The 72,089-nt window shown below is 47.1% G+C and overlaps 1 long non-coding RNA gene across 3 annotated transcripts; it reads right to left on the minus strand.

The window, feature by feature from the left end:
* Positions 1-17,902: 17,902 nt before the first annotated feature.
* LOC144136400 (uncharacterized) lies at positions 17,903-30,981 on the minus strand. Of its 3 annotated transcripts, XR_013315604.1 has the most exons (8): positions 30,827-30,981; positions 30,349-30,419; positions 26,683-26,790; positions 26,373-26,553; positions 23,936-24,050; positions 23,538-23,693; positions 19,758-19,865; positions 17,903-18,081 (listed from the first exon to the last, which is right to left on the minus strand). It is a non-coding gene; the product is annotated as an uncharacterized LOC144136400 (long non-coding RNA). The 3 variants fall into 3 exon arrangements; XR_013315606.1 differs by lacking the exon at positions 26,683-26,790 and having other exon boundaries at positions 17,904-18,081; positions 30,827-30,980; XR_013315603.1 differs by lacking the exon at positions 30,827-30,981 and having other exon boundaries at positions 17,905-18,081; positions 30,349-30,598.
* Between the last annotated feature and the right edge of the window lie 41,108 nt (positions 30,982-72,089).

The following is a 72,089-nucleotide window of genomic DNA, read 5'->3' on the forward strand; positions in this document are numbered from 1 at the left end:
CACGCACACACACGCACAACCACACACACACGCACACGCACACACAAGCAAACACACACGCACGCACACGCGCACAGACATACACACACACGCACACACACGCGCACACACTCTCACACACTCAAATTCAAAGTGCCCCGCTCCATAGGTTGGGCGCTCCTCTTCAACACGACGCTGCTCTATGGCAAGTCTCATTCTCTCTTTCTGTCTTTCTTTCCCTTCTTTCTTTCTTTTTTTTCTTTATTTCTTTAGCTTTAGAGCTGTCCATCCAACTTGCCTTCGCTCGTGACATACTTTGATGGGTTGCTTGCTGGACGTGCTTCATTGTGTGGACTCCATATTCTAGTTCCAGCTTGTCAAACGCTCTCTTGATGCCACGTATGCCCTCATTAAAATCTAGTACAACCAAGGCTGCCGCAGTCTCCACGGTTCTTAGTGATGCAGGTTCGTACTTCGGGTGATGAACCATCATTGCAGCTCTAAGGGTTCGCATTGGTTTTCGGCGGCAGCCTTGGGCCTGGCGAACGCACAAGCAGACGCTCACTTGCTGGCGATCGCCCGTGCTGTGTATGCCTCTCACTTTCGTGGCGCGTTTTCGCTTCTCGAAGCTTCTCCGAGTCGAAGCCTTTGCTGCCTGCGTCTTCCGGTCACACCACCAGCCACCCGCTGATCGCAATAAAGAAGGAAGAAAAGGTAACAGAATGCAAGCGTCGAAAACAACCAAAGCGGGAGCAACTCCAAATGGCGCGAAAATAGTGTTGGGTGGTCACGTGGCATATTTCCGCCAATCAGAGCTACTATTTCGGTATGCCATCCACTCCGCAGTTGGGGCAGCCGGAAATATGCCCTTCGGTTTTAGTTTTTCCTTAGTGGCCTTTAGTATTCTCAGTAAAAGTCTTACGTCACCAAAAAGCGCGAGAAGAAGCTTTTTAACGTGGGCATTCACTTCGCGTTCAGTGTTTTGCCCGCACTGCGGCTGCGTCTTGAGAAGCGCATTCATAGACGCCTTCGACGGCAAATGCGTGCCACCACCTCTACAAAAGAATTAATTTTCTTCTTTTCTGCTGCTGAGATAGCAACCAAACATGGTGAGAATATTCTTCTTTAAACCTGCAATCCAAAACATCGGAAACTGAAAACACACTTTTTCCTGGAAATCGGTATTTTAGCCCCGCATCTCCGCTTAAATCGGCCCTGGGAAGTTCGACGACCATCCTCTTTCGCCTTGCCACCTGTCTCAATTGCTGGATTCGTTAACTGTCAGGTAAAGAACATTTACTCATGCCCATATATTCTTGGAGAGGAAATTTCAATATTGTAAAATTGTGAGGTACTGTTACGGAAATACTGAACGTAATGCCGCATTCTTCCGATGTGTAGCAAAATCTAGCTTTCAAAATTTTTCCATCGTTTGCATCGAGCAGTTAAGAATGCCATAGAAAACCGATGGGGAACGCTTTTGACAACAGCAAAAATATTAATAGCAAAAAAACGCAAGTTTGTCGACGGGACATCGGCGTATTTATTGATTTTTATAGTTAAATCTTCCAATATATGAAAAAATCTTCTTCATAAGCTCTTTCCGTTCTTAAAATGCTTTTTTTTTTTTGAAGCGATCTTTATTGCCTCAGGGCATAAAAACTATGAAGTGTAAGATGAGTAAGTTGCTTAAATAAATGAAAAAAGTTGGGCTGATTTGATGAAATCAAGAATTTAACGATGATATGGACCCTGTGTCCAGGCAATATAGGAATCCGGATTGTCCGGTGAGAGTCCCACTGCCACCAGGTGCCAAATTCTCGTCGGCTTCAGCGCCGGGCAGTCCCACCACAGGTGATGGATATCCGCCTCACAGTCTCTGTTCTTGTAGGCTGGACACCCGGGGCGGGGATACAAATCTTTGAAATGCGACCACTTGCGTTTCACAGCTGGAGTTTGGGCAACCCCGAACCGTATCCTCCGAAGCACAACCTCCTCTGCACGGGTAAGACCACGGGGGAGGGTTACCGCACACGGAGGGATTAAAGCACGTTTGCGGCGCCGGAGGTGTTCCTTTCTTGTTAAAAGTATGGTGGTGTAATCCAGAGCGAGGACTCGAGGCAAAGACGAGGTAAAATGCTTTTGTCCAGAATAGTTGGGTATGTTGTGCAGGCAAGCAGAGAGCGCTGCCATACGTTGAGTGAGCGCTCGTCAGTTTGTATATCAATAACGCACTGCCAGCTATTACTCCCACTTCCACATTATAGCCGTGTGAGTAAGTTATAAATATCCCGTTCATCGTTTTTTATATGGCGCAGGCGTGATTGGCAGGTTCACTATACCTATCGTAAAATTGCATATTCTTGAAGAAGAAAAAAGAAGTGAAGAAACAATGAATGACTTTGGCGAAGTGAAGAGTACATGTACTTAAGCTTGGACTTCCCAGCATTGCCACAACAAAGAAGTTCCTATTGCGACCCTCATCACGGTGCGCATAAAGCAACGTGAACAGCACTGAAGCAGCAATGACGTTTCTCTTTACCTGCGAACTACGTGACAGGAAACCAGTACTTCCAGTTCACAAACCAGCAGACCCTTAATTGACGTGTTGAATGAATCTCCGCTTCATTTCCGTTCCCTACGGTTCAAAGAGGACACTTAAAATTTGTTCTAAGACGAGCTGTGAAAACTTTAATGCGGCAGTTATCTTTTAAAACTCTGCGTAAATCTCCAAATGTAGCCAAAACGGGCTATAGCCCAGGATGGAAGTACACACACACACACACACAAGCACACACACACACACACACACACACACACACACACAGACACACACATATATATATATATATATATATATATAATATACCTACTTCCTGGAGCCGTTCCAGTCGTGGTATACACGTCCACACTCCCACCCCCTGGGGTTCTTCAGAATGCGCTGACAGTGCTCATCTCACTGGCGTTTTGCAGGGACACGTAATTACGCTAGCATTTCGAGCCTTCAGCGTGGCGCCTCCAGGTGGTCACGTGGGGCGGAGCAGCTGCCGGCTACGCGGCGCGCCGGTGAAACCGAGTGGTGGTGGGGGGGAGTGGAGAGGAGGGGAGTGAATCCACGTCCAGGGACGAAGATGAAGAAGGAACGCCCAGCGAAATGCAGCGGCGAAAAACTGCTTTTGCAGTTTGAGCGAGTTCCACTCGCCCAGCTGTAGCTATCTCGTCACTCCAGGTTTCACCAGAGCTAAAACACACCCATTTTATTGTATTTCGATGCAGGCTAAATGCAAAAAGATCTGTGTGCCGTGCGATGTCAGTGCACATTAAAGAGCCCCAGGTGGACTAAAATCCGAAGCCTTTCACTACGGCACCTCTCTTGGCCGGTGTGCAGCTATATGGCGTTAAATTATGCAAACCAAATTTTACCTTCTTTAACTTTATACTCGCGGCTCACTGGTCGCAAAAAAAGAGAACAAAGTCGTGCTCGAGCGTTTTAAGCTATTGGCAAAGAATTCTAATGAGAGTACTGCTAACGCCCGTTGGGGAATGATTTCCTTTCACGCTTAATGCCACGCTTAATGCGTTCGTTCTCCTACCAAGGAAGAACGCGTCATCGATGAAAACAGGGATCTGCAACAAGCTCTTCCTGTCCCGGAACTTGCTATAACTGCTATGTATACTCCTAGAACTCCCTCGCAGTTTTTAGTGTGTATTGCGTAGCCAGGCACAACTAAGTCTCCACTGAAATGATAAAACAGGATACACTCCCCTTGCGATAGAACGATACCAGGGTCGGGACAACGTTACGATACGAGTCTAAAACGTACGAGACTTAAAACGAACGGCCACGGGAAACGACCTGGGAGCAGCGCATGAAATGTATTTTGACATAACACACGTTTTGCATCTAAATACATTTAGATGTAAAATGTATTCAGATTTAAGGGAAAAAATCTCGCCGCTGCATCCCGTTCTCAGTCATGCTTCCTCAGACCCAGCAGAGTTCTCTCCGCACTCGTGAAGCCCGTCTTCCATGTATGAACTGATGGAACCTGTGCAAGTTGATGAGGGCGTATGGGCCGGAACATCGATGGCAAAACTCCCCGCTTGAGACAAGCTCTCGTAGCAGACTGCCTGCCTTCCATCGCAGACGTACGTGTGGTACTTCTGCAGAGTGGTCTTCCAAGAAGCGTTCCAAAGGTGGCACAGACTAGTGGCTGTCAGGAAGGTAGAAGCCACTTCCCGAGCTACACTCTGCAATTTAAATGGATTGCAGCGCTTACACAGTCTCAGAGATGCGGCCGCCGGCGGCGCGAGAAGGTAAGAAGCAAAACTCTCGCTTTTCTAGTTTGTCTCGTTCACCGTGGTCCCGTTCGAGGAGCGACCGAGGGCTTCATGCGGAAGTGGCCACCTGACGGTGGCCGCAGCCTTCCCGAAATCCATAAATCTGGGTAGAACAGCACGCTGTGTTGGCCGTTCAGGATTTTCTTCAGCTGAGTTGTGAAGCGATCGGGTTCCGAGAGACCCTTAGGCAGGAAGAAGGCGAAGCTGTAGTTTTTCTCCTGAAGCCGTGCGGTCACATCTGCAGCCAGGCCTACGACAAAGTCGTAGAAGCCGCGTGCAGAGCGTTCACGCCATGGTGCCAACAGACAAACGCCGTCGAACTTGATTGCTTGCACTGCGCGGATCACAGCTCAAGTGAACTTGGCTCTGTCCCTGCGCGTGGCAAGGCGCCGCCAGGCCGCGTCGTCCGCCAGCACCCCAAGGAGTTGCCTCGCCGCGCGGCGGCCTTCCGACGTGGGGCGCGCTTGTGTGGCGTCCACAGCAACTCGGTTGGCATTTTGCAGTTTCAGATAATTACCAAGTGAGTAGCAGCAGTGAACGACGCCGTCACAGTGACGGCAGAGTGGCCATTCTCGGAGGCTGGTGTTCTCGATGCAGTCCACTTCTTCCAGCTGTGGTGGGTCGCCCGATACGGGACAGATGTGGTTCAAAATTTCCGTGTCACGCTAGACGCTGCACTCGGAGGCAGCGTTCCGGTACAGACTCCCGGCTGTGGTGACAGGATCGTCGACAGCATCGCCCATGAAGCGGCCTTCAGCTCGGGCTGTGTTTAGAGAGACAGCGGGAGACAACTGCGTGGGTCTTCGGAAGAATGGTTGGAACATCGGGCCCGGCTAGTTATCGTACCACCCCTCGAATGTCGAGTTCGCAGTGGTACGGCGTGCAGTTTCGTCAGTGAAGCCCTCTAGCCAGAAGAGGGCAGTGGCCGACACCACCACCAGAAGGGACACAGTGGCGCACAGGACGCGGCGCAAACAGCTGAAGACCAGCCGCTTCCTCCTGGTTGGGTCTCTCACTTCGGCAGATCCGGCCATGACGTCCAAATCCGGCACTTCCAGGGCGCCCCAGGAAACCCGGCGTCCCTTGCTAGGTCGTTTGCGCTCGCCCTGCATCCATGTTCGCACGCACTGGCTAGAAAACCAAATGGAGCATCAACGTCTTCTCTCTTGAAGAGAAGTGCGTCATAGCGAGCGAACTGAAGGCGCCAAGAAGCTTTATGAAAATTGAAAAGCGCATAACACAGGTTACTCGTATCTTTGGGCAGTTTGTGAGTGTCAATAAAAACGGAAGAATAAGCGTAGCAAACCACCTTCATCCAACTTTCGTACGGTTAAATTTAAAGTGTGACCGATAAAAATAAATCCACAATCGCTACATATTACATGCACGGGTCATTTTATGAACATAACTGAATACCACACTTCATGTCATATAAGAACCAAATTTATGTGCTGTTTTCTTGAAACATCACACATCGGATCTCTGTTTTGAAGTACTAATAATGGGACAGTATAAAGCGGTATAAAAAAGTGCAACACTGCCTTACATATGTATACAACCTCTGGCGGTCACATTACGTTCTAAGGTGCCTGCTTACAGTCCTCCCTAGGCGCTGTAATTTCATGATGTATACGCGCCATCTTTCGATTGGCGTAGACACAAAGCAAGTTACTCTGGCCTATTATTAGTACTGCAGAACATAGATCCGATGTACGATGTTTCAATAACAGAGTGAGTAAACGTTCCATAAACAATTACTCCCTCTTCTTGAAACATCGTACATCGGATCTGCGGTTTGCAGTACTAATAATAGGCCAGAGTAATACTAGGCCAGAGTAATTTGCGTCTACGCCCATCGAAAGATGGCATGCATCTGATTGTCATATATCAGGAAATTACATCGCCCAGAGAGGACTGTGAACAGGCGCCTCACAAAGATATGTGACCTTCAGCAGTTTAACACAAATGTAAGCTATATTGCAGTTTTGTATACCGCTTCGTGTTTCTTCCGATATTGTCACTGCTCTCGCAACTGGCTGATTGTGTGTTCAGACCACATGATGCGGCGCATATGTCTGTCGGATTCAGTGCATGGTGTGCAATGAATTTTGCGGCTGCGCAAATAATCGTGGACAGAGTCGAGAAGAAAGATTGAGCCGAGGCGCGAACTTGAACTGAGAACCATCTGCCCCACTAATCACTTGTGCGCTTCGGTGGGGAGCGTGATGGCTACGTCTCTTGCCCCGCCCATTTCTTCCCGCCCTTGTGGAAGTTTTTTTTTTTTTGCGCCGTCAGCCACCAACTAGCCCACATGTCCTTGCCAACCACATGCAGCACATCGTTTCTACCAGGAAAAGTAAACTCAGAGGGCTATTACAATATTCGGTAATGCCAAAATCAGTGCAGTTGTCGAGGAGTGTTCTATGACATGCTCGCATAAGGACCGTGCACATTACTCGCTGCAGCATGTACTCCCGGATCCTCGCGGCGGCGGCGCACAGCACCCCACCCGTCCTGCCGCAAGGACGCTTTTCGACGACGACAAACACGCTTTGCCCGGGATCCTGTTAGCGGCTCCGAGTTGAGCATCGGTGGCAGTGATGATGCAACCGTGAGAGAACGAGGACGAAGGCGAGACATCACCGCCTCTTCTCCGCCAAACAGGCCATTAACAGCCGCGCTGTGAAAATTAAAGCGCAGCCCCGTACATACGTGTTCGTCTCGCTCGATGATGATGGACCGCGATGAAGCCGCGGAGGACGTCGCTGTGCCCTCTGCTTGCTCCAGCTGCACAACGGACCACGTATGGGTGTCAGAGGGGCGGGTGATGGGGGTGCCTTTGAAGTCGTACAGCTGTCCTGTAGGAGGCGTCATGACTCCCGCGTAGAAGTAGCGGTGGTACCGAGGGTCCCAGTAAAGAGCCAGTTCCTCCTCCGAAGGCACAGAGGGCGTCGTTGGCTTAGTCGGGGTAGCTGCCATCAGGATGCCCAACCTCAGGAGTGAAGAAAGACCAAGCTACAGCAAGGAAGGCGTACAAAATGGGCTTGGCGGCCTTTTAGGTACGGCGCGTGTACGTGCCTCGTGTCGCGCTCGTCTTCATCTTCCTTTCGGCAATGCCTGGTGCAGCTGTCGCTTTGCAATAACGAAGGTGGGACGTTTTCGCCAATCCAAATAGAATATCCTCCCTGGAGCGTACCGCGTTTGCCATGTTCGCATTCCACCGTCTTACATGCTATTAGTGGGGTACTCGTACGTAGTTTCTTGTATTTCACTGCCCAAATAATGCAGGGTGAACATTTTCTGCAATTCAGCACCCACGTGTAATCTTTCTTATGCGACATTCCAACGCTTATTGTTTTCGTCCTGTCAAAATACCAAGAAGGCTATTTCAAAACTGATTTTTGCAATTTCGTTTGCCGTTGTCCTTGTGGATGTGGTGGGCATGCGTTGCAAGCGTAGTTCCATAGCAATCCAGAATGTGCTGTAGCGTTAATGTGAATATTTCATTTTTTGCTCAAAGCGCACTAAAGACGGGACGAAAAACGAACGTATGATACGAACAAGCGCTGACTATCAACTGGGTTTATTAAAGTACGAAACACATATATAGGATTTGAAGAAATTATCACAACCTGGAGGTTATCCTAAACACACTTGGGAGGTGTCATATTTTCGTGTTTCGCCCCGTCTTTAGTGCGCTTTGAACAAAAATGAATGCGTACCAACTCGACCAATTTTCTGCCTCGCTAATGTGAATCTCCCAGTTTCAGAAATAAGAAAGCGAAGAATTAACACTGGACGGTAACGGGCTGTGAAACGGGGTCTCAACCGAGATGCGATGTGCCTAGGATGCTAAAGGGCGCCGCTTCACAAATATCATCCAGGAAGAATTTTTTTAGATGCGCTTTGTAGAAGCTGATTCATCTGTAGTTAAAATTTGAATTTACGCGTATTCGCGCCTTTCCCTCTTCTCTCGAAACTTTTTGCACGCTGAAATGTCGGCGCTCCTCCGCCAGCCCCTCGCACTCGCTCCCTCCGCCGGCTGCCGATGCGCGCGAACCGATGCTACCAGTCCGCTTCTGACGTAACGAGCACTACATGACGTAACGAGCGCGGATTCGGGCGAATGCGCAGCACTGCTGGTCGCCGCTGGGCGTGGAAGCGGGAGTTTTAAAAATTGTGCTGTAATTTATCGACTCGCTTTTGAGGTCTTGTTCGTGGCATGAACGCTCGTTGGCCTGTACTCCACATAATGCGAGCATTATAGCCAACCTCAAACATTCTTTTCAGGGACCCTTTAAGTGAGTCACCAAGGGGCAAAGCCACATTAACAGCTCTGTGGGTTTATCGGCGGGGCGGTAAACAACCTGAAGGCCAAACAAGAAATGGGAAGAAAGATCGCAAAATAAAAATCCTAGCAGAATAAAATCGCGCACAATGATCTTCGTTCAGGTATCCTGCATGACTCTCCCGACGCGGGAAAAAACGCAGTCGCTCGTCGGCATTTTTTAGAGACCACACTCCAGTCGAAAATTCTCATTTCTCCGGCTGTTATCAGGCACCATCCGAGGAATGCTGGACAGTAAACTTTGTTGTTTAAAGGCTCATTAACAGCGGAGTTACAGCCATCAAAATCAAGCATTTTCGCCACGCTTCTCCCTGCCATCTCCATCTCCGAGTCTGTTTTTCTCAGTCGTCCAGATGACAAGCCTTCGGAGGCGAAAGTGGCCGTTCTGCGTCACATCCCCGTTTTGCCTGGGTCTTGCGTGAGGTTTGTGGCGTTTCCGGCAAACACCTGTCTCCTCTAAATAGTGCATTGTGGTGCATCGCGTAATATCTGTGAAACTCGAATATGAAAACTGTAAGGGAAGGATACGAAAATTTACGACCAGTTTTCTGCAAAGACGGTGCTCCTTCGAAAAAAAAAAGGAATGAGGTGAACAATAAACTAACAGCAGAGTACTCACACCACGCAAAGACATGAATGGATCAGGACTAAAGTGCAAGTATCTTATTTTTTTGCCCGAAAACAAACGGCGTAACGAGAACAAAGAACTGGAGTTAAGATCCACCTTTATAGTATGACACGATATATTTAAAGGTTTATTGTCCATATGTGCGGTATTGGTCATTTTCTACTTTACATTCATAGATCGAGGTATAATCTTCATACCACTCCTGGCGCACTGGAGCAGAGTTAAAAGGGACACTGAAATGATTTCGATGGACGCATTGTAGTGCATCAGATATGTATAGGTGGTATTTGTGGTTATTCGAGTCAAATTCGAAAGATCTGTGTGGACCTCATAATTTAAATATAATCTTTCAAAATTGCTGCTTGCAGCCGCTCGCAACCGATTAGGGCGACACATCTCACCGCGCGTACCATAGCCCGATGACGTTAGTGGGAAGATAGGGCGAGCTTGAAAGCTTACCCTTCTGGATAGTACACCGTACTTCTGCCGATCAACGTGATTTGCAATGTGCAACCAACTTTGACGAACAGGAGATTCCCAAAAAATTAGCGTGTTCCAACAGGCGTTCATTGAGGCACCTGCCTGTTTGGCCCATGCAGAAATGGCCACACGAGAACGGAATCCTGTACCCCACTCCAACTCTGCACTGCACAAACTGACTGCCGTGACCAACTCTACAACTTCCGCTTCACTGACGCTGGAACCTTGCTCAATTTATTTGGCGCAGAAAACAGAACCTTAATTGCCACCAAACTTCTCCGCTATCTTCCTCCATCTGTGGGATAGCCGATGGACATATGGGACCACCGCCCCTTTGTTCTTACTGGCAGTGCCATCTTCCGCTCCTATTTTTTTCTTTTTTGGTTTTCATTTCAGGAGTAGCCTGTTTCACGTAGACACTAGTACATTTTCCGGAAAAACCTGCCGCTCTGCAACGAGAGCATTTTGCGTCAAATCTTGAACCAACTTCATGCAAGCATGACTTCCTAATAGCCGCTCCCAGGCACCCCATGGCGATCCCTTTCTTGACCAGCTTGGAATGATTGGAGTCAGAATCAAGAAGTGACTTTTGCGTCCTTGGTGCGCAGCGCCAACATACATGGTTCCTTTGAAACTTGAAGCTCAAATCCGACAACTGCAAGCGGTCTTCAGAAGGCATCTTATAAGTGAACCTTAGTTCACGAGCCGTGCTTGAAAATGCTTTCATAATATCATTCACCATTTCAGAGCTGCCTTCCGTCGGTAGTGCCACAAGATAGTTATCCACATATCTATGGATGCTTGAAGTACAATCCTTGAGACCTTTTTCCTGTGCCCTCTCTACGGCGCTTAAATATATACCGTTCAGAACAGGTGCTACACTTGAGCCTATGCATATGCCGGACCGCTGGACGTATGTGCCACCTCCCTACGCCACCAACGTACTCTGCAGATACACGCTTAATAGCTCCAGGAATGATTCTACTGAAATTCCGCATTCCATCACAAAACGACTCTCGTCGTTGTCTCCTGTCGCACATTCCTTGACATGTTTCATGAGTGTCGGATGTGCTAGCGAGTAATATAGGTCTTCCATGTCGATTCTGAACGTGTATACAACGGCCAGTTCTGTATTCGGTAACGTCTTGACAACCTGGACAGAATTTTCTACCAGGAGCGGTTCCTTTATGTTCAAAGAAGACAGGCGCCTTTTCAGGAATCCTGACACCATGTACAGCCATGTTCCGTGGTCATTCCCTATTGCTCTGAATGGACACCTACTTTGTGGATTGTGGTGGAGAAAAAGATATCGAGCTGTAGGCCTCTTGTACTCTGTACAGTTTTTTGAAGACCCTCTAAGTTTAGCTTTTCGAGCAGGTCGACTGCCTGTCTTTTGCTCTTTTTCGGGCTAACTTGCACTCGCTTGAAGTGTTTGCTTACTGCTACCTCTGTTTTTCACCAAATAATCTATCAGGTAAAACTATAAACTAGCTTTCTTTGTCAGCCAGTCTTGCTCGAAGGTTGTTGGCTAGCAGCTGTTCCACGACCTTTGAAATAGGTCAATGCCTCCTATGGTCCTTTGAAGTGTCCATTACATCAACGAGGTCGGAGCCCACCGGAACCGATCTTCTTCATTCGCTTGCCGGGAGATAGCTCTCGTAGGAGCTATTTTTTCTGGTACGCTCAGTCCTGGATCAACTGAGAAATTCGGTCCAAGGCTAAGCAACTTTTCATATTTTTTGCCCAATCTTGCACCTCCCAGCAGCATTACGTCGCTCTTTTCGTCCTCTTCTCTTCCTTCGACAGTTTCCGCAGTGTGACTTTCCAAATGCTTTCAGTAAGCTGTTCACCCATCGCAGTCCAACCTCGGTGCACAAGCAGTTGCCTGCTCTTGCCTTACTGGATGCCGCAATGTACCCAGAGGCAGTCCTTGAAAAATCTTGCTTGTCTCCGACGTTCAGCAGCAATAATTTTGCACACCCTCCTGAGTTTTCATGCGAGCTACATGTTTAGAGCCCGGAATATGTCTTGATATGCTCGAAGTTCACTTTGCCCAACGTCTAGACATCCAGACTATCTGCGGATTTCTTAAATCTTAATCATGACAGCTCAGGCTTATGTGCAAAATTATTTCTGATGAATGCTGGACACAAGCAAGATTCTCAAGGAATGCCTTAGAGGGGCTTCAAAAAGCTGTACAGAATACAAAAAGGCCTACAGCTTGAAGTGTTTTTCTCCGCCAAAAGCCACAAAGTGAATGAACACGGAACATGGAATAGTGAATAGTGAATCAACACGGAACATGGCAGTACTTGGTGTCAGGATTCCTGAAAAGGCGCCTGTCTTCTTTGAACATAAAGGACCCGATCCTGGTGGAAAATTCTGTCAAGGTTGTCAAGACGTTCTCGAATACAGAACTGGCCGTTGCATACACGTTCAGCATCGGCATGGAAGACCTATATTACTCGCTAGCACATCCGACTCTCATGAAACATGTCAAGTAATGTGCCACAGGAGACAACGACGAGAGTCGTTTTGTGATGGGATGCGCAATTTCAGTACAATCATTCCTGTAGCTATTAAGCGTGAATCTGCAGAGTACGTTGGTGGCGTAGGGAGGTGGCACATACGTCCAGCGGTCCGGCATATGCATCGGCTCAAGCGTAGCACCTGTTCTGAGCAGTATATATTTAAGCGCAGTAGACAGGGAACTGGAAAAAGGACACAAGGATTGTACTTCAAGCATCCTTAGATATGGGAATGAATATCTTGTGGCACTACCGACGGATGCCACCCCTCAAGCGGTGAATGACATCATGAAAGCATTTTGAAGCACCTCGCCTGAACTAAGGTTCACTTATGAGATGCCTTCTGAAGACCGCTTGCAGTTGTTGGATTTGAACTTCAAGGTTCAAAGGAACCATGTATGTAGGCTACTCCTGAAAATGAAAACAAAAGAGAAAAAATAGGAGCGGATGATGGCACTGGCAGTAATAACAATAGGGCGGTGGTCCCTTATGTTCATCGGCTATCCCACAAATGGACTAAGAGAGCGGAGAAGTTTTGTGGCAGGGTTCTGATTTCTGCACCAAATGAATTGACCTAAATTCCGGCGTCAGTGAGACGCAAGAAAGAAAATGGTAACGCCACAGATGGGTGTGGCGTTCGTCACGGCACTCAATTTTTGCAGTGCAGAGTTGGAGTGGCCAGGGTACAAGATTTCGTTCTCGTGTGGCCATTTCTACATGGGCCAAACAGGAAGGTGCCTCAATGAACACCTGTTGGAGCACGCTAATTCTTTGGGAGGTTCCTGTTCGTCAAAGTTGGTTGCACATTGCAAATATTGCCTGTGCACTCCTCACTTTGACAACACTGTTGTGCTGTATCGTAATAAAGAGCAACTAGTACGGGAAGTAGTAGAGGCTTATCATATCTTCACAGAAGGTGACTCGTGTGTGAGCAGCACGAGCGGCACTTCGATGGCCTTGTCTAAGCGTGAGATCTGGCTTTGTCAACAACGTGGGAGCCTGTAGGTGCTTAAGATTCGGCAATTGTTATTTTTCTTTCTTTAAAGGTTTGTAAGTTTCTGATGATGACGTGAGGATGTGACGCATAGATTTGAGATTATTTATATGTGGTTTTCCTATTAAAACAGTCAGTTGTAAGTCAGCGCGTGTCCGTGTATCTCGCTTTCAGGTGCTTCATTTTAGTTGCGCTGTTTCGTTCCTTAAGATGCAATACCAACTCGCCCACTATGCTATGTTGCTTTTTAAAATAGGGATAATTTCGGAAATGCCTACACCGCCGGAGCTGTGCCCAACATATATGCTCGCTACATGTCGCCAAAATACATGCGCTTTCGAGCAGCCTGCAGGCAAAGCAACCCCTCCAGTGCACGTGACTCGTCGAATTAGCCATAATTGGCCACTGCGCCGAGGGTAACCGCATTTTTGAAATTCTATAAACAGATATAGACATTACTTACGTTGGGCTATATGCACCTCTCAATAATTGAGGAACCTGACAGTAATGGTTAAAAAGTTAAATATTCAATATTAGTTAACCAGCCTGCTAGTTAGCACGTACGTCTTAGCTCTATTTCGATGTACTATATCGATGACAATGCTATGCCGAAACAAGCGTTCTTCTAACTCACAAAGACAACTTTTAAAAATTGTGTAAAATCTTAGGTGAAACACCCTGCATATAGCTTGCTCTTCCCGAGCAACCTCTCGCAGCCACTGTTAATTTCAATGTGATCTGCTATGGCGAGCACTCTGCTCACAATCCGGTGGGCAGTATGCCTGCCAGCTGCCACAGTGAACATGCTTTGATGACGTCACAGGGTCGCGTCACCTAGGTCGCAGGTGGGCCACCCGCTTCTCTAGGGAGTTTTCGCTCATGCTGCCGACGACGACGCCGGGTTTCCTGCGGAACGGGACCATTGGCGCTATCGCGGTAATAGCGGCAGCCGTTAGCAGATGATCGCACGTCGCCCGCCATACGCCCGTGAATCTGAACGCTAGACCAGTGAACTGTTTGTGGTTGTGCCGTCGTAGACGCGCCTTGGATGCCAGCGGTGTTTACGAGGAGATCGGCTGTATCGAAGAGCGCGAACGCGCTTTGTGAATGTACGTTGTAAACTGCGGAGTTTAATGGGCTATACAAGGGATGCCGCATAGTGGAGGGCTTCGGATTAATTTATGCCACTTGGGACTGTTCAACGGGCGCTGGCACGGGCACTTTTGTATTTCGCTTCCGTCGAAATGCGGCTGCCGCTGCCGGAGTTCGATCCGCCGACACAATGCCAGCAGCCGAACGCCAAGCCTCTGAGCCAACACGGCGGGTCGAAGGGACTTTGATCCGAATTTTCACCTCCTTTCGGATGACGCATATGGCTCTTAATACTTTGCAGAGACGATCATAACGGCCCTCTTTACGCATTGGGCTTGATTATTTGAAGCGTTCAAACGTTGTCGGGGCGCTCTAAGATTGGAAAGAATAGGTTTTGAAAGAGAAAATAAATAGCAAAGCAATCTGAAACTAGTGTTGGCTGCCGTCGCCCAGTTACAAATTCGTAGGTCCGTCCGTTCATCGTAAGGCCGCTTTCATATCCCTCCCGCTAACACTGCCCAGTGCCAGCAATGGCCACCTTATCCCCACAAATTTCCTAATCTCATCTGCCAACCTGATTATCTGCGGCCCTCTGCTACGTTTACCTTTCAATTGTAATCCATACCGGTACTGTAAGGGACCACCGCATATGTTTCCTTCGCATTACATGTTCCGCCCATTTCTTCCTCTTGATTTCGACTATGATATTATCAACTCACATTCCTTAGGATTCAGTATCATCTCTGAAATCCTGCCTTTGAAAGCACTTCTCAACAGCCCATCTCAAGCACCTCTTTTAACAGCAGCATCTGTCCAAACCTTGCGTCAGGATACAGCTGCTTTCTGCTGCTATCCACCCAAGCACAATTGCGGGTGCATTTTAATGCGATTGCGTTAGGCTTTTGCCTCGCAAGAACTTTTCTGCTTCTCCATAACGAAATTACCTGGTTGGTCAATTCCTTGATGATGTCATCAGGATCACGTGATCCCAAATGACCAATCAGAGAGCCCCACGATATTTGATATCACAGCTCAGTCGATACACTTCACGTGAGCTTGTGACGGCATCGCCACCTGCCTACCAAATTACGAAGGACCCCAATAATTTGCAAGTTGGCCCACCACCCAAAATTCAAAGTCGGCCCACCCCGAAAATGGAGGTGGGCTAGTGGGTTCGACTAGTATAATCCTGCATGATAAATCCTTGGAAGGTTCTCGAACATCTAGAAGGTGTTGACTCGGGCCTACCGTGCTTACCAAGCGAACTATAGTGCCGAGCGCCATGGCCGACCCAAGAAGTAAGTCAAGGCAAGGAGGAGAAAGTTGGAGCGTGAGCGGCTCGTCGCGAAAGCGGGCTAACTCAGTGCGGAGAGAGACGCCTACTGGAATGGGCAGCAATCCAACTGGGCTTACTGGAATCTCTACTGGGCAACAACAACAGACTGCACCGCCAGCCAAGCGCCGTGGCCGATCCAAGAAGCATCAAGCCGTCGAAGGAGTCGCCGCCGGTGGTAGGTACACCGTGAGGCAGCGTGCCCAATGAGGCCCGCGATGCGGCTCCGAATGCATCGATTCACAGGAGACACTACGTGAAAGACTCGGAACACCGAGAAGACAAAATTGGCGCCGATCGTGAACATCGCAACGACAACGACGAAGTCAAGGCAAACAGGAGGAAGTTGAGCGTCAGCGTTTATCTAGATCCTGTTTCCAGTAATTCACCGCCTGTGCCTTGGCTACTTCCCTGCAGTGGGTATGTGCCATCTTTATCTGAGGCCAACCATCTCGGAAGCGGAGCAACGCAGGGCGTCGAGAGAGGCCTGCTTGAATTACATCAAACCAAATGGGCAAGTGCGGACGAAGATGAACAAGGGCAATACTCTAATGTAGGTTATGAAACAAATACTTGCATAAGAACTACTGAACGACATGCGCACTGTGAACATTGAAAGAATTTATCAGTTTAAAAAAATGTGGTTTGTGTTACATCATAACACTCATTACACCAGCTAGAAGGAACGAGAAATGGTCGGGAGTGTAGCTGAAGTATCGTGCGAACACGCACAGATGCAACCTGAGAGGAAAATACGTCATGAACTCGCCAAAAAGACATTGGAATCACAACATAGACACCAGAAGCTACAAACTAAATGTTATCGAATTTCCTTCATTAAGATTTCGTTAAGCAGACCAAACATTTTTCTTTTTTTTAAATATTACTGAAGGAGTTAGTTCAAATGCCCTTTATACCGAGCATTTATCCACTTTCGTCCACGCTTAGTTGAAACTCTTTCAGCACAAAATCGGTCGTTAGGCGCGCCCGAAAGGTCCGAACGCGTTCCTCATGATCACATCGCATTGCGCGGACGGTGTGCGACATCGGCAAGAAGCCGACATCGAAAGAGCGTCTTGCGTGTGCCAAAGCAGTTTTACGTCAATACTACGCATTGAAATATAAAGGTTCAGAGCATTCGACTGATGAATCAGGAAGCAGTCCCATTGCGGTATTGAGGAGTTCGCACTGGGTCGAAGCGCCACATTACGCGCAGATCAGAAGGCGTTCAAAACGCAGAGGTGAGACTGAATGAAAAGGAACGAAAGAGCAGCGAATTAGGGGCTGTGAATAATAAGTCATCGATGCAAATTAACTCAGTAAATCTGCGCTCCACATCGGAGCAGGATTTTTCGCTCTATAGTGTGTGAGGTGCGCCTGGCGCCTACATGAACTGGGTTCTCCTCGATAGCTGCACCGTGATGAACGGACTCGCTGTCCCTAAGGGCACGCGTTTTCTACTGCACACCACAGCTAAAGAATCAAACGAAACCGATAAGAAAAAAAAATAGTCAGCGCCGCTCACGCGACTATCCTCATAATCGTGCTGATAGCAGACGAGAACTGCAGCCACTGCCCTACTGGGCGTATTTTCGAACACGACCGCTGGGCGGCTTTCAGTGGCGTACTGGGCGTATAATATGAGGCGCGGACCGCGTGTACAGGGTTCCGGGTAGCCAAGTGATAGCGGGCGACTGCTCGAGACTCTCCTTTCAGTCTCCTCCGCGGACGCTGGGATGCTAATGTTGAATAAACAATTGTTGCATCGGCGCGTTGGCAAATAGTCCGATAGTACCTACCACCTACACTGTAAAAAAAAATGCTCCGCAGTACAGAGAAACCCGCTGGTAATGCGTTGCCGGAGGGTTTTCCACAACATGAGGTACGGACTAAATGTCAGAAACAGAGACTCCGTATGACGACTGTCACATTCTTGGTAACGGAAAGTTACGCCATGCTATGCACGAGACCGAAATCGTTTTTTCACAACGAATGCTTATGTTTTGTTCTTATTGAAGTTTCCGCAATGTGTATGCATACGTCCTCCGTTTACTCGGAAGTCATTTCATCTAGAGCGGAAATTATCTGTATTGTAATTATGTACTTTCTGTAGTACATGACATGCGTCTTCGTATAGCTTCTGCCCGCAATGTTCACTGCAGATATAGCCGTCCAGGTGCCGAAGAAATAAGTATTATGTACAAGGCTTTCCTTTACGCATATTATGTAGTGCATACGTACAAAGAATGCAGCTTAGAATGAAAGAGTGGTAAGTGTTTGGGTGAGTACAAGTACATACGTTTTATTTTCATGGCAAACTACACACATTGTACATCTGCACATTGCTGTCGGATCCATCTGAAAAGCATAAAAAAAATCCTCATTTAGTGGTCACACAACACCAAATATAAATTTCACAAATACATTTCAACCATCCGCTATTGAACAATCGGCTTTTGTAGAAGCTTTCAAAAGCCATTCACCGAGAACCAACCAGTTATAATTTATTGCCCAAAATTCATTTCTCATAACAGTAAACAGTAAAAACCACAGGTCCAGAAAGAAGCAGACAAAATGCGCTTTCCCGGGCGGCACTGTGCGCATGAAAGTCTACTGTTGCTTATTTTGTGCAAATAGAAAGTAGCTCAGGATGGGGGCCAGATGCAATTCAATGCAGGTGCCTTTCTGTACATAGTACTAAATGCACAACTTAGCGAGCAAGGAACATTGGTAACATCTGAAAAAGGTGGGAGACGCTTGCCGAATTTATCGTCCATCCAATTTGTTATAGGCAAGACAAGACGAAGTGAAAGTCCCCGGGCATGCCCGTTGCGGCAGATTATGACGCTTTTTATTATGGCATTCCAATATCTCTGCAGTGTGCCTCACAAGGAACGGATGCTCAAGTTTCAAAAAAAGGGCTCTTGGAAGAAATTTAACCAAAGGCCGTTGCCATGTGAACCTTTTTAAAATGATGACCCAGAAAGACGAAGTGTCCTCATGTGTCTGATGCAAAATAAGGATGAAGGCATGAGTCTTTCTGCTTTTTGAACAGCTGTGATAAGTTTTTTACTGGTACTGCTTGGTGCAGCTTCAGTCTCCTTCTTGACATTTTGTGAAATAATTATATATCTGCAAAAGATCTCGCTAGCAAACATTTTGGCACTAATGGAGAAGCAAAAAGACCCATGTCCTAGGCCTTTTTTTTGTGACACTAAAGGAAGGCTTGCCTTTTAGTCATTGATTACAAAGAGGTCCATATGGCAACAAACTTTGAGAGAATTCCTTCAAGGGCTCTTTGTTCTCATGAGGTGCCCTGTAGATATACCACAACACCTCAGTGAGCTGTTACCAGCCCTGTGAGTTCACTGTCACTTGACATCAAGGGTATGTACTTTTCCTCGCCACATGCAGCAATGATGTATATGTCAAGAGAAAGCATAAAAGATTTCTAAGTGCAATTCTAGATTGCTTGCAGAGGAAAGCACAAGAGAGGCCATGCTCAGCTGTTACCTTTGCTTCTTGCTCGAGTTCTACAGTGAGTACTACGTAATGACAGGTGTCTGCATCAACTCATATTTAACACCCGTCCTGTGCGACCTCTATCTTGCTCTACATGACAGGCAACTTTATAACACCCTTCATGCAAAGAGTGTCATCAGGGTCGGTGTGTCCTGTCAGTTTCCTGGTCCTGTGGTTTGTGCTGTGTTTTCTACTCTTAAATTATTTACTGCCTTCATTCTCCACTCCATGAAGCCTGAATGTGCTACACTGGGCTGCTCCATGCGTTGTGGAGCAGCCCAGTGGCCATTTTTTTTTCATACGTCGGAGGCACTCAGCTCGAAAGCCATGCTTACTATATTCAGCAGACAAGGGTACATGTGAGACACATCATTAATAACTAATTCTCACAGTGGTATCTGGTGCAAGAATATCTAAATACTACTCAATTTTTGCTTAAGTTTTCAGATACTCTCTTAGATTAAAAACATAATTTGGCTACATTAGCAGAAGCACAGCACCAAGGTACTCACCAGTTACCTGAAGCACTGTACGCAAGTTCTCGTGCCATCATGAATACAGCACACTGTCCACGTCTTCATAATGCCATGTCACTCCAGCACTTCGGTAGCAAAATTTTCCTTTAAAAAGAAGTAGTTTTGTTTATGTTAGACTGGTCATATTTAATTTTACTATATACTATGTACTTCTCATTGTACTGCCCCAGACTAAAAAATACCAATGATCACGCTTTGAATTATGTCGTATGTGATCACCAAATTATGTGATCACCAATATGTTCTTAGAAATTCTGATTGAAATAAATCTGACAAAATATTATTTCAGAAAATGTGGCACAAGGAAGAAGGACGCTAGCTAGATAACCTGGACGAATGTTTTCAGTTGCATGCAGCCACCGGCACCATTGCACACAAAATGTACAATAAAGTGGGTTTTACCTTTCCGAATAGAATTTAATGCTGCAAACATTTAAGTAAAAAAATTTCAACCTTCCATTCCGCATGAAGGAAAGAAAATTCCTCTCGTTTTTTCACAAGCCTCTGCAAGTACACAATTCAGTGAATCTACTCTACAAGTACTTGAATCTATCAGCACGAGACAGGGACGAGAAAAGAAACAAAACAGGCACTGACTCGCAACTCGCAATTACACATAAGCTACATCACAACATAAGTAAAAGATTGCCCTTAACATTCCTCTCATCTAGACAGTCCAACCCACTGCATGTTAACGCTATGGGCAGCACACTCACACATTCGTCACCGAGTCATAAGATGTGTCTAGCCTCGATAATTTTCTGGTTAATCTGCTGTGAACGTAGTGCCAAAATGCGTGTTGCCGAAAGGAATGGCTAGCAGCCTTCACATCCCTTGTAATATGCAGATAAGTTACAACCCCTACCAATATCCAAATACCTCTCATGCTCCTGTAGTCTTACATTGATACACATTCCAGTTTCACCAACATAAACCCAACCACATGATAATGGTATGCAATGCATGCAATGGTTGCAAGGCACATATATGTTGCCACGTTTCACTCGACACATGTGCTTTTCCCTAACGAAATTCACAAAATTATTAACAATTTTACAGATTGTAGACAACTTATTAGGGGCCGAACGCACCATTTTTACGTCATACCTTCTGGCCACAGTTTTCAAATTTTGCAACAATCTGCAACAACACAGTCAGTCTTTTGGCATCTCACTGGCTGGCCCCAGCCTGATCATGCCAGTCCCTGCGAAGGGGTTTCAGCTTTTAACATGCTAAAGGGAAGAATGGCACAGCATCAAGTAACGAGGAAAGCAGGACAGCACACCCACACACAAGTGCCAACCCTGGAGCAGATACAAAATCCAAGAGCGCGTGCTTGACATTCAGCCTTGACAGTCAAGGAAACGAGGAAACACGGATTTGAACGCTAAAGATTGAACGAGCCCGATCCTGGGCTGCCAACGCTGAATGTCAAGTACACGCTCTTAGATTCTGCATCCGCTCCAAGGATGGCACTTGTGCGTGGGTGTGCTCTCCTGTTGTCCTCGTTACTTGATGCTGCGCCATTCTTATCTTTAGCATGTCAGACCAACTTGCCCAATCTTATATGCTCAGCTTTAACAATTTATCGCACGCTTCTGCAATAGCATGGTTGGGAAATCATGCTTTCATTAGCCTTAAAATCTTCTCTTGGAAACCAGTTGTCACGCTGTAAAAGCATGGCTTCACCAATACTGAGCCTAGACTTGACGACGCAATGCTATCTTTCACTAGCTTAGAATCGTTCGACCAACAGTCAAGTAGCTGCTTAACACTCCTGGGTGAATATCGCTAGCACACATGGCGTGTGCAGAACATCAAGGTAAGGTTCAGAAACCGCAGCTCTTTTTGTTGGGACATTTTCTCCAAGGTAAACTTAAGACAAAGGCCTTGCTCCTTAAACAAGTTCACAATATGTACAGGTCCCACACTATCACAACCTTTGTAAAAGACCAGAAAATCATAGACGTAGCGAAAGATTTCCCCCAGCCCATGCAATTTCTTGGCAATCATTCCTTCCACCCTGCTTAAGAAAATATTGCTTAGCACAGGGGCAACCTTCGAATCGATACATTTAGCAGACTTTTGAACATATGCCGCACTGCCATACTCCACAAACATGCTCTTCACTTCAAATAAAAGGAGGCAAGTGCCAAAAAAGACTTATGTTACACACCCATTCCTAAACACGAGCTCATCGTTGTGCTCCGATATACACATTCATAAGCTTTTCACAAGATCTTCATACGGGATAGAATAAAATAGTTCTACATCGACACTAATCACAAGACAATCCGCTGGATTGTCATTCTTAAGATACTCAACCACACTGCGAATTGAGTACAAGAAATGGATCTTCAAGATGCGAAGTAGACAGATGCTTTTGCAAATAACCAGGGATAATTTTGCATGAATCCTATTCTGAAATTTATCTGAAGAGCATGTTATTGAATAGCATTTATTTGAAGAGCATGTTTGTAGAGTAGTGCAGTGCGGTATGTGTTCTAAAGTCTCGAATATGTAGTGGTTCAAAGGTTGACCTTGAGCTAAGCAATATTTTCTTGAGTAGGGTGGATAGAATAATTGTCTAGAATGTGCATGGGCTGGGGGAAAAATCTTTTGCTATGTCGATGATTTTCTGGTCTTTTATAAAGGTTGTGATAGTTCGGGACCTGTACATCTCAAGTTGTTTAAGGAGCAAGGCCTTTATCTCAGGTTTACCTTGGAGCAAATGTCCCAAGAAAAAGAGCTGTGGTTCCTGGACCTTACCTTGATGTTCAGCACACTTCATGTGTGCTGGCGAGTGTTAAGCTGCTACCTGGCTACATGTCGACCATTCCAAGCTAGTGAAAGATAGCATTGCACTTTCTAGCGCGGGCTCAGAATTGATGAAATTATGCTTTCACAGCATGACGACTAGTTTCCAAGAGCAGATTTTAAGGTTAACGAACGCAGGATTTCCAAACCTTGTTACTGCAAGAGCATATGATAAATTGTTAAAGAAGCTGAGACAGTTTTGCGGCGACCGGCACAATCTGGCTGGGGCCAGCCAGCGAGATGCCAAAAAACCAGTTGTGTTACCGTATGTACATAAATTGTAGCAAAATTTGAAAAATGTGGCCAGAAGGTATGATGTAAAAGTGGCTTTCTCGGCCCCTAATACGTTGTCTAAAGCATGTAAAATTTTAAGAATAATTCTGTGAATGTGGCTCGAGAAAAGTACACGTGTAGAGTGAAATGTATATGTACCTTGTAAAATGAATGTGGTATCAAATATTATTATCTTGTAGTCTGGTTTACGTAGGTGCAACTGGAAGGTGTATGAATGTAAGACTACAGGAACACAAGAGGGTAGGGGCTTGGCTAGGTGGTTGGGGTAACTCTGCTGTACACTGCACGGGATGTGAAGTCTGCTACCCTTTTCTTTTGGCAACACGCATTTTGGCAGTAAATTCAGAGAGATTAAATGGGAGATTATCGAGGCTAGACACATCTTATGACTCCGTGAAGAATGTGTGTTTTGTCTATCGTGTTAACACACAGTGAGTTGGACTACCTCGATCAAGGAAATGTTGAGGGCGATTTTTGACTCATGTTGTCCTGTATGCTTATCTGTAACTACATGGTTTATGGTATTGCTTGGCTTTTTATATATTCCCTGTTCACGCCAATAAACTATAGTCGCGAGTCAGCACCTGTCTTGTCTCCTTTCTCATCCCTGTCTTTCGCGCTGGTGGATTCACTGCAATGGCTCACCTCTGCAGAAATCCAAGGCATGACATTTTCCTCTTCACACTCGTGGTTCAGCGCATAATACGGCAAAGGCTTTTCAATTCCAAGGAAAGTTCATGGCTCCATTGAACACTGCCTCCTGCTTACAAGACACAGAGCAGCAATCATTGTAGATTCTACCTGTGACACAAAGAGCAAAGTTTTAGTTTGAGTGGACTAAGCTAGGAAAGCAGCACAATATATCTATAGCCAAATAACTGAACTGAAAGAAATAGAGGGTAGTGTAGTAGTGAACACACTGATATATTGCAAGTGAGATATATGCTTAATATATTGCAATATCCAACACTGCTACCATTGCCTTAGCCAACTACTTCATAAATAACAATAAATGCAGTATCACAAAAATACTGATAACGTACTATGTGCTAATAGTAGCAGTGCAGGTTCCATGAACAAAAAAGGGCCCAGTGCTGACTGTCGTTCCCACAGCAGCCTTGTGACCAATGGCCGGTGTAAAGGAAAGAGGAGGAATGACTGAAAAGAAAAAGAGCCAGGGGGAAGGAAAATAGGTATAGAAGGGCTTAGGATATCATAGGCAAATAAGGTTGTTTAGACAGTGAGCACAAAATAAACATTACCACACAAGTAAAGACATACAAGACCAAACATATATATCATTATGCAGAGTGGCAAACTTGATGCCATTTAGCCCAAAATATGTTTTCAATAAAGTGATTATAATTATTAATAGAACAACTGACCGAGTGAAACCATAACAGGGATGAACAAGGAAGTTGTTAATATTCTGGCAGAAATTAAAAGAAGAAAATGGATCTGGCCAGGGCATACAATGCAGAGAATGAATCACCAATGGTATCTTAGGGCAACATAATGAATTTGATGGATTTTAATGGCACAAGGGCATCTGTGGCCAAAGAGTGCCTTAGCACACGTTAATTTCGTCTACTCAAGGTGAAATCAGAGACCCATTTCCCAAGCATTTCATTCCAGATAAGCTGAGCACCACGCCAGGAAACAGCTTGTGCATTGTATCGCAACAAAATGAATTTCACCCTAAGGAAAATATAGCAGGAGATAGCTGATTATAAGCTCACTAGATAAGATTAGGTGATTTCTGATAGTGTGGCATGTAGCTGGTGCAAGACACAGATAATTAAACTGGAAAAGGCCATTGTCCTGAGGTGAATGTAAACTAAGCAATGAGGATAATGAAATTCGCTACACTAGAGCTGTTAAGAATCAGCTCAAGTTCCATGCTTCAAGATGATGCAAGTTTGCTCAGTGAAAAAAAATCATAAGTTCATCCAAGAATTGGTATCTTGGCGGTATCAGGCTGCAGGTGCAGATGAATTAATCCTGCCTCAGAGAAGAGCTACATAGAGCACAAAACATTTTAGGCCAGTCCTACACTGACAGCTGTTAATAACTATTTTAAAACTGTTTTTCATTGCACAAACAATAATACCAAGTTTGTGTTGGTCATGTGATTATGTTACTGAGGCTCTCCTAAAAATTCTAGCCAGAGCTAAAATACAAGCTGTCTCACCTAAGTTTTTATATCAACAATGAGAACATAAACACATGCAGATTATTCAAGTAGAAGTATTATTCTTCATGACGTGCCCTACAAATTTTAAATTATACTGAAAAGTAATAGAGTGGAGTGCTTGTGCCAAAAATACTAAACCTCAACAACAAAGAGAACACAAGATAAAGGCAACAACATATTGCCCAAAATTTAAATGTTTGACAGAACAAATATGAAAAGAAAACCTCTCCACAACTGGAACAAAACAGCGTGATACCGAGCACACATTTGAAAATTGTTTCATCCAAATCCCCAGTCTGGTGCTCCAGCACTCTTCAGCCAGCATGTCATGAAATGTACCATAGTTCTGGTAGCTGTAAAGAGTATACAGCTGATCCGGCATTTTGATATGTGAACAGTAACCCTCAATGACCACCAGGCTGAATACTTTCAAGAGGCTGTTCTAGTAACAAGACTGCAGTGAAACACTTAGCAAGTTATGCGGGCGTAATAATGCAAACCGTTAATCTGAGAGTTCGCTACCACGCAACTCTGTAGTAACTCCTAAAGTGTTGCAATCGAATGAAAAAAAGGACTGCCTATTATATAAACAAAAGTCAAGAGGCTGCAATGCAAGGCCACGACAGAAGTGCTGCAATACAGCAATAGTGATACAATGTACACTTTAAGCAACACAATGAAACATGATCTTTTATCCTTAATTATCAGAATTTAAATATTTGTTTTCCTTGCTCTCTTGCAAAATTAAGTTTAGATCGTGAAAGCGCTCGAAAAGACAAGGATACAGAAAGAGATTTCCACACCGTGCACTTACTTCCAGTGTCTTTTTGAGCACATCCACTATCTAAACATGGTAACCCAACTAGTTTAAACGCTGTCGTTATTCCAAAATTAAGCCTTTCACAAAGTGGGAGCCCCTTTCCCCATACAAGGTGCACCATAACTAATCCAACACTTTTTTCATGATATGTTTTCTCTGAGAATAAACACTGTTTGAAGATTTTGCAATAGTACTTGTCTTTTCGATTCTACGAATGTATCATGCAAGTGTTCAATGAAATGACCATCTGCCTATCTTGATCATTGCTCAAAATCAGGGTATAATGCACCATGAAGGGCAGGCTCTGCTTGATTTTTATGTTTTCCTAACGAAGCATGTATGTGCAACCCTTCTGCTGGCTTGTATGCAGCAGGTTTGTCTAGCTAGGCGAACTGTGGTTTTGCTATAAAGATGAAATGGTACTTTGGAAGTGAATGGTTTTCTAAAATGCATTTAACATACATACCGGGGCTTTAACAGCGCCTGGTGTAAGCAACATCAGTGGGGGGACCGCAGGAGTGGCCTAGTGGTCCGAGCATCTGCCTCGCAAGCGGTAGGTGTGGAGTTCGATCCCCAGTGCCATCGGGTAACCAGCGGTGATACAATGGGTCGTTTCAATGGCCAGTTTAAAACTTGAAATAACCATGCTGCAATATATACAAAAAATGATTTGTGTGCTCTCTCTTACATGACATAGTTAATCATATCATAGTGTTGGTAGCACACAAAATGCATGTGTGGAACATATACATGCACTGTTTTTGTTCCCATCTTACCTGCTATGTGCTGTTATGGCATGTTATGTGCTGGGAAAGCAACATAGTAGTGAGCAATGTTGTGTTGCAGCCTTTCTTCTGATGGAATTTGAATCATGTGAGGTGCAGCTGAAAGAAATTGTTTCATACATAAGTATATTTCATGTAACACAACAAAAAGTGCACAGCCCCATCATGAGTTGTGGTTTAAACTAACAGCAAGCTTTTTACTACACTATTTAACATATGATGCAAGTCAGTGATGCTGGAGGCACAAAACTAAATACTGTGAGGTAACAAGAGCTAATATGGATAATCATGCCTTCAAGAGATATTGTCAATATATATTTTCCTGAATGAACTAAAGTTATCCTTAGAAGCATTCAGAGGAAGATAATTTTGCTAAATGCCTTTTGCCAGAATAGGCCTTTTATGAACCAGTTGCAAATGAAAAGAATAACTTTAAGACCATGCTATGCATGGTCTAATGACAAAGTAGTTGCATACAAGCAGTATACTATGCCCCTAGTATTATGGTGGGCCTGTACTGCACAATTTTCATGCAAGGTAGTGGAAAGTATGTGCCATGAAACAGACCTCTGCTTGCTGAAACTGGCAAATAAGTACTGGGTTTTTAAGGCAGGAAAAAAGTTACATAGTTCCTTCTGCAGGTTTTGAACTTCAGGTTAGTTATTTGAAAAATATCAATCCCTGAACTGCAATGATTGAAGTTTTTAGCAAATAACATTTCCATTGTAACAGTGGAAACGCTCTTTTATATGAGGAACGACTTTTCAAAAGCCTGTGTTTCATGGTGGCTGTCAAGTAGCCCTGATAAAGAGAAACCAGTCACGACACACAACCAAGCCCCCATAGCACATTTTCAACTATACCCTCATGATATAGCTTTAAAGTAAGTGTTAAGCAATACAAATACAAATCCCTTGATTTCCTTCATGATTTATCACTGGTGTATACATACAAAGATAACCGTACAAGATGTGGAGTGCATGGTACAGAAAGAGTAGGCAGATGGTTTCTTGACACTCAAAAAGTGAACAAGGGAAGGAAAAATCTCAGGGTGCTTGCCGTTTCGACAAGACAACTTGTTTTCGTCTGGGGTCAACATATACAGAGGAAACTTAGAATCAAGTACAGGGTTGTCCACTCTTAGTGCGAACAAGCGAGCACATGGCTGTGCTCTTTGGGCCACTGTGTCTGACATTGCCACACATCGAAGTGTAACATGACACGAAGCACCACATCCAGGTGCATCTCCTCTTGCGCCATTTTGCAGCGATGAGTGGCTGCGCCGCACACAGTGGACCTCTAAAGAGTGCGGCCATGCGCTCACATGTTTGCACTAAATGTGGCCAGCTCTGTACATTCCGGAATTGGCATAATTATTTGAAAAGGCCTTGCACATGGTCAGAGGTTTCCCAACCCACATTTTCCCCCTCCTTTCCTGCTTTCTTTAATTTATCGTTATACTTTAACCTTACGCCCTGCACCTCCTGACATCACTTCTCGGAACCTTGGCTGCCATACTCCTCCCCCTCCCCCTTCTTTTTGCCTTTTCTCCGAACCTGCCCTCATTTTCTCTTTTTACTTCAAATTATTTTGCCCCCCACCCCCCCTGGAATTTTATTCTGCCATGCTCCTTAATTCCTTTATCCTAGTTTTTCAGGAAAAGGCAGCCAGCCATACCAAGCCACCTGTTGTGGCTGGACATAAAGCCATTCAAGCCCACTATCCACACTCCATACCCCGAGATTCGTTTCTACTGAATTGGGCTTTTTTGTTTTCACAGTTTTGCAGGTCAACCGGTTAATCTTCTTTAGCAGCTATCATGCCTGGTCAAGGTTCATGCTCCCCATCGTAACGCCCTTCCCATATCGCACCCTCGTCCCACACAACAGGCCTTTCGCCTCGAAGTGAAAACCTTATTTAAACCCCACCAATGATGAACACTTTGCCAGACAAAGACAAGTCCTCTTGTCAAAACGTCGGCAAGCACCCTGAGGCTTTTCCCTTCCTTATTCAGTTTGTGAGATACCAGGGACAGGTGTTCAAGCAGCCATACCACACTAATACCCCTGTCACACGGGCACCGCAAAGGCCTTTGAGAATCATATCCAAAGGCGTAAGGAGTGCAGCTACCCGGTACAAATGTTGCGCCTTTGTCGCTAAGGGCCTTGGAGGCGAAGGTGCTCAACCGAGACCTTCGGAGCCCGAAGACGCGGCATTCGAGCAGCTGTGATCGCAGTACCATCCAAAGTCAAAAAGTAAAAGCAATAAAAAAATACATAAGCTAATAATGTTTGAAAACATTTTTTTCAAATACGAAAGGTGTGTCTGGCTTTGGTTTTTGTACGGGTGTTTATGTTTTATGTTCAAATTTCAAGACAGTGAAAGTGTTGCGGCAACACCGAGCGCCCATGGAGGCCAAGGCAATACACGTACAAAACCTGCTCCTGCTGATGAGAGTAGCTGTTGCAGTACTTTTAAGGAAGCAATCAGAATAAAAAATTGTCAAAGCTCAACGAATGAACAGAATACACCACTTTAATTTTAGAACACTCACTTCAGCCACCTCGAGTATAGCAGCGGGTGCTAAGCCTGAACGACTTTCACCTTTGGGCTGCACCGTGTAGCTGCATCGCTGCTCCTTTAAGCTTTCGCTCCTTTGGTGAAAAATGGTGCCTTTGCTGGAAAGGCCTTCGAGGAATGCCATGTGACAGGGGTATAAAGCACATTTTTTACTGACACGAAAGACTCAGTGCCTTTAGTTCTGACAACATTCTGAATCATGCTTTGGTGGCTTAGCATATCAGAATACTGGACATGACAAAATCAGCTAATTAGTGAGGGCTATTATTTGCTATAGGTAAAATTATAACATTCTCCTAAAATAATGAAAAGAAACCACCAGCACTGACATCAATGTACAATTTGGCTGTAACAGACTGACATGACAATCTAGTTAAACGTAAATTCTCTTTTCGCAGTTCAAAACTGCATGCATTATTTCTAGAAAGCGCGAAAAGAGAAGCTCATACATAGTGCCAAAGAAAAGAGTGCATAATAATACCACTTATGAGGTGTTTATCGGCAACTGCAATGAGCAAGGCTATGTTAATGGCAATCCAGAGTTATTATGTGTTTTACGAGCGCATGCACTTGGGAGGTGATAGCAGCTGTGGACGCAGCTGTCCATCGCAGTTTTCAGTCTGTCGAGATAACACATGGGGTAAGGTATTCCCTGTTTTGCTGCCGAAGGCAAAACCGTCAGTGAGTGGAGTTGCCTTGCTATTCACTGTCAATATCTACTGCTCAATGTAAAGGAAACTAGGGCATAAAACATACAGCATTTCATATTATGCTTTGGCCAAATGCAGTGAGAATGAAACAGACTAGAGACTTGTCTTATGACGTTTGCACTCTTTACTTTGCACCAGAGGAAAATAAATTTATGTACAGTTGACCTACTGCTTGCCACAGTCCTAGAAGAAATGAATCCAGGTCTCAGAAATTCTACCGAGAGAATACTGATGCTGCATGTGCATTTCTCTGAACTGTTCTGAAATATGCAGAAGTTACCAATTTTTTTACTACCTGATTACATACTGTAATCTTTGCAAGGAATATGAGGTTAACGGACTGGGAAAAAAATGTCAGGAATGGTACCTTTGGTACTGGGCACTTGGACAAACAAATGACCCACTGGGCGTCCCCAGGAGCTCTGCTACCAGGCACCCCTGGCAACAGTAGTCAATTTTCCAGATCCAAAGGAGCCATGCAAATGATTGCCGAAAAGTCAAGTTTAAGGACAGCAGATGCATGAACACAAAACAGTTTTCCAACTTTGTTTCAGTGTGATAAATGGTTTCAAATGTCTAGACTATATCTGGTAGTACACAAATTATCAGAACACCATCTCCCGCTCAGAATCATCTCAAAACACATACGACACGCAGTACCAACATGGACAGTTCGTGCTTAATTGAATCCAAAAGTTTACGCTGATCGACCAATATTACTCTAAATAGAGACAGAAAGCGCATGCACGTTGTACTGATGTTATCGTGAACATAACATGCGACGAGACGCAGGGTTACAATACAAACAAAAAACCGCTTTCAAAATTTGAGAACAAAAGGCTCACCTTCTCACAAGTTCGCCAAACCGGAGACGTTGCCAAGTGGCTGCCGCCAAAGTCACTCGCAATGCACAGAAACAATAAAAATGCAGTGCCGCTGACTTTCCTTGAGCAATTCCAGTCGACTGAACTTCCAACTGTTCGCACCGACTACCTCTGCAAGCATGTTAGCGGCGCAGCCGCGCCATTTGCAATTTACGGAGCAACACGGGAAATTCATAGCGCCATTCGCGTATTCGCGCTCAAGCTCACGTCGCTGATGTCGCAAAGGCGCACAACGGCAAAAACATATAAGATGTATTTAATTTTACGGTAGCTTTTTTAGCTGACAACTTGAATCGTTTGATATATTCTTTTTTCTTTTCGTTGCATGAACGTTATTACCACCAGCGGCAGCGCAGCTTGGCCATGGCTAGCCATGGCGAAGTCGAAGCGCTAGCCGAGCCCGCAGTCGGAAACATGTGCGCAGTTAGCGCAGTGTGGAGTTTAATGAACAGGCGCTATGGAATGGGTTTTTGTTCTTCCGTGTTCGCTGCGTGCGTCCTGCGCGTTGCGTGTCTTTAGTATGTGTGTGTGTGTATGTGTGTGGCCGGAACGCTGCATTGGAGTGTACATACAACAGCTCGCTGTCCCGTGCGGCATCGGTGCGTAGTAAAACGATCATGCAGAATGTGCGTTACAATGCCAGTGGCCCTGCACGAAAGAGGAGACTTGAAGCCGACGGAAAAGCTGCTCTCCCTCGCGGGACTGCAAGAATCTGGCGAGTAACAGTCGACGCGCGTTTCGGTGGATGATTCCGTTTACCACGCCGAAAAATTCAGCACTGGCCAACAGCAATGATGAACTGCTGCTGCATCATCACCTGTGTGATGTTTGTGACAAGCTTGTTGGATGTGAACGTGGCCATGAATGGTATTCGCCGAGCAGTGGCCCTCAGGGCGTGGCACCAGTGGATACCTGAAGACGATTACTGTTTGCCCGCGCCCTGGCGCCTCGCATTCAACCGAATGCTATGGCGTTAATTATCTATATCTGAATTTCACACGTAGTTGGACTCGCAAATATTACAGCGTACAAACGTACCGTCGGAAGAGCACCATTTTTCATTTTTTTAGGGAGGGGGTAGGGGAATTACCGTCTGCTCAAATTTAATGTCACTAATATTTTGAGCTTATTTTCTAAACAGGTGCCGTGGTGGCATGTAAGCAATGCATTTACTGGGCAGAAGTTTATTTTATGTTGTGTTGGCACAAGGTTAATGATTGTCATTGTACTGTGGTGCCACGTTCAAACAAAACACATAATTGTACACTCTCTTTGAAGAATGTCTAATGAGGTAATAAATTACTGAGCAGCGAGTATGCACTGTGGTAAATGCGACGAACGTTACTGAATTACTTCACACTTGTCATGTTCTGTTGTCGTTAGTGATTACGTATGCCTTGGTGTCTGCTGCTTTCCAGTGTAGGGGTCGAGAGGCATGTCGAGCTCCACTTAGCAGCTTTTTTTCCTTCCACTCTCTACTGGCCAACGTGGTAAAATAAACTCAACATAATGCGTGATTGCTCAGACCTAGATCAGACTACCATTTCACTTATTTACTCTCAGGGCCAATTGGCATCGAAGAGAGGAGAGCAACTAACATAAATACATGTGTAGGCAGATTAATTAAAATGATTATACACAGCAGACTTGAAGGCATTGGATGCAGTGGTGGACATGACGAAGGCAGAGAAGATGTGACAGCTGGAAACGTATAAGAGTGGAGATCTGCGTGAGTTTGTACGCGACTTAAGGTGAACGCTAGCAAAAAATTAAGAAGGCGCAGAAGACTGAGGCCAGAGTTAAAACTGTAGCTTAACAGAGGAAAGCACCTCCCAGCAAGCCAAAATGTGCACATGCAAGCAGTTGTGTGTACACAGAACATAGAAAATGAAACTCCTTTTTGGACAGAAGGAAAGCTAAGGCACATTGCTTATTGTGATGTTGCTTAAAAAGTTGGTGTCTAGTTGTTGCCCTTCATATTTGGTCCTTCCACACCCAGCAACTGAAATGCCATCAAAAAGGAGCATCTCCAATCACTCTAATTACATGGGAGGTACACATCGCCAGATGTCAGAGGCTTGGCGTCTCATCTTGCAGACTAGCTAGTGGCAGATTTAAACTTTACCGCATATAAGAGGCATGCGGTAGCCTTGAAGGGGAGTATTTCATAAGTGTTACAGCATATTGTACAGTGCTGGCATGCTTCATTATTTACATCACAGTAATATGCTAGCACAGGCTGGAAAGTTTCTAAGTGAACAGAAAAAAACAATGTTCATGCCATATCTTAGCCACATTCTTAGTATTGTATAAAAAGTGCAAATAAGGAATTCCTCATTTTTTTGTCAGCTTTTTCTTTCTGTGCATTGATCTTTTGCAAGTTAGCAAGGTTCTACAGTCTTGTGTGCCTATCGGCTGGCCCCTTGTTTGTCAAAGGTACCGAGTACACAATGGGTCGTGTCAGTGCAAGCTAAGTAAACGATGGATAGAAAATTCGTGCTTTCAGAGTATTTCCAGAAAAAACTGCTATTATTTCCTACTCAGGATGGGGGAACAGCATCGATGGTGCACATCCTCCTTGTCACTGCAGCAATTATGGCTGCTCGCTGCTTTTTGGTGGCGTTTCATTTATCTGCAGGAAGAGCAGGCATGAATGGCCGGCAATAGGTACCTACTAAATTAAACATTGCATTGAGCAATATGTTGTTGTGTCGGTGCTTTTGTTATCCATGAAGGAGTTGGTGTTTTTGATTAATGGTTGTGTAGCAAAGATGTAACTGCTACATTGCACTGCATTCACAGATTTGTTTGCCCATGCTTTTGGTTTACTCAGTTGTTTATTTACTTACCAAATGGCAGATGGAAATTCGGCTTTCAAATTGTGCACTTTCATCATGTTTGCAATGTACTTTCAGCTGGTGTTCAGATTCACTTTCGAGAAGTTGTCCAACCATTGTCTGTGTCTAAATGTTTTCTAACAGTTGACCTCATTACGCAGCATTTCTCACAGGAAGCAAATGTTGCAGTAACATTTTTATTAAATGTTACTCTATCATGTGGCTAGCAATGTAGCGAAAAATATTTTCATCAAGTCAGCTTTTAACATTATAGCAAATTAAGGCCTTTGTTATTTAACGGTGCTCACAATTTGTACCAATCACTCAACCTTGAAGCAACGTATTGCGTTATCACCCTTCCTCGGCTCTTCATTGTGTTAATCACATTAGACATGCTCACGGTCGTTCGCCATGCTAGTTTGCGGACATTGTTGGCTAAGAGTAAACCAGACAAATAAAAAATCGGATGTCATGTGATGCCTATAGTCCGCGGGCCAGCAGTTCATCGTGTAAAAGTGGCGTCACATCATAAGCATCTTCTGTTTTTGCTGCCTTTAAGCAAGTTATTAGTGCATTTGGTGCAACACATAGTCGATGGGGTCAACCGTCCTGTCGTGTTAAGTTTTGATCCCTTAAATTGAATGTTTAGTATTTTTCCCTGCAACGACTACAGAGGAACACGGACGTTTCCTTCAATACTGGACTGAATATACGGTCATTCCCTACGTTTCATTGAAAGCAGAAGTGGTTCTGTATTTAAAACGTACATAGTCTATGTTATAGGTTTCGGAATTTTTTTACAGTGTATGCCGTGCATGACTGCGCCTTGTCCACGTGCGTTCGCGGCCATGTGTTGCAATTCACTATACACGTACCTCGTTTCTTGCCACACAGACATTTCTTGGGTGACATAAAGACAACCAGTTGTCTCTTTATTTTCTCTCCACCAGTTTCACACCAATGGTAGAACGAGACTTTCACACAGAAGATAAAAAAACAGTACCAAGTGAACCTTTCGCACAAATCCACACAACAGCTTTGCAGTCCTGTGGCCCCTGTAGACATGCGGCGTGGTCAGGCCTGGATGGCTCTCCTGTCCGTGAGCTTGAGCATGGTGTTTGCGCGACGCCGGCGTTGGTAGGTCATGTAGAGAAGGCGGAAGTGGATGCAGCCGAAGGTGACCCAAAACACAGAGAGGATGAAAAGAGCCGAAGCCAGCGACGCCGCAGGCAGCCATGAGCTTGAGTGGTACTGGAACAGGACGTACATCCACGCCATGCTCAGCAGTCCCACGTTGCCCACGCTGAAAGCCAAGTTAGCCAGGAACACAGTGGCGTCGTCCCGAGACTCCTGCTCCCAGAACCAGCGACACATGGGCTTAGTACGCCGCTGCATCGGATAGCGCGCGCCGCACAGCGGGCACACGGCGTCCTCCGCTTCCCTGTACAGGACCTCCTACAGGCAGGACCAGTGCTTGAATGCATTCAGGCAGCGGCAGGGACTGCGGTAGAGCTGTTCCAGATCCTCGACACCTTCGTCCGGGCAGATGCAGAACAATAAGCTGCGGCGGGCCGGCGCCTGGCTCGGCGATGAAGCACTGGTTCCGGTGCTACTAGTGCTTCTGTTGCTGCCAGCACTTGTACTGGCAGCGTCGTCTGTGCCTTCGCTACCACGATCAGGGTCCACGGAACCATCTGCGCCATCTCCAGCGAGGTCGTCCTGTGGCGTTCGCTCGGCCAGGTTGGCGTGCCCGCTGTCCGTATCGGCTGCCTCAGGGCTGACTGGCTGAGAGTGGGCGTCCGCCAGATCGTCCGCGCTGCTACTCGACGCCGAGCTGACGAAGAGGGACATAGACTCCGAGGGCGACCTGAGCATCGCGAAGAAGCTGCGCAAAACGTTCGCCAGGCAATGGGCACCGAATGGAATACGTGGGCCGCGTGCGATTTTTCTTCACTTCATTTATCCTCGCGCCTCCGCGAGTGGGGCGCCCTCAGGATGGTGCATGTGCGTGGAACGAGCCGGCAGGAAGACGAAGAAAAAAGAAACTGCAAATATCCCGATTTTTGAGTAGCTAAGAAATAACGAATAAATTTGTGAGAGCGTTGCGCCAACCGCACTCAGTTCGCTCCAAATGGCGGGTTTTTTACGGAAGACAAGTTCACTAAAACTTTCACTAAGCCACCGCTGTCGTGGAGGATGCCGATGGGCCTTCCATGGTAAACTATACTCGGAGGAGGCGAAGGAGGATAAAACATTTATTTAGTCATATTGGTTGAAGTGTTGTGGGTGAACCTGGGGCACTAGATGGTCTGGAGCTGACGGCGCCCGGAGACCTCAAGGGCTCTCGTCACGACGCGGAGTTGCATATCCGGCTCGGAGCTGAGCAGTGCCGACTGCCACTCTTCGGAATCAAGAGAGCAACAGCGCAATATGGGGGCTTCCGAGGGATACGAATGATGAATGTGGGATAGTGTGGCCGATGGGTAGTGGCATAGCGGCATGAGGGAAGGTAACGAGTGTGGTAAATGCGAAAGAGGAGGCAGGGGTGTGGGAAACTCTGAGTTCGGAGTTGTCGCCAGGCAACTTGCAGTGGTTTGGCGAGGGAATTATGAGGCGCGGAGTGTATGAGGCGGGTGTTACTATAGTGTAGAGGTTATGAAGAAAACAAAGATGCGCTAACTAAGGCTCTAGAAGTGGGAAATTGATCAAGGTGGTGAAAAGAGTCCAGAAAAAGTGCGGAAACGTGTGACGCACGAAAAGTTATGTCCAAATACCGACGCACGCAAGTAACAGATTTGTAAAATTGCATTTTTTCCCGAGCAAAGTTGGTTTAGTTAGAAGTATCAACACATTTCTAATTAAACTTAAAATTGCAACTATATATCACGAGACGATTGCGAATATGTAACGCGAATGTTTGAGGATTAGGTGTACTTGACCGCAAATAGTTCACAGACACGTTTTTTTTCCCTCGCAAAGTAAGACATCCGTAGGTGAATCCAGACTTTACAAGGACTGCAGTGATACTCTGAAATGAACATGTTTCGAAAGATCACTTACAGCAGAGACATTTAACCCGTAAATCCGTTTAGACGTGCCGGTTAGAGCATACGAACTTGAATCCCGTGTGAACACGGTAGCAGGTTCCATATTTGTAGGTTGAGCAGTTTTGCAATCAAGTTTGCCCCCGAAAATGCGTAGTTGGGTTTTCAGAGTCTCTTCCAAGTGCAAACACGTAAGAAAGTTGGGCGCCCAATTCTTGCGGAATTGTTCCGTCGCTTAAAGTGCAGGGTTACGGCCATGCCGGTTTTCTGACATACTGCTAAAAACTACTGCTCAATATTTTGTATGTTTCAATTCCATCTCGGTGAAATGTTTTACTACAATGCGTTATTTTTGCGCTGCGTTTGGACAGTAGGAGCCTCGGTGGGAAGGGTCTGGGAACCTTGCGCTCGCCTATGCAAGCACGGACGGGTTTTTCCTGCGCCCTCTCTCGCTTTTTCGTTACCTACCCTTCGATATACAAGCTAAGAATCTACACAGAACATCCCGCAGCGTGAGTCCAACAACGAAAATAAGCGGTAGATTTACCGGCGCGTGCTTTATCCATTGGCACGCGAGAGATCACCAGCTTGCGTCGCCTATTTCAATTTTCATACTTTTAAAATAATTTTTTATTCGTGCGCAAGCATATTTTTAAACACATGTACGGGCAGCTCACGCTTCATTTCACACAATTTTATTTCAACTGAAAGGCTTCGCAGAATTGCACACGGCAATCCGAAACTACCGAGTGACGTCCCATGGCTACCCGAAATGCCTTGCGCTTCCCGGGCTTCCGCATCGATCAGTTTTTCTACCCAAAGATACACGCTGAAAAAATGGAAACTTTTTTCTGCTGGCCGGGGTTAGAGTGAGATGTAACCAGCATTCTCGACGATGCACCATTTATTCCCCTATTTTACTTGTTTTTAGTTTCAATTCTGGCCACGTTACATCACCGCGGTGCAATCCAAAACAGAAAAACTGACCTTTTTTGTTCCAAATATGCCAACGTGATGCTGCTTAGAGGTGCAGGCAAAGCCGCGGAGGACGAGAGAAGAGCACGTGCCGCCGGAAAAAAAAAAGCGCGGGGGAAAGCATAAGCATGCACAGGCCGCACCACTGACCCATACCAACTTATTCTCTCATCAAACAAACAGGTTCGGATTGGATTCTATAGGTTGCCATTTCAGCATATATTGAATGCCAGACTTATCCGCATTGGACAGAAACTCCCGCCACCTGGCGTTATAGTGACAGCTCGTCTTGGCGCAGCTTGGGCGCCAATTTTTGAACAAAAAAAGGCCTCTGGTTTTTGCAGTATGCAGCAGCTTCATTGAAATGGCGCAGTCTTGCTCTATTGGGAAAGGCTGCCCATTACAGCAAACTGTAAATTACACACCAAACAGCATAAATACACAAAATGCGCAAATCAACTGCGATTCCGTTCAAGCGCTCCAAAAGCACTTAAAAGCGAACCACTGCTGGAAACCTACTTTGTGTTTTCAAGTAGCGTTATGTGATGAGTGGACGAGAGAGGTGGCGCAGTGATATGGCGGAGTCCGGAGAGGAAGAGGACGGAGCAGTTCTGACGTGTATCGTTGGGCTCCCGCCTCGCAGCCACTTTTCGGTGGAAGGAGTCAGCCTTCGGGCTCGAATCTTCTGGAGGACATCGGGACCATCGTCCTGTGCCTACTGGAACCGGATTTTGCCCACCTACGGACACCTAGGCATATTGCGGGCCGACTGCCGGCCTAGCCATAGAGCTAGGCCTATAGCTCATCACCTCTCCGCCGGTAAGTGAGCGCACAGGGACGGGGAATGATGTAATACACAGTGGAAGACGAGAAAATATCGCCCTTGGAGCTCGCGGACGGAAAATGGGAAACCGTTCTTCGGTACTAAGACCGACAACGAGGCTTGAAGAATAAAGGGCTCGCATCGACCGATGACGAGCCTGCGCACTGGTGCGGCCAAGGCAAGTAGAACTCGAATTTTCCATCGCGAAAGAACAGGAAAAAGCTACTTGCACTCAGCAAGAAAGCCGTTCTCCCGCGCTTACCGACCGATGATTATAAAATCGTCTGCCGCCCGATAGGTTGGAATCTGAGGGACTTTACGCCAGAACTACTACTCTTATGCGCCTGCAAAGTGGCCAGGCTGCCGTATGAGACGGTGTAGAATGAAGAAATTATCAGAGTCAATTCGTCCAGCAACACCCTCACGCTATGCACGCCCGACCGTCAACGGGCGACTGCATACGCCAAGATCGAAAAACTGCATCTCCAAGGTCAAACCTACCACGTGGCGGCGCCCGAAGACTCAAAGTTGTCATTTACAACGCCTGCGCGGGAGACTCGCCCGAAGCGGTCCGCGCAGGGTTCGGAAACAGAAATCAAGGAATAGAAGTTGTGGATGCCCGAAGGATCGGACAATACAGAACGATACAAATCACCGTTTTCGGAAAGAAGCTGCCCAGCCAAGTGATCTATCAATGCGGCATCTCTCGGGTCCACCCCTTCAGGGAGCAACATCAAGTTTGTTTCAACTGCAGGAGAGTAGGACGAAAATTATTGTGGTATGATAAAAAGAACGAAAAAGAAAATGCCCCTGCCCGTGCATGACAGAGGGCCGATGTCTGCTGCAAACCTACAAAACGCAAAAAAACGCACAAAACAAATCACAAAACGCAGCTCTGCCGCCGCTGCAGAGAAAATCATTCACACCCGCCTGAGGGCGCATTCACACTTGTCCAAAAGTCTGGCGAGCGAATCGGATTCACTCGCCGGGAAAACCATGAGAATACTGGAGTTGTATTTGCAAACAAATGGAAAGAATAATGACACACTCACTAAGCTAAAACGCACGGTAGAAGCGACGGCGCGATTAATCCGCCGCATCGCTAATCGAAGAGAAGGGGTAAAGGGAAAAAGATTTATGCAGACTAGTGCAGGCCTTTGCGCTAAGGAGGATACTCTATGCCCCCCCCCCTCCCCCCAGCTCAAATTTACGAAAGCAGAAAAGGACAAATTGGTTAACTTGCTACGGCAGGCATACAAAGCTGCCTCAGGACTCCCACTAAATGCCTCCACCGAAAGGCTTATGAGGTTAGGAATACACAACATCTACAATGAAATGAAAGAAACCCACTTAATGGCTCAAACAGCGAGATTAGCCAATTCAAGAACTGGCAGGAGTATTCTTACGAGGCTTGGAATTAACTTTCAGCCTGCGAATAAAGACGCTAAAGTAGACTTGTCCCGATAGTATAAGACGACCCTACTAATCAAAACACTTCCCAAAAACATGCACCCCATACAACAAGAGGGTAGAATACTAGCACGAGCCAAAGACTTACCGAATAAATACGGACAGTGCGCTGGAACAATTTATGTGGGTGTGGCAGAATACAAATATACGAATGCCTTTGCAATTTTGGCATTGAACGAGAATGTTGACCACATTGTCTCGGCAACAATCAAAAGGAAATCCTCTGAAACGGCAGAAGAGGAGGCTATAGCCCTCGCCCTAGCGCATACTCAAGAGAGCATTATTCCACACACACGTACGCACACACACGCACACGCACACACAAGCAAACACACACGCACGCACACGCGCACAAACACACGCACACACACGCACACACAAGCACACACACGTACACACATGCAGACACACGCGCGCGCGCGCACACGCACACGAAAGCGCACAAAAACACACACACGCACACACACACGCGCACACACGCGCGCACGCACAACACGCACACACGCGCACACACTCAAATTCAAAGTGCCCCGCTCCATAGGTTGGGCGCTCCTCTTCAACACGACGCTGCTCTGTGGCAAGTCTCATTCTCTCTTTCTGTCTTTCTTTCCTTTCTTTCTTTCTTTCTTTTTTTCTTTATTTCTTTAGCTTTAGAGCTGTCCATCCAACTTGCCTTCACTCCTGAAATACTTTGATGGGTTCCTTGCTGGACGTGCTTCATCGTGTGGACTACATGTTCTAGTTCCAGCTTGTCAAACGCTCTCTTGATGCCACGTGTGCCCTCATTAAAATCTAGTACAGCCAAGGCTGCCGCAGTCTCCACGGTTCTTAGTGATGCAGGTTCGTTCTTCGGGTGATGAACCATCATTGCAGCTCGAAGGATTCGCATTGGTTTTCGGCGGCAGCCTTGGGCCTGGCGAACGCACAAGCAGACGCTCACTTGCTGGCGATCGCCCGTGCTGTGTATGCCTCTCACTTTCGTGGCGCGTTTTCGCTTCTCGAAGCTTCTCCGAGTCGAAGCCTTTGCTGCCTGCGTCTTCCGGTCACACCACCAGCCACTCGCTGATCGCAATAAAGAAGGAAGAAAAGGTAACAGATAGCAAGCGTCGAACACAACCAAAGCGGGAGCAACTCCTAATGGCGCGAAAATAGTGTTGGGTGGTCACTTGGCATATTTCCGCCAATCAGAGCTACTATTTCGGTATGCCATCCACTCCGCAGTTGGGGCAGCCGGAAATATGCCCTTCGGTTTTAGTTTTTTCCTTAGTAGCCTTTAGTATTCTCAGTAAAGGTCTTACGTCACCAAAAAGCGCGAAAAGAAGCTTTTTAACGTGGGCATTCACTTCGCGTTCAGTGATTTGCCCGCACTGCGGCTGCGTCTTGAGAAGCGCATTCATAGACGCCTTCGACGGCAAATGCGTGCCACCACCTCTACAAAAGAATTAATTTTCTTCTTTTCTGCTGCTGAGATAGCAACCAAACATGGTGAGAATATTCTTCTTTAAACCTGCAATCCAAAACATCGGAAACTGAAAACACACTTTTTCCTGGAAATCGGTATTTTAGCCCCGCATCTCCGCTTAAATCGGCCCTGGGAAGTTCGACGACCATCCTCTTTCGCCTTGCCACCTGTCTCAATTGCTGGATTCGTTAACTGTCAGGTAAAGAACATTTACTCATGCCCATATATTCTTGGAGAGGAAATTTCAATATTGTAAAATTGTGAGGTACTGTTACGGAAATACTGAACGTAATGCCGCATTCTTCCGATGTGTAGCAAAATCTAGCTTTCAAAATTTTTCCATCGCTCGCATCGAGCAGTTAAGAATGTCATAGAAAACCGACGGGGAACGCTTTTGACAACAGCAAAAATTTTAATAGCAAAAAAACGCAAGCCTGTCGACGGGACATCTGCGTATTTATAGATTTTTATAGTTAAATCTTACAATATATGAAAAAATCTTCATAAGCTCTTTCCGTTCTTAAAATGCTTTTTTTTTTGAAGCGATCTTTATTGCCTCAGGGCATAAAAACTATGAAGTGTAAGATGAGTAAGTTGCTTAAATAAATGAAAAACGTTGGGCTGATTTGATGAAATCAAGAATTTAACGATGATGTGGACCCTGTGTCCAGGCAATATAGGAATCCGGATTGTCCGGTGAGAGTCCCACTGCCACCAGGTGCCGAATTCTCGTCGGCTTCAGCGCCGGGCAGTCCCACAACAGGTGATGGATATCCGCCTCACAGTCTCTGTTCTTGTAGGCTGGACACCCGGGGCGGCGATACAAATCTTTGAAATGCGACCACTTGCGTTTCACAGCTGGAGTTTGGGCAACCTCGACACGTATCCTCCGAAGCACAACCTCCTCTGCACGGGTAAGACCACGGGGGAGGGTTACCGCACACGGAGGGATTAGAGCACGTTTGCGGCGCCGGAGGTGTTCCTTTCTTGTTGAAAGTCGGGTGGTGTCATCCAGAGTGAGGACTCGAGGCAAAGACGAGGTAAAATGCTTATGTCCAGAAGAGTTGGGTATGTTGTGCAGGCAGGCAGAGAGCGCTGCCATACGTTGAGTGAGCGCTCGTCAGTTTGTATATCAATAACGCACTGCCAGCAAGTACTCCCACTTCTACATTACAGCCGTGTGAGTAAGTTATAAATATCCCGTTCATCGTTTTTTATAGGGCGCAAGCGTGATTGGCAGGTTCACTATACCTATCGTAAAATTACATATTCTTCAAGAAGAAAAAAGAAGTGAAGAAACAATGAATGACTTTGGTGAAGTGAAGAGTACATGTACTTTGAAGCTCGGACTTCCCGGCATTGCCACAACAAAGAAGTTCCTATTGCGACCCTCATCACGGTGCGCATAGGGCAACGTGAAATGTACTGAAGCAGCAATGACGTTTCTCTTTACCTGCGAACTACGTGACAGGAAACCAGTACTTCCAGTTCACAAACCAGCAGACCCTTAATTGACGTGTTGAATGAATCTCCGCTTCATTTCCGTTCCCTGCGGTTCAAAGAGGACACTTAAAATTTGTTCTAACTACGACGAGCTGTGAAAACTTTAATGCGGCGGTTATCTTTTAAAAGTCTGCGTAAATCTCCAAATGTAGCCAAAACGGGCTATAGCCCAGGATGGAAGTACACACACACACACACACACACACACACACACACACACACACACACACACATATATATATATATATATATATATATATATATATATATATATATATATATATATATATATATATATATATATATATATATATATATATATACCTCCTTCTTAGAGCCGTTCCAGTCGTGGTATACACGTCCACACTCCCACCCCCTGGGGTTCTTCAGAATGCGCTGACAGTGCTCATCTCACTGGCGTTTTGCAGGGACACGTAATTACGCTACCATTTCGAGCCTTCAGCGTGGCGCCTCCAGGTGGTCACGTGGTGCGGAGCAGCTGCCGGCTACGCGGCGCGCCGGTGAAACCGAGTGGTGGTGGGGGGGAGTGGAGAGGAGGGGATTGAATCCACGTCCAGGGACGAAGATGAAGAAGGAACGCCCAGCGAAATGCAGCGGCGAAAAACTGCCTTTGCAGTTTGAGCGAGTTCCACTCGCCCAGCTGTAGCTATCTCGTCACTCCAGGTTTCACCAGAGCTAAAACACACCCATTTTATTGTATTTCGATGTAGGCTAAATGCAAAAAGATCTGTGTGCGGTGCGATGTCAGTGCACATTAAAGAGCCCCAGGTGGACTAAAATCCGAAGCCTTTCACTACGGCACCTCTCTTGGCCGGTGTGCAGCTATATGGCGTTAAATTCTGCATACCAAGCTTTACCTTCTTTAACTTTATACTCGCGGCTCACTGGTCACAAAAAAAAGAGAAAAAAGTCGTGCTCGAGCGTTTTAAGCTATTGGCAAAGAATTCTAATGAGAGCACTGCTAACGCCCGACGGGGGATGATTTCCTTTCACGCTAAATGCCACGCTTACTGCGTTCGTTCTCCCACCAAGGAAGAACGCGTCATCGATGAAAACAGGGATCTGCAACAAGCTCTTCCTGTCCCGGAACTTGCTATAACTGCTATATATACTCCTAGAACTCCCTCGCAGTTTTTAGTGTGTATTGCGTAGCCAGGCACAACTAAGTCTCCGCTGAAATGATAAAACAGGATACACTCCCCTTGCGATAGAACGATACCAGGGTCGGGACAACGTTACGATACGAGTCTAACTCCATGATATCGCACGCGCGGAGGAATTCGCTAAATGGAAAGTATTTTCTGGGCCAGGCCGCTGATCGCCTGTACTGCCACCTGTTTTGTTTCCCTTGTGCAGCATCATACGTGTGAACAAAGACTTAAAACGAACGGCCACGGGAAACGACCTGGGAGCAGCGCATGAAATGTATTTTGACATAACACACGTTTTGCATCTAAATACATTTAGATGTAAAATGTATTCAGATTTAAGGGAAAAAATCTCGCCGCTGCATCCCGTTCTCAGTCATGCTTCCTCAGACCCAGCAGAGTTCTCTCCGCACTCGTGAAGCCCGTCTTCCAAGTATGAACTGATCGAACCTGTGCAAGTTGATGAGGGCGTATGGGCCAGAACATCGATGGCAAAACTCCCCGCTTGAGACAAGCTCTGGTAGCAGACTGCCTGCCTTCCATCGCAGACGTACGTGTGGTACTTCTGCAGAGAGGTCTTCCAAGAAGCGTTCCAAAGGTGGCACAGACTAGTGGCTGTCAGGAAGGTAGAAGCCACTTCCCGAGCTACACTCTGCTATTTCAATCGATCGCAGCGCTCACACAGTCTCAGAGATGCGGCCGCCGGCGGCGCGAGAAGGTAAGAAGCAAAACTGTCGCTTTTCTAGTTTGTCTCGTTCACCGTGGTCCCGTTCGAGGAGCGACCGAGGGCTTCATGCGGAAGTGGCCACCTGATGGTGGCCGCAGCCTTCCCGAACACCATAAATCTGGGTAGAACAGCACGCTGTGTTGGCCGTTCAGGATTTTCTTCAGCTGAGTTGTGAAGCGATCGGGTTCCGAGAGACCCTTAGGCAGGAAGAAGGCGAAGCTGTAGTTTTTCTCCTGAAGCCGTGCGGTCACATCTGCAGCCAGGCCTACGACAAAGTCGTAGAAGCCGCGTGCAGAGCGTTCACGCCATGGTGCCAACAGACAAACGCCGTCGAACTTGATTGCTTGCACTGCGCGGATCACAGCTCAAGTGAACTTGGCTCTGTCCCTGCGCGTGGCAAGGCGCCGCCAGGCCGCGTCGTCCGCCAGCACCCCAAGGAGTTGCCTCGCCGCGCGGCGGCCTTCCGACGTGGGGCGCGCTTGTGTGGCGTCCACAGCAACTCGGTTGCCATTTTGCAGTTTCAGATATTTACCAAGTGAGTAGCAGCAGTGAACGACGCCGTCACAGTGACGGCAGAGTGGCCATTCTCGGAGGCTGCTGTTCTCGATGCAGTCCACTTCTTCCAGCTGTGGTGGGTCACCCGATACGGGACAGATGTGGTTCAAAATTTCCGTGTCACGCTAGACGCTGCACTCGGAGGCAGCGTGCAGGTACAGACTCCCGGCTGTGGTGACAGGATCGTCGACAGCATCGCCCATGAAGCGGCCTTCAGCTCGGGCTGTGTTTAGAGAGACAGCGGGAGACAACTGCGTGGGTCTTCGGAAGAATGGTTGGAACATCGGGCCCGGCTAGTTATCGTACCACCCCTCGAATGTCGAGTTCGCAGTGGTACGGCGTGCAGTTTCGTCAGTGAAGCCCTCTAGCCAGAAGAGGGCAGTGGCCGACACCACCACCAGAAGGGACACAGTGGCGCACAGGACGCGGCGCAAACAGCTGAAGACCAGCCGCTTCCTCCTGGTTTGGTCTCTCACTTCGGCAGATCCGGCCTTGGCGTCCAAATCCGGCACTTCCAGGGCGCCCCAGGAAACCCGGCGTCCCTTGCTAGGTCGCTTGCGCTCGCCCTGCATCCATGTTCGCACGCACTGGCTAGAGATCCAAATGGAGCATCAACGTCTTCTCTCTTGAAGAAAAGTGCGTCATAGCGAGCGAACTGAAGGCGCCAAGAAGCTTTATGAAAATTGAAAAGCGCATAACACAGGTTACTGGTATCTTTGGGCAGTTTGTGAGTGTCAATAAAAACGGAAGAATAAGCGTAGCAAACCACCTTCATCCAACTTTCGTACGGTTAAATTTAAAGTGTGAACCGATAAAAATAAATCCACAATCGCTACATATCACATGCACGGGTCATTTTATGAACATAACTGAATACCACCCTTCATGTCATATAAGAACCTAATTTATGTGCTGTCTTCTTGAAACATCACACATCGGATCTCTGTTTTGAAGTACTAATAATGGGACAGTATAAAGCGATATAAAAAAGTGCAACACTGGCTTACATAAGTATACCACCTCTGGCGGTCACATCACCTTCTAAGGTGCCTGCTCACAGTCCTCCCTAGCCGCTGTAATTTCATGATGTATACGCGCCATCTTTCGATTGGCGTAGACACAAAGCAAGTTACTCTGGCCCATTATTAGTACTGCAGAACATAGATCCGATGTACGATGTTTCAATAACAGAGTGAGTAAACGTTCCATAAACAATTACTCCCTCTTCTTGAAACATCGTACATCGGATCTGCGGTTTGCAGTACTAATAATAGGCCAGAGTAATACTAGGCCAGAGTAATTTGCGTCTACGCCCATCGAAAGATGGCATGCATCTGATTGTCATATATCAGGAAATTACAGCGCCCAGAGAGGACTGTGAACAGGCGCCTCACAAAGATATGTGACCTTCAGCAGTTTAACACAAATGTAAGCTATGTTGCAGTTTTGTATACCGCTTCGTGTTTCTTCCGATATTGTCACTGCTCTCGCAACTGGCTGATTGTGTGTTCAGCCCACATGATGCGGCGCATATGTCTGTCGGAATCAGTGCATGGTGTGCAATGAATTTTGCGGCTGCGCAAATAATCGTGGACAGAGTCGAGAAGAAAGATCGAGCCAAGGCGCGAACTTGAACTGCGAACCATCTGCCCCACTAATCACTTGTGCGCTTCGGTGGGGAGCGTGATGGCTACGTCTCTTGCCCCGCCCGTTTCTTCCCGCCCTTGTGGAAGTTTTTTTTTCTTTTGCGCCGTCAGCCACCAACTAGCCCACATGTCCTTGCCAACCACATGCAGCATGTACTCCCGGATCCTCGCGGCGGCGGCGCACAGCACCCCACCCGTCCTGCCGCAAGGACGCTTTTCGACGACGACAAACACGCTTTGCCCGGGATCCTGTTAGCGGCTCCGAGTTGAGCATCGGTGGCAGTGATGATGCAACCGTGAGAGAACGAGGGCGAAGGCGAGACATCACCGCCTCTTCTCCGCCAAACAGGCCATTAACAGCCGCGCTGTGAAAATTAAAGCGCAGCCCCGTACATACGTGTTCGTCTCGCTCGATGATGATGGACCGCGATGAAGCCGCGGAGGACGTCGCTGTGCCCTCTGCTTGCTCCAGCTGCACAACGGACCACGTATGGGTGTCAGAGGGGCGGGTGATGGGGGTGCCTTTGATGTCGTACAGCTGTCCTGTTGGAGGCGTCATGACTCCCGCGTAGAAGTAGCGGTGGTACCGAGGGTCCCAGTAAAGAGCCAGTTCCTCCTCCGAAGGCACAGAGGGCGTCGTTGGCTTAGTCGGGGTAGCCGCCATCAAGATGCCCAACCTCAGGAGTGAAGAAAGACCAAGCTACAGCAAGGAAGGCGTACAAAATGGGCTTGGCGGCCTTTTAGGTACGGCGCGTGTACGTGCCTCGTGTCGCGCTCGTCTTCATCTTCCTTTCGGCACTGCCTGGTGCAGCTGTCGCTTTGCAATAACGAAGGTGGGACGTTTTCACCAATCCAAATAGAATATCCTCCCTGGAGCGTACCGCGTTTGCCACGTTCGCATTCCACCGTCTTGCATGCTATTAGTGGGGTACTCGTACGTAGTTTCTTGTATTTCACTGCCCAAATAATGCAGAGTGAACATTTTCTGCAATTCAGCACCCACGTGTGATCTTTCTTATGCGACATTCCAACGCTTATTGTTTTCGTCCTGTCAAAATACCAAGAAGGCTATTTCAAAACTGATTTTTGCAATTTCGTTTGCCGTTGTCCTTGTGGATGTGGTGGGCATGCGTTGCAAGCGTAGTTCCATAGCAATCCACAATGTGCTGTAGCGTTAATGTGAATATTTCATTTTTTGCTCAAAGCGCACTAAAGACGGGACGAACAACGAACGTATGATACGAACAAGCGCTGACTATCAACTTGGTTTATTAAAGGACGAAACACATATATAGGATTTGAAGAAATTATCACAACCTGGAGGTTATCCTAAATACACTTGGGAGGTGTCATATTTTCGTGTTTCGCCCCGTCTTTAGTGCGCTTTGAACAAAAATGAACGCGTACCAACTCGACCAATTTTCTGCCTCGGTAATGTGAATCTCCCAGTTTCAGAAATAAGAAAGCGAAGAATTAACACTGGACGGTAACGGGCTGTGAAACGGGGTCTCAACAGAGATGCGATGTGCCTAGGATGCTAAAGGGCGCCGCTTCACAAATATCATCCAGGAAGAATTTTTTTTAGATGCGCTTTGTAGAAGCTGAGTCATCTGTAGTTAAAATTTGAATTTACGCGTATTCGCGCCTTTCCCTCTTCTCTCGAAACTTTTTGCACGCTAAAATGTCGGCGCTCCTCCGCCAGCCCCTCGCACTCGCTCCCTCCGCCGGCTGCCGATGCGCGCGAACCGATGCTACCAGTCCGCTTCTGACGTAACGAGCACTACATGACGTAACGAGCGCGGATTCGGGCGAAAGCGCAGCACTGCTGGTCGCCGCTGGGAGTGGAAGCGGGAGTTTTTAAAATTGTGCTGTAATTTATCGACTCGCTTTTGAGGTCTTGTTCGTGGCATGAACGCTCATTGGCCTGTACTCCACATAATGCGAGCATTATAGCCAACCTCAAACATTCTTTTCAGGGACCCTTTAAGTGAGTCACCAAGGGGCAAAGCCACATTAACAGCTCTGTGGGTTTATCGGCGGGGCGGTAAACAACCTGAAGGCCAAACAAGAAATGGGAAGAAAGATCGGAAAATAAAAATCCTAGCAGAATAAAATCGCGCACAATGATCTTCGTTCAGGTATCCTGCATCACTCTCCCGACGCGGGAAAAAACGCCGTCGCTCGTCGGCATTTTTTAGAGACCACACTCCAGTCGAAAATTCTTATTTCTCCGGCGGTTATCAGGCACCATCCGAGGAATGCTGGACAGTAAACTTTGTTGTTTAAAGGCTCATTAACAGCGGAGTTACAGCCATCAAAATCAAGCATTTTCGCCACGCTTCTCCCTGCCATCTCCATCTCCGAGTCTGTTTTTCTCAGTCGTCCAGATGACAAGCCTTCGTAGGCGAAATTGGCCGTTCTGCGTCACATCCCCGTTTTGCCTGGTTCTTGCGTGAGGTTTGTGGCGTTTCCGGCAAACACCTGTCTCCTCTAAATAGTGCATTGTGGTGCATCGCGTAATATCTGTGAAACTCGAATATGAAAACTGTAAGGGAAGGATACGAAAATTTACGACCAGTTTTCTGCAAAGACGGTGCTCCCTCGAGCACGGTAAAAAAGCAGAAAAGGAATGAGGTGAACAATAAACTAACAGCAGAGTACTCACACCACGCACAGACATGAATGGATCAGGACTAAAGTGCAAGTATCTTATTTTTTTGCCCGAAAACAAACGGCGTAACGAGAACAAAGAACTGGAGTTAAGATCCACCTTTAAGTATGACGCGATATATTTAAAGGTTTATTGTCCATATGTGCGGTATTGGTCATTTTCTACTTTACATTCATAGATCGAGGTATAATCTTCATACCACTCCTGGCGCACTGGAGCAGAGTTAAAAGGGACACTGAAATGATTTCGATGGACGCATTGTAGTGCATCAGATATGTATAGGTGGTATTTGTGGTTATTCGAGTCAAATTCGAAAGATCTGTGTGGACCTCATAATTTAAATATAATCTTTCAAAATTGCTGCTTGCAGCCGCTCGCAACCGATTAGGGCGACACATCTCACCGCGCGTACCATAGCCCGATGACGTTAGTGGGAAGATAGGGCGAGCTTGAAAGCTTACCCTTCTGGATAGTACACCGTACTTCTGCCGATCAACGTGATTTGCAATGTGCAACCAACTTTGACGAACAGGAGATTCCCAAAAAATTAGCGTGTTCCAACAGGCGTTCATTGAGGCACCTGCCTGTTTGGCCCATGCAGAAATGGCCACACGAGAACGGAATCCTGTACCCCACTACAACTCTGCACTGCACAAACTGACTGCCGTGACCAACTCTACAACTTCCGCTTCACTGACGCTGGAACCTTGCTCAATTTATTTGGCGCAGAAAACAGAACCTTAATTGCCACCAAACTTCTCCGCTATCTTCCTCCATCTGGGGGATATCCGATGGACATATGGGACCACCGCCCCTTTGTTCTTACTGGCAGTGCCATCTTCCGCTCCTATTGTTTTCTTTTTTGGTTTTCATTTTCAGGAGTAGCCTGTTTCACGTAGACACTAGTACATTTTCCGGAAAAACCTGCCGCTCTGCAACGAGAGCATTTTGCGTCAAATCTTGAACCAACTTCATGCAAGCATGACTTCCTAATAGCCGCTCCCAGGCACCCCATGGCGATCCCTTTCTTGACCAGCTTGGAATGATTGGAGTCAGAATCAAGAAGTGACTTTTGCGTCCTTGGTGCGCAGAGCCAACATACATGGTTCCTTTGAAACTTGAAGCTCAAATCCGACAACTACAAGCGGTCTTCAGAAGGCATCTTATAAGTGAACCTTAGTTCACGAGCCTTGCTTGTAAATGCTTTCATAATATCATTCACCATTTCAGAGCTGCCTTCCGTCGGTAGTGCCACAAGATAGTTATCCACATATCTATGGATGCTTGAAGTACAATCCTTGAGACCTTTTTCCTGTGCCCTCTCTACGGCGCTTAAATATACACCGCTTAGAACAGGTGCTACACTTGAGCCGATGCATATGCCGGACCGCTGGACGTATGTGCCACCTCCCTACGCCACCAACGTACTCTGCAGATACACGCTTAATAGCTCCAGGAATGATTCTACTGAAATTCCGCATTCCATCACAAAACGACTCTCGTCGTTGTCTCCTGTCGCACATTCCTTGACATATTTCATGAGTGTCGGATGTGCTAGCGAGTAATATAGGTCTTCCATGTCGATGCTGAACGTGTATACAACGGCCAGTTCTGTATTCGATAACGTCTTGACAAACTGGAAAGAATTTTCTACCAGGAGCGGTTCCTTTATGTTCAAAGAAGACAGGCGCCTTTTCAGGAATCCTGACACCAAGTACAGCCATGTTCCGTGGTCATTCCCTATTGCTCTGAATAGACACCTACTTTGTGGATTGGGGCGGAGAAAAAGATATCGAGCTGTAGGCCTCTTGTACACTGTCAGTTTTTTGAAGACCCTCTAAGTTTAGCTTTTCGAGCAGGTCGACTGCCTGTCTTTTGCTCTTCTTCGGGCTAACTTGCACTCGCTTGAAGTGTTTGCTTACTGCTACCTCTGTTTTTCACCAAATAATCTATCAGGTAAAACTATAAACTAGCTTTCTTTGTCAGCCAGTCTTGCTCGAAGGTTGTTGGCTAGCAGGTGTTCCACGACCTTTGAAATAGGTCGATGCCTCCTATGGTTCTTTGAAGTGTCCATTACATCAGAGAGGTCGGAGCCCACCGGAACCGATCTTCTTCATTCGCTTGCCGGGAGATAGCTCTCGTAGGAGCTATTTTTTCTGGTACGCTCAGTCCTGGATCAACTGAGAAATTCGGTCCAAGGCTAAGCAACTTTTCATATTTTTTGCCCAATCTTGCACCTCCCAGCAGCATTACGTCGCTTTTTTTCGTCCTCTTCTCTTCCTTCGACAGTTTCCGCAGTGTGACTTTCCAAATGCTTTCAGTAAGCTGTTCAGCCATCGCAGTCCAACCTCGGTACACAAGCAGTTGCCTGCTCTTGCCTTACTGGATGCTGCAATGTACCCAGAGACAGTCCTTGAGAAATCTTGCTTGTCTCCAACGTTCAGCAGCAATAATTTTGCACACCCTCCTGAGTTTTCATGCGAGCTACATGTTTAGAGCCCGGAATATGTCTTGATATGCTCGAAGTTCACTTTGCCCTACAGACATCCAGACTATCTGCGGATTTCCTAAATCTTAATCATGACAGCTCAGGCTTATGTGCAAAATTATTTCTGCTGAATGCTGGACACAAGCAAGATTCTCAAGGAATGCATTAGAGGGGCTTCAAAAAGCTGTACAGAATACAAAAGGCCTACAGCTTGAAGTGTTTTTCTCCGCCAAAAGCCACAAAGTGAATGAACACGGAACATGGAATAGTGAATAGTGAATCAACACGGAACATGGCAGTACTTGGTGTCAGGATTCCTGAAAAGGCGCCTGTCTTCTTTGAACATAAAGGACCCGATCCTGGTGGAAAATTCTGTCAAGGTTGTCAAGACGTTCTCGAATACAGAACTGGCCGTTGCATACACGTTCAGCATCGGCATGGAAGACCTATATTACTCGCTAGCATATCCGACTCTCATGAAACATGTCAAGGAATGTGCCACAGGAGACAACGACGAGAGTCGTTTTGTGATGGGATGCGCAATTTCAGTAGAATCATTCCTGGAGCTATTAAGCGTGAATCTGCAGAGTACGTTGGTGGCGTAGGGAGGTGGCACATACGTCCAGCGGTCCGGCATATGCTTCGGCTCAAGCGTAGCACCTGTTATGAGCAGTATATATTTAAGCGCAGTAGACAGGGAACTGGGAAAAGGACACAAGGATTGTACTTCAAGCATCCTTAGATATGGGAATGAATATCTTGTGGCACTACCGACGGATGCCACCCCTCAAGCGGTGAATGACATCATGAAAGCATTTTGAAGCACCTCGCCTGAACTAAGGTTCACTTATGAGATGCCTTCTGAAGACCGCTTGCAGTTGTTGGATTTGAACTTCAAGGTTCAAAGGAACCATGTATGTAGGCTACTCCTGAAAATGAAAACAAAAGAGAAAAAATAGGAGCGGATGATGGCACTGGCAGTAATAACAATAGGGCGGTGGCCCCATATGTTCATCGGCTATCCCACAGATGGACTAAGAGAGCGGAGAAGTTTTGTGGCAGGGTTCTGATTTCTGCACCAAATGAATTGACCTAAATTCCGGCGTCAGTGAGACGCAAGAAAGAAAATGGTAACGCCACAGATGGGTGTGGCGTTCGTCACGGCACTCAATTTTTGCAGTGCAGAGTTGGAGTGGCCAGGGTACAGGATTTCGTTCTCGTGTGGCCATTTCTACATGGGCCAAACAGGAAGGTGCCTCAATGAACACCTGTTGGAGCACGCTAATTCTTTGGGAGGTTCCTGTTCGTCAAAGTTGGTTGCACATTGCAAATATTTCCTATGCACTCCTCACTTTGACAACACTGTTGTGCTGTATCGTAATAAAGAGCAACTAGTACGGGAAGTAGTAGAGGCTTATCATATCTTCACAGAAGGTGACTCGTGTGTGAGCAGCACGAGCGGCACTTCGAGGCCTTGTCTAAGCGTGAGATCTGGCTTTGTCAACAACGTGGGAGCCTGTAGGTGCTTAAGATTCGGCAATTGTTATTTTTCTTTCTTTAAAGGTTTGTAAGTTTCTGATGATGACGTGAGGATGTGACGCATAGATTAGAGATTATTTATATGTGGTTTTCCTATTAAAACAGTCAGTTGTAAGTCAGCGCGTGTCCGTGTATCTCACTTTCCGGTGCTTCATTTTAGTGGCGCTGTTTCGTTCCTTAAGATGCAATACCAACTCGCCCACTATGCTATGTTGCTTTTTAAAATAGTGATAATTTCGGAAATGCCTACACCGCCGGAGCTGTGCCCAACATATATGCTCGCTACATGTCGCCAAAATACATGCGCTTTCGAGCAGCCTGCAGGCAAAGCAACCCCTCCAGTGCACGTGACTCGTCGAATTAGCCATAATTGGCCACTGCGCCGAGGGTAACCGCATTTTTGAAATTCTATAAACAGATATAGACATTACTTACGTTGGGCTATATGCACCTCTCAATAATTGAGGAACCTGACAGTAATGGTTAAAAAGTTAAATATTCAATATTAGTTAACCAGCCTGCTAGTTAGCACGTACGTCTTAGCTCTATTTCGATGTACTATATCGATGACAATGCTATGCCGAAACAAGCGTTCTTCTAACTCATAAAGACAACTTTTAAAAATTGTGTAAAATCTTAGGTGAAACACCCTGCATATAGCTTGCTCTTCCCGAGCAACCTCTCGCAGCCACTGTTAATTTCAATGTGATCTGCTATGGCGAGCACTCTGCTCACAATCCGGTGGGCAGGCTGCCTGCCAGCTGCCACAGTGAACATGTTTTGATGACGTCACAGGGTCGCGTCACCTAGGTTGCAGGTGGGCCACCCGCTTCTCTAGGGAGTTTTCGCTCATGCCGCCGACGACGACGCCGGGTTTCCTGCGGAACGGGACCATTGGCGCTATCGCGGTAATAGCGGCAGCCGTTAGCAGATGATCGCACGTCTTCCGCCATACGCCCGTGAATCTGAACGCTAGACCAGTGAACTGTTTGTGGTTGTGCAGTCGCAGACGCGCCTTGGATGCCAGCGGTGTTTACGAGTAGATCGGCTGTATCGAAGAGCGCGAACGCGCTTTGTGAGGGTACGTTGTAAACTGCGGAGTTTAATGGGCTATACAAGGGATGCCGCATAGTGGAGGGCTTCGGATTAATTTATGCCACTTGGGACTGTTCAACGGGCGCTGGCACGGGCACTTTTGTATTTCGCCTCCGTCGAAATGCGGCTGCCGCTGCCGGAGTTCGATCCGCCGACACAATGCCAGCAGCCGAACGCCAAGCCTCTGAGCCAACACGGCGGGTCGAAGGGACTTTGATCCGAATTTTCACCTCCTTTCGGATGACGCATATGGCTCTTAATACTTTGCAGAGACGATCATAACAGCCCTCTTTACGCATTGGGCTTGATTATTTGAAGCGTTCAAACGTTGTCGGGGCGCTCTAAGATTGGAAAGAATAGGTTTTGAAAGAGAAAATAAATAGCAAAGCAATCTGAAACTAGTGTTGGCTGCCGTCGCCCAGTTACAAATTGGTAGGTCCGTCCGTTCATCGTAAGGCCGCTTTCATATCCCTCCCGCTAACACTGCCCAGTGCCAGCAATGGCCACCTTATCCCCACAAATTTCCTAATCTCATCTGCCAACCTGATTATCTGCGGCCCTCTGCTACGTTTACCTTTCAATTGTAATCCATACCGGTACTGTAAGGGACCACCGCATATGTTTCCTTCGCATTACATGTTCCGCCCATTTCTTCCTCTTGATTTCGACTATGATATTATCAACTCACATTCCTTATGATTCAGTATCATCTCTGAAATCCTGGCTTTGAAAGCACTTCTCAACAGCCCATCTCAAGCACCTCTTTTAACAGCATCTGTCCAAACCTTGCGTCAGGATACAGCTGCTTTCTGCTGCTATCCACCCAAGCACAATTGCGGGTGCATTTTAATGCGATTGCGTTAGGCTTTCGCCTCGCAAGAACTTTTCTGCTTCTCCATAACGAAATTACCTGGTTTGTCAATTCCTTGATGATGTCATCAGGATCACGTGATCTCAAATGACCAATCAGAGAGCCCCACAATATTTGATATCACAGCTTAGTCGATACACTTCACGTGAGCTTGTGACGGCATCGCCACCTGCCTACCAAATTACGAAGGACCCCGATAATTTGCAAGTTGGCCCACCACCCAAAATTCAAAGTCGGCCCACCCCGAAAATGGAGGTGGGCTAGTGGGTTCGACTAGTATAATCCTGCATGATAAATCCTTGGAAGGTTCTCGAACATCTAGAAGGTGTTGACTCGGACCTACCGTGCTTACCAAGCGAACTATAGTGCCGAGCGCCATGGCCGACCCAAGAAGTAAGTCAAGGCAAGGAGGAGAAAGTTGGAGCGTGAGCGACTCGTCGCGAAAGCGGGCTAACTCAGTGCGGAGAGAGACGCCTACTGGAATGGGCAGCAATCCAACTGGGCTTACTGGAATCTCTACTGGGCAAAAACAACATACTGCACCGCCAGCCAAGCGCCGTGGCCGATCCAAGAAGCATCAAGCCGTCGAAGGAGTCGCCGCCGGTGGTAGGTACACCGTGAGGCAGCGTGCCCAATGAGGCCCGCGATGCGGCTCCGAATGCATCGATTCACAGGAGACACTACGTGAAAGACTCGGAACACCGAGAAGACAAAATTGGCGCCGATCGTGAACATCGCAACGACAACGACGAAGTCAAGGCAAACAGGAGGAAGTTGAGCGTCAGCGTTTATCTAGCTCCTGCTTCCAGTAATTCACCGCCTGTGCCTTGGCTACTTCCCTGCAGTGGGTATGTGCCATCTTTATCTGAGGCCAACCATCTCGGAAGCGGAGCAACGCAGGGCGTCGAGAGAGGCCTGCTTGAATTACATCAAACCAAATGGGCAAGTGCGGACGAAGATGAACAAGAGCAATACTCTAATGTAGGTTATGAAACAAATACTTGCATAAGAACTACTGAACGACATGCGCACTGTGAACATTGAAAGAATTTATCAGTTTAAAAAAATGTGGTTTGTGTTACATCATAACACTCATTACACCAGCTAGAAGGAACGAGAAATGGTCGGGAGTGTAGCTGAAGTATCGTGCGAACACGCACAGATGCAACCTGAAAGGAACATACGTCATGAACTCGCCAAAAAGACATTGGAATCACAACATAGACACCAGAAGCTACAAACTAAATGTTATCGAATTTCCTTCATTAAGATTTCGTTAAGCAGACCAAGTCTTTTTCTTTTTTTAAAATATTACTGGAGGAGTTAGTTCAAATGCCCTTTATACCACGCATTTATCCACTTTTGTCCACGCTTAGTTGAAACTCTTTCAGCCTGAAATCGGTCGTTAGGCGCGCCCGAAAGGTCCGAAGGCGTTCCTCATGATCACATCGCATTGCGCGGACGGTGTGCGACATCGGCAAGAAGCCGACATCGAAAGAGCGTCTTGCGTGTGCCAAAGCAGTTTTACGTCAATACTACGCATTGAAATATAAAGGTTCAGAGCATTCGACTGATGAATCAGGAAGCAGTCCCATTGCGGTATTGAGGAGTTCGCACTGGGTCGAAGCGCCACATTACGCGCAGATCAGAAGGCGTTCAAAACGCAGAGGTGAGACTGAATGAAAAGGAACGAAAGAGCAGCGAATTCGGGGCTGTGAATAATAAGTCATCGAGGCAAATTAACTCAGTAAATCTGCGCTCCCCATCGTAGCTGGATTTTTCACTCTAGTCTGTGAGGTGCACCTGGCGCCCACATGAACTGGGTTCTCCCCGATAGCTGCACCGAGATGAACGGACTCGCTGTCCCTAAGGGCGCGCGTTTTCTACTGCACGCCACAGCTAAAGAATCAAACGAAACCGATAAGAAAAAAAAATAGTCAGCGCCGCTCACGCGACTATCCTCATAATCGTGCTGATAGCAGACGAGAACTGCAGCCACTGCCCTCCTGGGCGTATTTGCGAACACGACCGCTGGGCGGCTTTCAGAGGCGTACTGGGCGTATAATATGAGGCGCGGGCCGCGTGTACAGGGTTCCGGGTAGCCAAGTGATAGCGGGCGACTGCTCGAGACTCTCCTTTCAGCCTCGTCCGCGGACGCTGTGATGCTAATGTTGAATAAACAATTGATGCATCGGCGCGTTGGCAAATAGTCCGATAGTACCTACCACCTATGCACGTACTATACTATACACTATACACTATATACTATACACGTACCTCGTTTCTTGCCACACAGACATTTCTTGGGTGACATAAAGACAACCAGTTGTCTCTTTATTTTCTCTCCACCAGTTTCACACCAATGGTAGAACGAGACTTTCACACAGAAGATAAAAAAACAGTACCAAGTGAACCTTTCGCACAAATCCACACAACAGCTTTGCAGTCCTGTGGCCCCTGTAGACATGCGGCGTGGTCAGGCCTGGATGGCTCTCCTGTCCGTGAGCTTGAGCATGGTGTTTGCGCGACGCCGGCGTTGGTAGGTCATGTAGAGAAGGCGGAAGTGGATGCAGCCGAAGGTGACCCAAAACACAGAGAGGATGAAAAGAGCCGAAGCCAGCGACGCCGCAGGCAGCCATGAGCTTGAGTGGTACTGGAACAGGACGTACATCCACGCTATGCTCAGCACTCCCACGTTGCCCACGCTGAAAGCCAAGTTAGCCAGGAACACAGTGGCGTCGTCCCGAGACTCCTGCTCCCAGAACCAGCGCCACATGGGCTTAGTACGCCGCTGCATCGGATAGCGCGCGCCGCACAGCGGGCACACGGCGTCCTCCGCTTCCCTGTAGAGGACCTCCTACAGGCCGGACCAGTGCTTGAATGCATTCGGGCAGCGGCAGGGACTGCGGTAGAGCTGTTCCAGATCCTCGTCACCTTCGTCCGGGCAGATGCAGAACAATAAGCTGCGGCGGGCCGGTGCCTGGCTCGGCGATGAAGCACTGGTTCCGGTGCTACTAGTGCTTCTGTTGCTGCCAGCACTTGTACTGGCAGCGTCGTCTGTGCCTTCGCTACCACGATCAGGGTCCACGGAACCATCTGGGCCATCTCCAACGAGGTCGTCCTGTGGCGTTCGCTCGGCCAGGTTGGCGTGCCCGCTGTCCGTACCGGCTGCCTCAGGGCTGACTGGCTGAGAGTGGGCGTCCGCCAGATCGTCCGCGCTGCTACTCGACGCCGAGCTGACGAAGAGGGACATAGACTCCGAGGGCGACCTGAGCATCGCGAAGAAGATGCGCAGATGCAGAGAGGCCAGGACCGAACGTTCGCAAGGCAATGGGCACCGAATGGAATACGTGGGCCGCGTGCGCTTTTTCTTCACTTCATTTATCCTCGCGCCTCCGCGAGTGGGGCGACCTCAGGATGGTGCATGTGCGTGGAACGAGCCGGCAGGAAGACGAAGAAAAAACGAACTGCAAATATCACGATTTTTGAGTAGCTAAGAAATAACGAATAAATTTGTGAAAGCGTTGCGCCAACCGCGCTCAGTTCGCTCCAAATGGCGGCTTTTTTACGGAAGACAATTTCACTAAAACTTTCACTAAGCCACCGCTGTCGTGGAGGATGCCGATGGGCGTTCCATGGTAAACTATACTCGGAGGAGGCGAAGGAGGATAAAACATTTATTTAGTCATATTGGTTGAAGTGTTGTGGGTGAACCTGGGGCACTAGATGGTCTGGAGCTGACGGCGCCCGGCGACCTCAAGGGCTCTCGTCACGACGCGGAGTTGCATATCCGGCTCGGAGCTGAGCAGTGCCGACTGCCACTCTTCGGAATCAAGAGAGCAACAGCGCAATATGGGGGCTTCCGAGGGATACGAATGATGAATGTGGGATAGTGTGGCCGATGGGTAGTGGCATAGCGGCATGAGGGAAGGTAACGAGTGTGGTAAATGCGGGAGAGGAGGCAGGGGTGTGGGAAACTCTGAGTTCGGAGTTGTCGCCAGGCAACTTGCAGTGGTTTGGCGAGGGAATTATGAGGCGCGGAGTGTATGAGGCGGGTGTTACTATAGTGTAGAGGTTATGAAGAAAACAAAGATGCGCTAACTAAGGCTCTAGAAGTGGGAAATCGATCAAGGTGGTGAAAAGAGTTCAGAAAAAGTGCGGGAACGTGTGACGCACGAAAAGTTATGTCCAAATACCGACGCACGCAAGTAACAGATTGTAAAATGACATTTTTTCCCGAGCAGAGTTGGTTTAGTTAGAAGTATCAACACATTTCTAATTAAACTTAAAATTGCAAATATATATCACGAGACTATTGTGAATATGTAACGCGAATGTTTGAGGATTAGGTGTACTTGACAGCAAATAGTTGTTCACAGACACGTTTTTTTTCCCTCGCAAAGTAAGACAGCCGTAGGTGAATCCAGACTTTACAAGGACTGCAGTGATACTCTGAAATGAACATGTTTCGAAAGATCACTTACAGCAGAGACATTTAACCCGTAAATCCGTTTAGACGTGCCGGTTAGAGCATACGAACTTGAATCCTGTGTGAACACGGTAGCAGGTTCCATATTTGTAGGTTGAGCAGTTTTGCAATCAAGTTTGCCCCCGAAAATGCGTAGTAGGGTTTTCAGAGTCTCTTCAAGTGCAAACACGTAAGAAAGTTGGGCGCCCTATTCTTACGGAATTGTTCCGTCGCTTAAAGTGCAGGGTTACGGCCATGCCGGGTTTCTGACCATACTGCTAAAAACTACTGCTCAATATTTTGTATGTTTCAATTCCATCTCGGTGAAATGTTTTACTACAATGCGTTATTTTTGCGCTGCGTTTGGACAGTAGGGGCCTCGGTGGGAAGGGTCTGGGAACCTTGTGCTCGCCTATGCAAGCACGGACGGGTTTTTTCTGCGCCCTCTCTCGCTTTTTCGTTACCTACCCTTCGATATACAAGCTAAGAATCTACACAGAAACATCGCGCAGCGTGAGTCCAACAACGAAAATAAGCGGTAGATTTACCTGCGCGTGCTTTATCCATTGGCACGCGAGAGATCACCAGCTTGCGTCGCCTATTTCAATTTTCATACTTTTAAAATAATTTTTTAATCGTGCGCAAGCATATTTTTAAACACATGTACGGGCAGCTCACGCTTCATTTCACACAATTTTATTTCAACTGAAAGGCTTCGCAGAATTGCACACGGCAATCCGAAACTACCGAGTGACATCCCATGGCTACCCGAAACGCCTTGCGCTTCCCGGGCTTCCGCATCGATCAGTTTTTCTACCCAAAGATACACGCTGAAAAAATGGAAACTTTTTTCTGCTGGCCGGGGTTAGAGTGAGATGTAACCAGCATTCTCGACGATGCACCATTTATTCCCCTATTTTACTTGTTTTTAGTTTCAATTCTGGCCACGTTACATCACCGCGGTGCAATCCAAAACAGAAAAACTGACCTTTTTTGTTCCAAATGTGCCAACGTGATGCTGCTTAGAGGTGCAGGCAAAGCCGCGGAGGACGCGAGAAGAGCACGTGCCAGCCGGAAAAAAAAAAAAAGCGTGGGGGAAAGCATAAGCATGCACAGGCCGCACCACTGACCCATACCAACTTATTCTCTCATCAAACAAACAGGTTCGGATTGGATTCTATAGGTTGCCATTTCAGCATATATTGAACGCCAGACTTATCCGCATTGGACAGAAACTCCCGCCACCTGGCGTTATAGTGACAGCTCGTCTTGGCGCAGCTTGGGCGCCAATTTTTGAACAAAAAAAGGCCTCTGGTTTTTGCAGTATGCAACGCTGGAAGCAGCAAAAACACAACAAGCGACTACGCAAAAAGATCGCTGAAATCGAGAGGCGAATCGAGGAACATACACTTACTCTCCAAACACAACAATGGAACCAAATATGTGAAAGCGTCAATGGACAGCTCGGAAATAAGAAGACATGGCATCTTCTAAGACACCTGCTCGATCCAGAACAAACACGTCCCGTGCAACAAAGTCAAACTGTACAGACTCATACATAAATAAGAGGGTACAACTGAAGACCTAATCAAAGAGCTAGCAGAACGTTATCTAAACACGGATGATAGTACCACACAAACCAGACTACCGGGGACTCCTAATCCAAATTTAGACGCAGACATCACAGACGCAGAGGTCTGGTACGCAATTGGAAAACTGCGGACAACATCTGCGGCAGGACCAGACAAAGTAACAAATAAGACTCTCAGGAACTTAGACGCAACGTCGATCGCGGCGGTTACAGACCTTATGAACAAATACTGGCATGCAGGCAACATACCACCAGAGTGGAAACACGCGAAAATCACTTTTATTCCTAAAGCGGGTAAGAAACTCAGCACTGAGAATCTACGCCCAATTTTATTAACATCATGCCTAGGCAAACTCATGGAGCATGTCATCCTCAATAGGCTCCAAAACTATGCGGAGGACATGAACCTCCTACCTGATCAATGTTAGGATTCAGGGCCCAACTATCTACCCAGGACATTCTCTTGCAGCTTAACAAGGACATAATTGAAGCTGACGAGGGAACAGGAACGAAAGCAATATTGGGTTTAGACCTTGTTAAAGCTTTCGACAACGTCACCCACAAAGCCATCTTGACAAACTTGTCAGAAATCAACCCCGGAGAAAGGACGTACAACTACATCCGATCCTTCCTCACTAACAGAACAGCAGTGATAACGGTCGGAACAATAGAGTCTGCCCCAATCAAACTAGGAAGTAAAGGAACGCCACAGGGCTCCGTCCTGTCCCCTTTCCTTTTTAACCTCTCCCTCATCAAAATTCTCCCCAAACTGGCACAAATACCAGACCTACATCACACGTTCTATGCAGATGACATCACACTTTGGGTAACCAAAGGATGCGAAAGCTACATAGAAGACACACTCCAAGCAGCAGTGGACATCATCGAGGCATGTGCATGGGATTCCGGCCTCACTTGTTCTGAGCAAAAATCTGAACTCTTCGTGATCCGTCGTAAACAAAGAGGTAGGCGTACCACGACATCCCCCCCGCAAATAAACGTCTATGTTAATGGACGATCTGTCAAAGAGGTACAGACCATGAGAATACTGTGGTTGTATTTACAAACAAATGGAAAAAATACTGACACACTCACTAAGCTAAAACGCACGGTAGAAGCGACGGCGCGATTACTCCGCCGCATAGCTAACCGCAGACAAGGGGTGAGGGAAAGAGATTTATGCCGCCTAGTGCAGGCCTTTGCGCTGAGCAGGATACTCTATGCCACCCCTTATCTGAAATTTTCGAAATCAGAAAAGGACAAATTGGATAGCATGATACGGCAGGCCTATAAGGCTGCGTTAGGACTCCCACTAAATGCCTCAACCGAAAGGCTTATGAGGTTAGGAATACATAACACCTACAATGAACTGAAAGAAGCCCATTTAATGGCTCAAACAGCGCGATTAGCCAATTCCAGAACTGGCAGGAGTATTCTTACCAGGCTCGGAATTAACTTTCAACCTACGAATAACGATGCTAAAGTAGACTTACCCCGCGCCTATAGGACGGCCCTACTAATCAAACCACTCCCCAAAAACATGCACCCCTTACACCATGAGGGTAGAAGACAAGCACGAGCCAAAGCCTTACATAAGAAATACAGACAGTGCGCTGCAACACTTTATGTAGATGCAGCAGAATACAAAAATACCAATGCCTTTGCAGTTGTGGTTGTGAACGAGAATGGTGACCACATCGTCTCGGCGACAATCAAAACGAAATCCTCTGAAACGGCAGAAGAGGCGGCTATAGCCCTCGCCCTAGCACATACCCAAGGGAGCATCATCCTCAGCGATTCCAAAATGGGTATCAATAATTTCGCTAAACGGCGAATTACAAACACCTCCCTTAGAATCCTTAACGCAACCAAATTCTCACCAAATTATTCCGAATTGATATGGGTCCCAGCCCATTCGGGGAATCCGGGGAACGAGGCAGCCCACAGTAAAGCCCGAGGTTTCGTCGACCGGGCAGTGGATGAGTCTGGCTCCCTGAATTTCACGAAGGACTCAATGATCACATATCATGATCTCACCAATCATTTTAAACTAGAGAGGAGAATTTTCCCCCTCCAGACAAAAGACTTACTAAAGAACAAGAGGTTACGTGGCGTCGTCTACAGACGAGATCGATACGCACCCCATCACTCCTCGCGCACATTTATCCAGATCTTTACAACCCAAACTGCAAACACTGTGGCCAACATGCTACCTACGATCACATCCTGTGGGACTGCAAAATAGAGCCACCTCCGGGTGATCTAGTTACAGCTCCTTCTCTCGAGCGGTGGGAGACCGTGCTGGCTAGCTCTGACCCCAGAACGCAAGTTTTGGCGGTGGAGTGGGCTGACAAAGTCGTCGAGGGCTATGTACTCTCGACCACTTAACGCGACCTCTTGCCAAGCTCTTCCCGGCGAATAAAATGTTTTACAATCAAATTGCAGTATGCAGCAGCTTCATTGAAATGGCGCAGTCTTGCTCTATTGGTACAGGCTGCCCATTACTGCAAACTGTAAATTACACACCAAACAGCATAAATACACAAAATGCGCAAATCAACTGCGATTCCGTTCAAGCGCTCCAAAAGCACTTAAAAGCGAACCACTGCTGGAAACCTACTTTGTGTTTTCAAGTAGCGTTATGTGATGAGTGGACGAGAGAGGTGGCGCAGTGATATGGCGGAGTCCAGAGAGGAAGAGGACGGAGCTGTTCTGACGTGTGTTGATGGGGTCCCGCCTCGCAGCCACTTTTCGGCGGAAGGAGTCAGCCTTCGGGCTCGAATCTTCGGGAGCACATCGGGACCATCGTCCTGTGCCTACTAGAACCGGATTTTGCCAACCTACGCACACCTAGACATATTGCGGGCCGACTGCCGGCCTAGCCGTTGAGCTAGGCCTATAGCTCATCACCTCTCCGCCGCTAAGTGAGCGCACAGGGACGGGGAATGATGTAATACACAGTGGAAGACGAGAAAATATCGCCCTCGGAGCTCGCGGACGGAAAATGGGAAACTGTTTTTCGGTACTAAGACCGACAACGAGGCTTGAAGAATAAAGGGCTCGCATCGACCGACGACGAGCCTGCGCACTCGTGCGGCCAAGGCAAGTAGAACTCGAATTTTCCATCGCGAAAGAACAGGAAAAAGCTACTTGCACTCAGCAAGAAAGCCGTTCTCCCGCGCTTACCGACCGATGATTATAAAATCGTCTGCCGCCCGATAGGTTGGAATCTGAGGGACTTTACGCCAGAACTACTACTCTTATGCGCCTGCGAAGTGGCCAGGCTGCCGTATGAGACGGTGTAGAATGAAGAAATTATCAGAGTCAATTCGTCCAGCAACACCCTCACGCTATGCACGCCCGACCGTCAACGGGCGACTGCATACGCCAAGATCGAAAAACTGCATCTCCAAGGTCAAACCTACCACGTGGCGGCGCCCGAAGACTCGGTAAATGTTGTCATTTACAACGCCTGCGCGGGAGACTCGCCCGAAGCGGTCCGCGCAAGGTTCGGAAACAGAAATCAAGGAATAGAAGTTGTGGATGCCCGAAGGATCGGACAATCCAGAACGATACAAATCACCGTTTTCGGAAAGAAGCTGCCCAGCCAAGTGATCTATCAATGCGCATTCTCTCGGGTCCACCCCTTCAGGGAGCAACATCAAGTTTGTTTCAACTGCAGGAGAGTAGGACGAAAATTATTGTGGTATGATAAAAAGAACGAAAAAGAAAATGCCCCTGCCCGTGCATGACAGAGGGCCGATGTCTGCTGCAAACCTACAAAACGCAAAAAAACGCACAAAACAAATCACAAAACGCAGCTCTGCCGCCGCTGCAGAGAAAATCATTCACACCCGCCTTGTCATTCACACTTGTCCAAAAGTCTGGCGAGCGAATCGGATTCACTCGCCGGGAAAACCATGAGAATACTGGAGTTGTATTTGCAAACAAATGGAAAGAATAATGACACACTCACTAAGCTAAAACGCACGGTAGAAGCGACGGCGCGATTAATCCACCGCATCGCTAATCGAAGAGAAGGGGTAAAGGGAAAAAGATTTATGCAGACTAGTGCAGGCCTTTGCGCTAAGGAGGATACTCTATGCCCCCCCCCCCCCCATCTCAAATTTACGAAAGCAGAAAAGGACAAATTGGTTAACATGCTACGGCAGCATACAAAGCTGCCTCAGGACTCCCACTAAATGCCTCCACCGAAAGGCTTATGAGGTTAGGAATACACAACATCTACAATGAAATGAAAGAAACCCATTTAATGGCTCAAACAGCGAGATTAGCCAATTCAAGAACTGGCAGGAGTATTCTTACGAGGCTTGGAATTAACTTTCAGCCTGCGAATAAAGACGCTAAAGTAGACTTGTCCCGATAGTATAAGACGACCCTACTAATCAAAACACTTCCCAAAAACATGCACCCCATACAACAAGAGGGTAGAATGCAAGCACGAGCCAAACACTTACCGAATAAATACGGACAGTGCGCTGGAACAATTTATGTGGGTGTGGCAGAATACAAATATACGAATGCCTTTGCAATTTTGGCAGTGAACGAGAATGTTGACCACATTGTCTCGGCAACAATCAAAAGGAAATCCTCTGAAACGGCAGAAGAGGAGGCTATAGCCCTCGCCCTAGCGCATACTCAAGAGAGCATTATTCCACACACACGTACGCACACACACACACACACACACACACACACACGCACACACAAGCGCGCGCACACACACGCACAGACACATGCACACACACACATGCGCACACACACGCATGCGCACACACACACGCACACAAACACACGCACACGCACACACACGCACAAGCACACACACACGCACACGCACACACAAGCAAACACACACGCACGCACACGCGCACAGACATACACACACACGCGCACACACACACACGCACACACACGCACACACAAGCACACACACGCGCGCGCGCGCACACGCACACGCACGCGCACAAACGCACACACACGCGCGCACGCACACACACACACGCGCGCAGGCACAACACGCACACACGCGCACACACTCTCACACACTCAAATTCAAAGTGCCCCGCTCCATAGGTTGGGCGCTCCTCTTCAACACGACGCTGCTCTATGGCAAGTCTCATTCTCTCTTTCTGTCTTTCTTTCCCTTCTTTCTTTCTTTCTTTTTTTTCTTTATTTCTTAAGCTTTAGAGCTGTCCATCCAACTTGCCTTCACTCCTGAAATACATTGATGGGTTCCTTGCTGGACGTGCTTCATCGTGTGGACTACATGTTCTAGTTCCAGCTTGTCAAACGCTCTCTTGATGCCACGTGTGCCCTCATTAAAATCTAGTACAGCCAAGGCTGCCGCAGTCTCCACGGTTCTTAGTGATGCAGGTTCGTTCTTCGGGTGATGAGCCATCATTGCAGCTCGAAGGGTTCGCATTGGTTTTCGGCGGCAGCCTTGGGCCTGGCGAACGCACAAGCAGACGCTCACTTGCTGGCGATCGCCCGTGCTGTGTATGCCTCTCACTTTCGTGGCGCGTTTTCGCTTCTCGAAGCTTCTCCGAGTCGAAGCCTTTGCTGCCTGCGTCTTCCGGTCACACCACCAGCCACCCGCTGATCGCAATAAAGAAGGAAGAAAAGGTAACAGATAGCAAGCGTCGAACACAACCAAAGCGGGAGCAACTCCAAATGGCGCGAAAATAGTGTTGGGTGGTCACGTGGCATATTTCCGCCAATCAGAGCTACTATTTCGGTATGCCATCCACTCCGCAGTTGGGGCAGCCGGAAATATGCCCTTCGGTTTTAGTTTTTCCTTAGTGGCCTTTAGTATTCTCAGTAAAGGTCTTACGTCACCAAAAAGCGCGAGAAGAAGCTTTTTAACGTGGGCATTCACTTCGCGTTCAGTGTTTTGCCCGCACTGCGGCTGCGTCTTGAGAAGCGCATTCATAGACGCCTTCGACGGCAAATGCGTGCCACCACCTCTACAAAAGAATTAATTTTCTTCTTTTCTGCTGCTGAGATAGCAACCAAACATGGTGAGAATATTCTTCTTTAAACCTGCAATCCAAAACATCGGAAACTGAAAACACACTTTTTCCTGGAAATCGGTATTTTAGCCCCGCATCTCCGCTTAAATCGGCCCTGGGAAGTTCGACGACCATCCTCTTTCGCCTTGCCACCTGTCTCAATTGCTGGATTCGTTAACTGTCAGGTAAAGAACATTTACTCATGCCCATATATTCTTGGAGAGGAAATTTCAATATTGTAAAATTGTGAGGTACTGTTACGGAAATACTGAACGTAATGCCGCATTCTTCCGATGTGTAGCAAAATCTAGCTTTCAAAATTTTTCCATCGTTTGCATCGAGCAGTTAAGAATGCCATAGAAAACCGATCTGGAACGCTTTTGACAACAGCAAAAATATTAATAGCAAAAAAACGCAAGTTTGTCGAAGGGACATCGGCATATTTATTGATTTTTATAGTTAAATCTTCCAATATATGAAAAAATCTTCTTCATAAGCTCTTTCCGTTCTTAAAATGCTTTTTTTTTTGAAGCGATCTTTATTGCCTCAGGGCATAAAAACTATGAAGTGTAAGATGAGTAAGTTGCTTAAATAAATGAAAAAAGTTGGGCTGATTTGATGAAATCAAGAATTTAACGATGATGTGGACCCTGTGTCCAGGCAATATAGGAATCCGGATTGTCCGGTGAGAGTCCCACTGTCACCAGGTGCCAAATTCTCGTCGGCTTCAGCGCCGGGCAGTCCCACAACAGGTGATGGATATCCGCCTCACAGTCTCTGTTCTTGTAGGCTGGACACCCGGGGCGGGGATACAAATCTTTGAAATGCGACCACTTGCGTTTCACAGCTGGAGTTTGGGCAACCCCGAACCGTATCCTCCGAAGCACAACCTCCTCTGCACGGGTAAGACCACGGGGGAGGGTTACCGCACACGGAGGGATTAGAGCACGTTTGCGGCGCCGGAGGTGTTCCTTTCTTGTTAAAAGTATGGTGGTGTAATCCAGAGCGAGGACTCGAGGCAAAGACGAGGTAAAATGCTTTTGTCCAGAATAGTTGGGTATGTTGTGCAGGCAGGCAGAGAGCGCTGCCATACCTTGAGTGAGCGCTCGTCAGTTTGTATATCAATAACGCACTGCCAGCTATTACTCCCACTTCCACATTATAGCCGTGTGAGTAAGTTATAAATATCCCGTTCATCGTTTTTTATATGGCGCAGGCGTGTTTGGCAGGTTCACTATACCTATCGTAAAATTGCATATTTTTGAAGAAGAAAAAAGAAGTGAAGAAACAATGAATGACTTTGGCGAAGTGAAGAGTACATGTACTTTGAAGCTCGGACTTCCAGCATTGCCACAACAAAGAAGTTCCTATTGCGACCCTCATCACGGTGCGCATAAAGCAACGTGAACAGCACTGAAGCAGCAATGACGTTTCTCTTTACCTGCGAACTACGTGACAGGAAACCAGTACTTCCAGTTCACAAACCAGCAGACCCTTAATTGACGTGTTGAATGAATCTCCGCTTCATTTCCGTTCCCTGCGGTTCAAAGAGGACACTTAAAATTTGTTCTAAGACGAGCTGTGAAAACTTTAATGCGGCGGTTATCTTTTAAAACTCTGCGTAAATCTCCAAATGTAGCCAAAACGGGCTATAGCTCAGGATGGAAGTACACACACACACACACACACACACACACATCTATATATATATATACACACATATATATATATATATATATATATATATATATATATATATATATATATATATATATATATATATATATATATATATATATATATATATATATATATATATATATACCTCCTTCCTGGAGCCGTTCCAGTCGTGGTATACACGTCCACACTCCCACCCCCTGGGGTTCTTCAGAATGCGCTGACAGTGCTCATCTCACTGGCGTTTCGCAGGGACATGTAATATGCTAGCATTTCGAGCCTTCAGCGTGGCGCCTCCAGGTGGTCACGTGGTGCGGAGCAGCTGCCGGCTACGCGGCGCGCCGGTGAAACCGAGTGGTGGTGGGGGGGAGTGGAGAGGAGGGGATTGAATCCACGTCCAGGGACGAAGATGAAGAAGGAACGCCCAGCGAAATGCAGCGGCGAAAAACTGCCTTTGCAGTTTGAGCGAGTTCCACTCGCCCAGCTGTAGCTATCTCGTCACTCCAGGTTTCACCAGAGCTAAAACACACCCATTTTATTGTATTTCGATGCAGGCTAAATGCAAAAAGATCTGTGTGCCGTGCGATGTCAGTGCACATTAAAGAGCCCCAGGTGGTCTAAAATCCGAAGCCTTTCACTACGGCACCTCTCTTGGCCGGTGTGCAGCTATATGGCGTTAAATTCTGCATACCAAACTTTACCTTCTTTAACTTTATACTCGCGGCTCACTGGTCACAAAAAAAGAGAAAAAAGTCGTGCTCGAGCGTTTTAAGCTATTGGCAAAGAATTCTAATGAGAGTACTGCTAACGCCCGTCGGGGGATGATTTCCTTTCATGCTTAATGCCACGCTTAATGCGTTCGTTCTCCTACCAAGGAAGAACGCGTCATCGATGAAAACAAGGATCTGCAACAAGCTCTTCCTGTCCCGGAACTTGCTATAACTGCTATGTATACTCCTAGAACTCCCTCGCAGTTTTTAGTGTGTATTGCGTAGCCAGGCACAACTAAGTCTCCGCTGAAATGATAAAACAGGATACACTCCCCTTGCGATAGAACGATACCAGGGTAGGGACAACGTTACGATACGAGTCTAAAACGTACGAGACTTAAAACGAACGGCCACGGGAAACGACCTGGGAGCAGCGCATGAAATGTATTTTGACATAACACACGTTTTGCGTCTAAATACATTTAGATGTAAAATGTATTCAGATTTAAGGGGAAAAATCTCGCCGCTGCATCCCGTTCTCAGTCATGCTTCCTCAGACCCAGCAGAGTTCTCTCCGCACTCGTGAAGCCCGTCTTCCAAGTATGAACTGATGGAGCCTGTGCAAGTTGATGGGGGCGTATGGGCCAGAACATCGATGGCAAAACTCCCCGCTTGAGACAAGCTCTCGTAGCAGACTGCCTGCCTTCCATAGCAGACGTACGTGTGGTACTTCTGCAGAGAGGTCTTCCAAGAAGCGTTCCAAAGGTGGCACAGACTAGTGGCTGTCAGGAAGGTAGAAGCCACTTCCCGAGCTACACTCTGCTATTTCAATCGATCGGAGTGCTCACACAGTCTCAGAGATGCGGCCGCCGGCGGCGCGAGAAGGTAAGAAGCAAAACTGTCGCTTTTCTAGTTTGTCTCGTTCACCGTGGTCCCGTTCGAGGAGCGACGTAGGGCTTCATGCGGAAGTGGCCACCTGACGGTGGCCGCAGCCTTCCCGAAATCCACAAATCTGGGTAGAACAGCACGCTGTGTTGGCCGTTCAGGATTTTCTTCAGCTGAGTTGTGAAGCGATCGGGTTCCGAGAGACCCTTAGGCAGGAAGAAGGCGAAGCTGTAGTTTTTCTCCTGAAGCCGTGCGGTCACATCTGCAGCCAGGCCTACGACAAAGTCGTAGAAGCCGCGTGCAGAGCGTTCACGCCATGGTGCCAACAGACAAACGCCGTCGAACTTGATTGCTTGCACTGCGCGGATCACAGCTCAAGTGAACTTGGCTCTGTCCCTGCGCGTGGCAAGGCGCCGCCAGGCCGCGTCGTCCGCCAGCACCCCAAGGAGTTGCCTCGCCGCGCGGCGGCCTTCCGACGTGGGGCGCGCTTGTGTGGCGTCCACAGCAACTCGGTTGCCATTTTGCAGTTTCAGATAATTACCAAGTGAGTAGCAGCAGTGAACGACGCCGTCACAGTGACGGCAGAGTGGCCATTCTCGGAGGCTGCTGTTCTCGATGCAGTCCACTTCTTCCAGCTGTGGTGGGTCGCCCGATACGGGACAGATGTGGTTCAAAATTTCCGTGTCACGCTAGACGCTGCACTCGGAGGCAGCGTTCAGGTACAGACTCCCGGCTGTGGTGACAGGATCGTCGACAGCATCGCCCATGAAGCGGCCTTCAGCTCGGGCTGTGTTTAGAGAGACAAGGGGAGACGACTGCGTGGGTCTTCGGAAGAATGGTTGGAACATCGGGCCCGGCTAGTTATCGTACCACCCCTCGAATGTCGAGTTCGCAGTGGTACGGCGTGCAGTTTCGTCAGTGAAGCCCTCTAGCCAGAAGAGGGCAGTGGCCGACACCACCACCAGAAGGGACACAGTGGCGCACAG

The sequence above is a fragment of the Amblyomma americanum genome, chromosome 1, assembly GCF_052857255.1.
Source record: "Amblyomma americanum isolate KBUSLIRL-KWMA chromosome 1, ASM5285725v1, whole genome shotgun sequence".
In the NCBI taxonomy this organism is placed as follows: domain Eukaryota; kingdom Metazoa; phylum Arthropoda; class Arachnida; order Ixodida; family Ixodidae; genus Amblyomma; species Amblyomma americanum.